The 70,201-nt window shown below is 43.9% G+C and overlaps 5 protein-coding genes across 10 annotated transcripts in view; 1 reads left to right on the top strand and 4 right to left on the bottom strand.

Annotated features, from left to right (window-relative positions):
- The window catches only part of lig1 (ligase I, DNA, ATP-dependent), a 24,307-nt gene extending 10,701 nt beyond the window's left edge, over positions 1-13,606 (bottom strand). For 2 of the 3 annotated variants that reach the window (XM_090182838.1, XM_090182840.1), the window contains exons 1-20: positions 13,392-13,606; positions 11,061-11,150; positions 10,423-10,582; positions 9,481-9,613; positions 8,888-9,004; positions 8,307-8,804; positions 7,222-7,972; positions 6,879-6,962; positions 5,842-5,898; positions 5,598-5,656; positions 5,228-5,341; positions 4,961-5,127; positions 4,700-4,776; positions 4,165-4,256; positions 3,677-3,776; positions 2,634-2,719; positions 2,396-2,511; positions 1,697-1,792; positions 1,360-1,470; positions 580-651 (exon numbers count right to left, since the gene is read on the bottom strand). In XM_090182838.1, the coding sequence (XP_090038964.1) occupies positions 580-651; positions 1,360-1,470; positions 1,697-1,792; positions 2,396-2,511; positions 2,634-2,719; positions 3,677-3,776; positions 4,165-4,256; positions 4,700-4,776; positions 4,961-5,127; positions 5,228-5,341; positions 5,598-5,656; positions 5,842-5,898; positions 6,879-6,962; positions 7,222-7,972; positions 8,307-8,804; positions 8,888-9,004; positions 9,481-9,613; positions 10,423-10,582; positions 11,061-11,150; positions 13,392-13,408 (2,997 nt within the window). In that variant the 5' untranslated portion in view covers positions 13,409-13,606. The remainder of the gene's footprint in view (positions 1-579; positions 652-1,359; positions 1,471-1,696; positions 1,793-2,395; positions 2,512-2,633; positions 2,720-3,676; positions 3,777-4,164; positions 4,257-4,699; positions 4,777-4,960; positions 5,128-5,227; positions 5,342-5,597; positions 5,657-5,841; positions 5,899-6,878; positions 6,963-7,221; positions 7,973-8,306; positions 8,805-8,887; positions 9,005-9,480; positions 9,614-10,422; positions 10,583-11,060; positions 11,151-13,391) is intronic. The other variant, XM_090182839.1, reaches the window with a different exon arrangement.
- Positions 13,607-26,767: 13,161 nt separating this feature from the next.
- On the bottom strand, positions 26,768-40,009 carry LOC110530761 (type I phosphatidylinositol 4,5-bisphosphate 4-phosphatase-A). 2 transcript variants are annotated; one of them, XM_021614019.3, is made up of 8 exons: positions 39,704-39,920; positions 38,418-38,611; positions 38,049-38,155; positions 31,773-31,878; positions 31,385-31,437; positions 30,703-30,793; positions 30,247-30,360; positions 28,290-28,525 (listed from the first exon to the last, which is right to left on the bottom strand). In XM_021614019.3, exons 1-8 carry the CDS (start codon positions 39,819-39,821, stop codon positions 28,424-28,426), a joined length of 885 nt encoding a protein of 294 aa, XP_021469694.1. In that variant the 5' UTR covers positions 39,822-39,920; the 3' UTR covers positions 28,290-28,423. The 2 variants fall into 2 exon arrangements, with proteins under 2 accessions (XP_021469695.1, XP_021469694.1); XM_021614020.3 differs by having other exon boundaries at positions 26,768-30,360; positions 39,704-40,009.
- An 82-nt stretch (positions 40,010-40,091) lies between these two features.
- On the bottom strand, positions 40,092-43,164 carry dnaaf6 (dynein axonemal assembly factor 6). Of its 2 annotated transcripts, XM_021614031.3 has the most exons (6): positions 42,778-43,164; positions 42,481-42,550; positions 41,957-42,053; positions 41,731-41,827; positions 41,370-41,455; positions 40,092-40,594 (listed from the first exon to the last, which is right to left on the bottom strand). In XM_021614031.3, exons 1-6 carry the CDS (start codon positions 42,862-42,864, stop codon positions 40,462-40,464), a joined length of 570 nt encoding a protein of 189 aa, XP_021469706.1. In that variant the 5' UTR covers positions 42,865-43,164; the 3' UTR covers positions 40,092-40,461. The 2 variants fall into 2 exon arrangements, with proteins under 2 accessions (XP_021469706.1, XP_021469705.3); XM_021614030.3 differs by lacking the exon at positions 42,778-43,164 and having other exon boundaries at positions 42,481-42,767.
- A 742-nt stretch (positions 43,165-43,906) lies between these two features.
- Positions 43,907-57,617, bottom strand: LOC110530757 (G protein-activated inward rectifier potassium channel 3). Of its 2 annotated transcripts, none has more exons than XM_036986480.2 (8): positions 56,987-57,617; positions 52,385-52,774; positions 51,413-51,623; positions 49,861-50,062; positions 49,289-49,481; positions 46,233-46,430; positions 45,749-45,879; positions 43,907-45,440 (listed from the first exon to the last, which is right to left on the bottom strand). In XM_036986480.2, the coding sequence occupies exons 2-8, from the start codon at positions 52,671-52,673 to the stop codon at positions 45,165-45,167; spliced, it is 1,500 nt and encodes a 499-aa protein (XP_036842375.1). In that variant the 5' UTR covers positions 52,674-52,774; positions 56,987-57,617; the 3' UTR covers positions 43,907-45,164. The 2 variants fall into 2 exon arrangements, with proteins under 2 accessions (XP_036842375.1, XP_036842374.1); XM_036986479.2 differs by having other exon boundaries at positions 56,901-57,333.
- Positions 57,618-57,821: 204 nt separating this feature from the next.
- Positions 57,822-60,356, top strand: LOC110530762 (eukaryotic translation initiation factor 3 subunit F). The gene is made up of 8 exons (XM_021614021.3): positions 57,822-58,042; positions 58,395-58,465; positions 58,586-58,665; positions 58,852-58,989; positions 59,230-59,321; positions 59,462-59,598; positions 59,827-59,940; positions 60,187-60,356. Exons 1-8 carry the CDS (start codon positions 57,931-57,933, stop codon positions 60,262-60,264), a joined length of 822 nt encoding a protein of 273 aa, XP_021469696.1. The 5' UTR covers positions 57,822-57,930; the 3' UTR covers positions 60,265-60,356.
- The last annotated feature ends 9,845 nt before the right edge of the window (positions 60,357-70,201 follow it).

The following is a 70,201-nucleotide window of genomic DNA, read 5'->3' as shown; positions in this document are numbered from 1 at the left end:
GCAAAAGACCTGAGACTGGGACGGAGATTTGTCTTCCAACAAGACAATGATCCAAAACATAAAGCAAAATCTACAATGGAATGGTTCAAAAATCAACATATCCAGGTGTTAGAATGGCCAAGTCAAAGTCCAGACCTGAATCCAATCGAGAATATGTGGAAAGAACTGAAAACTGCTGTTCACAAATGCTCTCCATCCAACCTCACTGAGCTCGAGCTGTTTTGCAAGGAGGAATGGGAAAAAATGTCAGTCTCTCGATGTGCAAAACTGATAGAGACATACCCCAAGCGACTTACAGCTGTAATCGCAGCAAAAGGTGGCGCTACAAAGTATTAACTTAAGGGGGCTGAATAATTTTGCACGCCCAATTTTTCAGTTTTTGATTTGTTAAAAAAGTTTGAAATATCCAATAAATGTCGTTCCACTTCATGATTGTGTCCCACTTGTTGTTGATTCTTCACAAAAAAATACAGTTTTATATCTTTATGTTTGAAGCCTGAAATGTGGCAAAAGGTCGCAAAGTTCAAGGGGGCCGAATACTTTCGCAAGGCACTGTAATTCCTATTCTCATCCACTCACCTCTCCATTGAGATACAGCAGGTCGAAGGCGTACACACACACTTGGACCTTGATATCAGCAGCAGCCACGTCCTACAGGATATACAGTACAGGTCATTGATATCAGCCATCAGCCACATCCTACAGGATATACAGTACAGGTCATTGATATCAGCCACGTCCTACAGAATACACAGTACAGGTCATTGATATCAGCCACGTCCTACAGAATATACAGTACAGGTCATTGATATCAGCCACGTCCTACAGAATATACAGTACAGGTCATTGATATCAGCCACGTCCTACAGAATATACAGTACAGGTCATTGATATCAGACACGTCCTACAGAATATACAGTACAGGTCATTGATATCAGCCATCAGCCACACCCTACAGAATATACAGCACAGGTCACTTAACACCATTCCTACCCAACCCCCCCACCCATATAACCCCCCCACCCATCTAAACCCCCACCCATCTAAACCCCCACCCAGTAAAAGATGATTCCAACCTAGATGTTTTGGTCCCAGTACTCAGTATATTGTAAGAGGGCTCGACAGCCCCTCAGGGCTATGCCGATGGGAGAAAGCCCAACTCCCGGCAGGTCTAACCAAACCAGACAGGTCGAGGGGTTAGACAAAGCAGTCTACCCCATGATCAGAGCCTGGTAGGAAAAGGATCTACGACCACTGAGGAAACTGCCACCTGGGCTAATCAGCCATCCAGCTGTAATAAAAATGATTAGAGAAACCATGGTTACTCAGTAAGAGGACCACTCATTTCTTTCCTGTCACCTTTCTCTTCCGTGTGATGAGAACCTGGAATGGTTGGATCTGTTTCTTCTCTCTGTCCCAAGCTACTGCCTCAGTGTCCAACACACAGGATATGACAGACTCATTCTTTACCTGAGAGACACAGCGAGAGAGAGAGAGAGATACAGGTCAATGGTATTATCATGCAGTGTGCTTATGTCCATGATAAAGGGGCTAAGATGATATCAGATTGTATCCCTGAAATTGCACCCTATTCTGTATGTAGTGTACTCTGGACAAAAGTAGTGCACTATATAGGGAATAGGCTGTCATTTGGGATGCTCATTGAGTGTGCTACTGTTGAAAGGGTCATTGTTACCGTATGAATGCGAGAGATGATGTCAGGATATTTGGTGGTATTATCCTCCTGGTTGCGACTGAAAATACGCACTTCCCCGTTCTCCAAGATATGGATCTGCACAAGACATACAATTATCAATAGCTGAACCATTTCAAACCAACAACAGGCAGTGAGTTTCCTGTTGTTCGTAGAGTAGAGCTGTGTGGCTCAGTTGGTGGAGTATAACACAGAAAAAAAAAACACCAGGACAGTGGGTTCAATTCCCGCAGGGGCCACTCATAAGAAAATGGACACACTACTGTCCGTTGCTTTGAATATGCATCTGCCGACTGTCATAATATATGTTATATCAGACAGAAATATGCAGGGTCAACCTGTAAAGGTGGAACACAAGCGCTGAGAGCCAGCTTTGTGTTAGAGCGCCATCTGGTGGCCAATTCAAGAGTCAGACAGCAGCTTAATGGCCAAGAGGACAACACGTCACAGGGCACTCGGGGGGGGGGGGGGGGGGGGGCTCACAGGGCTCTCTACAGCCTCCACTCGGGAGGGCCTCACAGGGCTCTCTACAGCCTCCACTCGGGAGGGCCTCACAGCCTGAGTCACAATAGCACCATGACTGCTTCCTAACCAGGACACACGCACACAGATATAACAAACATGTAGCTGACACATGTATAGGACACACAAAAGTGAACAACCACACACACACACACCTACCTGTGCTCGTTCTCCATCATACTTGTACTCGCAGGTGAAGGCGGCTTCATCAAATCTCTTCATCACCTCTCCTACACCTTTGGTGGGGTGAGCCAGCATGGGCCTCAACGGTACACCTGAGGAACAGGGGTCAGAAACACCACACCGAAATAAACAATACACCCCCCCACACCAACAACCCTGATGGTCAGTACCATCTACTCATAAAAGGTTGTTTTTCCTTAATAATTATTATTGCCTGGAGTGAGTTTGCAGTGGTTGGGGAGTTCATCAATCCCCTCCTTCAGAATGACTGGGATGATGACATCATAGTTGGGCATCTCACTGGACGGGACAAACAGAATAAATTATATTAAGAAAATCAAATTCACACAGGCTTTGTCCCAAATGGCACCACATTCCCTACATAGTGTACGACTGACTATCCTACCGATCCTCAACTTCAGCGATGTCATCTACAACATGGCTCCCAATACTCTACTCAGCAAATTGGATGTAGTCCATCACAGTGCCATTCGTTTTGTTACCGAATCACCTTATACCACCCACCACTGCGACCTGTATGCTCTAGTCGGCTGGCCCTCGCTACATATTCGTCGCCAGACCCACTGGGTCCAGGTCATCTATAAGTCTCTGCTAGGTAAAGCTCCACCTTATCTCAGCTCACTGGTTACGACAGCAACACCCACCCGCAGCACGCACTCCAGCTGGAGACTTTTATCTCCCTCACCAACTTTAAACATCAGCTATCTGAGCAGCTAACCGATCACTACAGCTGTACATAGTCCATCTGTAAATAGCCCATCCAATCTACCTACCTCATCCCCATACTGTTTTTATTTACTTTTCTGCTCTTTTGCACACTAGTATCTCTACTTGCACATCATCATCTGCTCATTTGTCACTCCAGTGTTAATCTGCTAAACTGTAAATACTTTCGCTACTATTGGCCTATTTATTGCCTTACCTCCTCACGCCATTTGCACAGACTGTATATAGACTTATTTTTCTATTGTGTTATTGACTGTACGCTTGTTTATCCCATGTGTAACTATGTGTTGTTGTTTGTGTCACACTGCTTTGCTTTATCTTGGCCAGGTCACAGTTGTAAATGAGAACTTGTTCTCAACTGGCCTACCTGGTTAAATAAAGGTGAAATAAATAAAATAAACAACATTGTGCAGAAGAACCCTATGGGCCCCGGTCAAAAGTAGTGCACTATATAGGGAATAGGGGGCCACTTGGGTAATGAACTACAGCTGTATTTAACAGGTTTAGTACCAGTAAGTCTGTTTGAGGAGAAGGCTCTTCTCTTCTATCCAAGCTTTCTGTTTTTCTGCACTCATTCCTTTCCCTGCGTCAATCACCGCCGGAGGGAAGTCTGGAATAGACACACAAACGTCAGTTGCCTCAAAAGCAGACATTTATATTGTATGTGGAGGTTATGTTGTGAACAAACATGGTGATAATGTCTGGGGGGGGGGGCAATGTTGTGAAAACGCTTTGACGATGTTGGGGTAATGTGATAGTATTGTGAAAACATGATTAAGTTGGGAGGTAATGTTGTTTAAACATTGAAATAACATTGGGAGGTCATGTTTAAACATTGAGATAACGTTGGGAGGTCATGTTTAAACATTGAGATAACGTTGGGAGGTCATGTTTAAACATTGAGATAACGTTGGGAGGTCATGTTTAAACATTGAGATAACGTTGGGAGGTCATGTTTAAACATTGTGATAACGGTGTGATAACATTGGTTGGCTAACCTTGTCCTGGAGGAGACAGACACACGGCCTGACTCAGGGCAGACAGTACACTCTGTTCAGCCAAGCCAATCCTCAGCTTCCCTGCCAGCGACCTGTCGATCAATCAACCAATCAATACAGACACGCATTGATGATGTCCTGCTTATTGTCTGATGTTGTGCATGTACCGGTGTTGTAAAGTACAAAAGAATTACACACAATTTAATAGTCACAGAGATCCTATTACTGTACCGACCAGCAGGGTGACTACTGGTGAATGGGCAGGCAGACAGGAGTGATAATAAATTCAGCTTGACTAATGAAGCAAGACAACATGCTCAACTATATTCTGTGTAAACCAATAAGAGGTGACCGGAAGATCCAAAGTAATAATCGCTCACATATAAAACGAACAAAGGCTAGAGCTCAGTGAGTGCAGAAAGACAAGTCACTGAGGCTCAGGTCAAAAGTATTGCATTACATAGAGCAACGGCTGCCGTTCAGGAGACACCCTCAGTTTGACCAGTAGCAAAGTGAAGGAAGTGGGGACCATTACCTGACAATGTATCTGGCTTCAGAGAAGCGACAGGCTACAAAGAGACCTTTGATGATGTCAATCTTCTTATTCATGGCCTGCAGGCAGGGGGAGAGAGAGAGAAAATAATTCATTCCTTTTAATCTCAATTCTAGACGGATTAAAAATATATTCATCATCATCATCCAATTCCCAGGACAGAGAACTGTGTTTTCTTAAAATCTGTGAATTTATCAAAACAACGAGAATTTTACTGTGTTAAACTCTCACACACACACTCACAGAATTCCCACTCATGTTCCCGATGTCTTTCAGTTTGCTGAACACACCCCCTGCAATCAGATTGGCTGGCTGGAACATAATTCTCTGGTTGTTACGGGAACTCTCAGCCACCAACCCCAAGTCCCCCTTCTCTGCAGCCTCCGCCTTGATTTTGTCCAACTGTCGCCCTAGCAACAAGAACAAAGATGTGAGAGAGTTCTAAGCCCAAAAGCAAAGGAAGATATATAACAAACAACATTGAGTGTGTGTGTTGTGTGGGTGTCTCACCAGTAGCTTGGGCAACAGCCTTCATCAGAACAGTTTCTCCCACTCCCAGCTCCAGCCCCATGTAAGCAGGACCCAGCTGATTGAGACACAGGTAGACGCAGCACAGCAGGTCCTCTGAGCAAGAACAACAAGAGACAAACACTCAGCACACTATAGTCCCTATATAGCGCACTACTTTTGACGAGGGCCCATAGGGAATCGGGTTGCATTTGGGACATATCCAGGGTATTTCACAGCGTTCCTTTACAGATAGTCTAGTCAAAAGTAGTGCACTAAATAGGGAATATTAGAATGTCATTTGGGATGTTGGCATCCTGCACCTGGGCTCCACACATCCGTAGGAAAAAAAACACAAAAAAAGCTATTTTACCTGGAGAGAGGATGATAACAGAGCGTAGGAGATTTGATAATGTTTCAATGTTCCTCAATCTAGCAACAACAAAAAGAAAGAAATGCAATTAGTATGTAAAACAATATAAAAGGGGAAATTACACTACAATAAAACACAGGCTGTCCCAAATGGCACCTTAGATAGTGCACTACACAGGGAGCCATTTGGGATGTACACAAGAACAAAACAGTTACGACTTGGGAGGTCTATTGAAATCTCTTACCTGCCAGAATCTTCCTCAATCTTTTCAAAGGTGCGTGCAACAGCCAAATACGGGACCCTGTGAAAGAGAAAATTAGACAAAACATTGAATACAACTCCATTTGAGAGACTTATTTACAGTATCAAAACAACTCCATTGAGAGACTTATTTACAGTATCAAAACAACTTCATTGAGAGACTTATTTACAGTATCAAAACAACTCCATTGAGAGACTTTTTTACAGTATCAAAACAACTCCATTGAGACTTATTTACAGTATCAAAACAACTCCATTGAGAGACTTATTTACAGTATCAAAACAACTTCATTGAGACTTATTTACAGTATCAAAACAACTCCATTGAGACTTATTTACAGTATCAAAACAACTCCATTGAGACTTATTTACAGTATCAAAACAACTCCATTGAGAGACTTATTTACAGTACATATGTCCAGTGCGTGTTGTTCAGGGTGGAATTCATTAGTGCACACCGTAGCAAAATCCTTTTGGAACACGAAATTAAAACACGCGTTTCTTATTGGACAAGTTCAGGTAGTCCCTCTCCGTTTCGGCCCGTTTGCTTTCGTTTGGTACCTAGTGAATAGGACCCCGGTTGATGTATACGGCTGAGTCGTGTGGCTAGAGCTGGGCATTACGGACAAAAGTCCACATCGCCATAAATTGACTGAATTTTAGCTCGATAACGATAAATTGGACGATACATTAATCAAACGAATAAACACCAGTTACTTTATTTGAACCTTTAAAATACTCCTACAAATGTTTATATTCTTAAATTTTCTCATTAGCAATAGCCCATATTAGTCCTATACTAACTCCTAGTAAAATAACCTTAGTTATTATCGACGTCAGTCAAATATATATATTTTTTAAATGGTTGGGTTGGGCAGTGTCGATCATTTCCAGTTACCGTCCCAGCTCTAGCTGTGTTAAGGGGGTTGGACGTACCTCTGTCCCCAGCTCTAGCTGTGTTAAGGGGGTTGGACGTACCTCTGACCCCAGCTCTAGCTGTGTTAAGGGGGTTGGACGTACCTCTGACCCCGGCTCCAGCAGGCGTGGTCTACAGGGTGGTAGTTGGGTCTGGACGGGTCATACTGGGCCTGGGCAGTCTTCTCTCTGGGGGTCAAAGACACTCGGATTAATACAGTTTACTGCACTATTCAACTGACTGGAGGAAACATCCAGAAATGTACACAGCTACTCCACCAAAGAAATACACTTAGAGTTTTAAAAGCAACGGATTGTTGTAATCATTGGCTGGAGTGAGATTCCACCATTGACCAAAGCACCAATTTTGGGGAAAAGGGTGGAGAATGGGATGAAGCCATGGTGTAAAGTAAACACATTTTTATAACCATCTGTCATTCTCTCTTACCCTTTCTTGTCTTTAACGTCCTCCGTGGTACGGGACACCGTCGCCTCTTCCTTTACATACTCCTCGCTCTTCCCCTTTCCCTCGCTCTTCCCCTTTCCCTCGCTCTTCTCCTTTCCCTCGCTCTTCTCCTTTCCCTCGCTCTTCTCCTTTCCCTCGCTCTTCTCCTTTCCCTCGCTCTTCCCCTTTCCCTCGCTCTTCCCCTTTCCCTCGCTCTTCCCCTTTCCCTCGCTCTTCCCCTTTCCCTCGCTCTTCCCCTTTCCCTCGCTCTTCCCCTTTCCCTCGCTCTTCTCCTTTCCGTCTCCCTCGCTCTTCCCCTTTCCCTCGCTCTTCTCCTTTCCGTCTCCCTCGCTCTTCCCCTTTCCCTCGCTCTTCTCCTTTCCGTCTCCCTCGCTCTTCCCCTTTCCCTCGCTCTTCTCCTTTCCCTCGCTCTTCTCCTTTCCCTCGCTCTTCTCCTTTCCGTCTCCCTCGCTCTTCTCCTCTCCCTTGCTCTTCTCCTCTCCCTCGCTCTTCTCCTCTCCCTCGCTCTTCTCCTCTCCCTCGCTCTTCTCCTCTCCCTCGCTCTTCTCCTCTCCCTCGCTCTTCTCCTCTCCCTCGCTCTTCTCCTCTCCCTCGCTCTTCTCCTCTCCCTCGCTCTTCTCCTTTCCCTCGCTCTTCTCCTTTCCCTCGCTCTTCTCCTTTCCCTCGCTCTTCTCCTTTCCGTCTCGCTCGCTCTTCTCTGGTTTCTCCATCTTTACAGCAGCCTTCCTGGGAGCTAGATTATAGAGAAGAAACCAACATTCAGACGTGGAGTTTGGAGCATACGGTTTGTCAAACAAGCTTTTTAAAGTATAAAGTACAAAGGATGTTACATGTCCTTGTTCCACTGTCATCTCTGCATTTTACACGTCTCTTACACTCCTTCAGATTTCTTCAAAACATCCCAAAACAAAATGTAGGTTAAATCCCAAATGGCACCCTATTCCGTGCCACTTGAGAAGCAATGTTACACTCCTTCAGGTTTCTTCTAAACAAACTGCAGAATGCAAACTCATTCATAGAGATGTTCATGTGCAAGGCAGGAAGTAAATGGGGGAAAAAAATCTCACCAAAGAAACTGCTGATGGTGGGGGCTTTTTTGGCTTGGGGGCTTTCTGACACTTTCTCTTCTTTCATGTCTTTCTCATCCTTTACCGACTTGTGACCCTTAGGACTTCTCTCTTTAACCTTTTGACCCTTCGAACTTCTCTCTTTAGGACTTGTCTCTTTAACCTTTTGACCCTTAGGACTTGTCTCTTTAACCTTTTGACTTCTCTCTTTAGGACTTCTCTCTTTAGGACTTCTCTCTTTAACCTTTTGACCCTTAGGACTTGTCTCTTTAACCTTTTGACCCTTCGAACTTCTCTCTTTAGGACTTCTCTCTTTAGCCTTTTCACTTTTTCCTTTTTCCTCCTCGGTCGCGGTCACTTTCACATCAAGTGCTTTCTCCTTCTCTCCATCTTTGGTCTTCTCTTCATCTGTCTCTTTCTCCTCCGGGTTGTTCTGCGCCACCTCAGGCTTATCCACACTGTTCTCTCCTCCCACGTCCATCGCTTCCTCTTCATTCTCTACAGAGAGAAAGAGAAACGGAGTGATGCAACAGAAGAGAGAAGGGACAGGAAGGAACACTCGTAATGGAGGAAACCCTTACCGGTGCTGTCCTGCGTCTCCTCAACCTTTGCCCTTTTATTCTGCTGTCCTTGTTCTTCCTCCTCCTTTTCACTGCCACTCCTGCTGTCCAGCTTTCTCTTGGGGAACTGCTTCCTTGCTACAGAGATGATAGAAACACAACTAGTTAGAGATGCATCACTACTCTACAGAGAAGATAGAAACACAACTAGTTAGAGATGCATCACTACTCTACAGAGATGATAGAAACACAACTAGTTAGAGATGCATCACTACTCTACAGAGATGATAGAAACACAACTAGTTAGAGATGCATCACTACTCTACAGAGAAGATAGAAACAACTAGAGATGCATCATTGCTGAACACATTTTTGTGGCATTGATCAAATTGATGTAGTTCTTAGAAATATATTTATTCTGTTCATTTTTTTTTTTAAACAACCTGTGTGGTAGTATGTTCTCTTTGTTATCATGCAACAAGTAACCCCAAGATATGGAAATGCTTTTTCCAATCTTCAGACATATTTCAACATGCAGGCTGCATTAAATAACAGACAACTTAGTTAACAGTGTGTTAGTAGAGGATGTTGGACTTGTACAGCTAGAGACCGACCGGTGCGGCGTTTGGGGATTCCGGAGGGTGAGATGGAAGTGGGGGTGTCAGGGGTTCCAGGGGTGGGGGAGGCGGATGAGGTCACTGGAGAGGCGGGGGACAGGGGGTTGGTAACAGCCTTGAATACTTCATCCTGTTGGGGAGAGACAAAGTTCAGATCTATATACACAGAGAGGGTCAAACAGCCACTATTTCCTAGATTTGTATTTGTTTATCCAGGTCTCATTTAGGTAAAATCTTGTTTTTGAAGAGCGACCTGGTCAAGACTGCACTGTATTGGGAATATGATGCCATTTGGAATGCAAACTCAGTCGCATCTTTATATACACATACCCTTCTTTGGCTTCACAGTTGTTTCAAATGGTAAAGACCAGAGTAGGGTTAGGGGGGGGTAACCAAACGTTCACACAGTCATGCTGTTCCTGTATCATACAGGGGTATACAGTATTACCAGCAGCGCACGCAAGGGGCTCCAAAAAACTAAATGTGTTATTGTTTTGACGCACAAAACTAATTTCGGCAGCAGGGACCTTGATCGTCTCTGCTGTAACCTAGAAGCTTGATCTTGCAACCTAGCCACTTAGCTAGAGAGTTAGCAAACCAAACAAATAGCTGGGGCACTGAACTGGAGATAATTTATTTGGCACATTTTAGATAGTGAACTTAGTTATAAGCAGTGTTGACGGTATGACAATCATACCGTTTTATATTTGAAAATACCCCGGTATACAGTCCAAGCCTACTGCAGAGTATAACATCATTCTGAGTCCCAAAAGGCACCCTCTATTTCCTATAGTGTACTACTTTTGACCAGAACCGATATTGCACCAGTTTTGACCAGGTCCTATGTAGGGAATAGGGTGCCATATGGGATGGATCCAATGTCCTGATTAGAGCTTGTTTATGTAGAGGAGGATATGAGGTGGGAAATGTAAAAGCTACCTTGGGTTGCACAGCCTTGTCCTCTGGCTCCTGTTCTATTCCGGCTGGAGCCTCATCATCACTGTCCAAGATCTGACGACTGCGTTTAGTGAACTTCTTCACTGGCGAATCAGGCTCTTCATGGACCCCATTCTGAACTTTGAGAGGCCTTTTGATTGGTCTAGCAAGGATGGAAAATAAAAAGACATTATAGGGAGACGCTTCAAATACCTACTCTGGCTACTCTGGTGAAAACCCTGCCACCCTCACCCCCTGGCCTTAAATACCTACTCTCATATCGGTCATTCTACAGTCTGTTCACTTTCGCCGTTGCTGATTGCTATGCTATTCAGGCAAGTACTCTACCACAAACTTCAAGGGTAATCCATTTCCTGTCTAGAAAACTACACCCGGGGCCATGTATTTAACTTAAATATATGGCTCTGGCTACCCTCGTGAAAACCCTGCCACCGTCACCCCCTGGGCCTTAAACACTTACTGTGGCTACCCTCGTGAAAACCCTGCCATCCTCACCCCCTGGCCTTAAACACTTACTCTGGCTACCCTGGTGAAAACCCTGCCACCCTCACCCCCTGACCTTAAACACTTACTCTGGCTACCCTGATGAAAACCCTCACCCCCTGGCCTTAAACACTTACTCTGGCTTGTCTTTCACCGGCTCGTCTTTCCCCGGTCCATCACTTTTTTTGCTCTCCTTCTCTTTGCCCGTTTTGGGCTGAAAGAAAGATCTTTAGGGCAGAAGAACATTTAACAGAAGTCAGAAAGAAAACATATGTAGCTACTGTAAAGTTAAAAAACTAAAAATACATTATGCATGACATAAACACGCTGTTGAGTCTCATGATTCGCTTTATATTAAGGCAGGTGTTAAGTAGAATTTTGAGACAGGCACTAACGTTATATGATATTATAAACTGGGTGGTTTGAGCCCTGAATGCTGATTGGCTGACAGCCGTGGTATATCAGACCGTATACCACAGGTATGACAAAACACTTATTTTTTACAGCTCAAATTACGATGGTAAACAGTTTCTAATAGCAATAAGGCACCTCGGGGGTGTGTGATATAGGGTCAATATACCACGGCTAAGGGCTGTGTCCAGGCACTCCGCGTTGTGCATAAGAACAGCCCTTAGCGTTGCGTTGTGCCTAACAACAACCCTTATTGGCCATATACCACACCCCCTCAAGCCTTATTGATTAATTTTACAACGGATGGGTCTAATCCTGAATGCTGATTGGTTAAAAGCGCATTCCAGCCAGTGTCTATTCCACAAGTTACCACCAGCTAACTCTATGACATTAAAATGCCCATTTACTCTGTTCATCCAACTGCACAATCCACTGTCTCATCAGCCCATCCAGGCAAAATATAAACTTGATCTCCACTTTAAAAAGCATGTAGACATTACCTCACATTTCTTTATGACAAACATTTAGTTATCAACAGAGGAGATGTGTATAAACCTTACTCTCTGGCTTAATGACATTGGCAACATTTTTTTCAATATTCAAATTCTATCTCCAGCTGTCCCATAGTAATGAACGTGTGGGGAACAGACAGACAGACTTAGCCAGTCTAAATCATGAATCAGCTGGCATCATTGAGAGAGAGATGTGTGTGTATATATATATATATATATACACAAAGGAATTTCAATTTAAAAAGGTACAACAAAACGAAGTACAGCTAGTTTTCCATATTTACAACTTCCGTGTTAGAAGTGATTGTGTTAACTGTGTTTTTGGATAGCTCCTCTGAACAACAGTGTCCTGACGAGAGAACACATTTTATATGCCAGGCGAAATGGCGCCTCATTAGCTTATTGTTATGTACGTATCCAAATAAATGTCACTAGAAAACAACTTAAACAAATGCAGCTGTTATTCTTTCTGACGTTACTTTTAAGTTAGCCGTAGTTGGCTAGCTAGCTAGCGATAAGAACGTTGCCAGCCAGTATGGCAATGGAACATTTAGAAAACAAGACTGAACGATAGGTTCTGTATCTATGGACGCGACTCAAAGAACAACTGGGTCGCGTCCATAGATACAGAACCAAAAAACAGCTGAACGACTGAGTCGCGTCCATAGATACAGAACCAAAAAACAGCTGAACGACTGAGTCGCGTCCATAGATACAGAACCAAAAAACAGCTGAACGACTGAGTCGCGTCCATAGATACAGAACCAAAAAACAGCTGAACGACTGAGTCGCGTCCATAGATACAGAACCAAAAAACAACTGGGTCGCGTCCATAGATACAGAACCAAAAAACAACTGGGTCGCGTCCATAGATACAGAACCAAAAAACAACTGGGTCGCGTCCATAGATACAGAACCAAAAACAACTGGGTCGCGTCCATAGATACAGAACCAAAAAACAACTGGGTCGCGTCCATACAGAACCAAAAAACAACTGGGTCGCGTCCATAGATACAGAACCAAAAAACAACTGGGTCGCGTCCATAGATACAGAACCAAAAAACAACTGAACGACTGAGTCGCATTTCTGGCAACCGAACCAATAGAACGAACGATCAGCAGGTTTGGGTACCAACCCTAGATTTTTTTCCCGGTTTCGAGTTAGTGGAAGCATGAATAAATTAATCAAAATAACGTTAATGAAAATATGTCAATCAATATATTTAATATGTTGGTAACCCGTTATATAAAAGTGATAATGCCCTCTTAGCTGGTGGTTGGAGGATATATTGGCACGGGTGTAAAATGTTCACTTAATTATCAACACAAGGTCCAAGGGGTTTGACCGCGTGTGTGTTGTTCACATCTTTGCAACCACAAAGAAGCCAACTAACTAGTTTCAAACTAGTTTTTGTAGATGATGGCAAGGAACTCATTTTAGCTAGTGTAGCTAACTAGCACAAAAGCAAACAGGCTGAGTTAGCCAACCTAGCTAGCTAACATTTATTGGCTAGTTTTGCAGAAACCAATGCTGACTTTACTTACGATATACTTCGCTGCATGCTGTCTTGTAGTTTTCTGATGTAGTAAATTACTGGTTATACACTACAATTAAACTTCGTGTTTAGCTAACAACAAAAGGACATTACCCGCGCAGAAATGCGATTGAAACGTTCCGCGCCAAAACAACGTCAGACGTTTCTGCAAGGAAGGGAATCATGTTGCCGGTGTGGTGTCGAGCTAATGGCATTTGAGATACTGCCACCTGCTGGAGTGTAATATATTATATAGCAGCAGTATGGCTCTGATCGTGATGATGAGTCTTTCAGGCCTATGTTTTGATAACATCTTTGAGCACAAAATGGAAATGTGCTTCTTTTGTCATGCAAAGCAAATTTGCCTTGTAATGCAGCACAACAGTTTGACAATTGAAATAGTTTATTGTACTTTTGTACAGGTGTTGTACAGGTACTTCTCTGTTGAAGATTGCTGAGAAAGTAAGTGTACTGTTCATGTCACAAGTTTGTACTACTAAACCTATTTATTTCATGACATGTAGAATAAGTAAAAGCACATGCAATATTAAATAAAATAAATATCAAAGTACACTGCAAACTCTGTGACATTCACATACAATTCATCATACATATCACACAACTGTAATTGTCCTGTTCCATACACGATCCTTTACACAAACAGATAATCAAACAACATCAGTAGTATCCCCACTCAATCTGTGAAAAACAATAATATCATAACATTCTCATCTCAATAACAGCCTTTTCAGATTTATTCTGAGGACAACTTAAAGAGAGTAAAAACTACAGACAAAGACATCCCAAACAATAGGACCTATTATAATGTTATAATGTCTATTATAATGTCAAAAGAGGAAAAACTCTCCCTTGCATTTCTTCTCCTCCTCCTCCTCCTCCACTACTCTCTTTCATCATCCCCCACATTCCTCCTCCTCCTCCACTACTCTCTTTCATCATCCCCCACATTTCTCCTCCTCCTCCTCCTCCTCCTCCTCCTCCTCCTCCTCCACCACTACTCTTCATCATCATTCCCCACATTCCTCCTCCTCCTCCACTACTCTCCATCACCATTCCCCACACTCCTCCTCCACTACTCTCCATCATCATTCCCCACATTCCTCCTCCTCCTCCTCCTCCTCCTCCTCCTCCTCCTCCACTACTCTCCATCATCATTCCCCACATTCCTCCTCCTCCTCCACTACTCTCCATCATCATTCTCCACATTCCTCCTCCTCCACTACTCCCCATCATCATTCTCCACATTCCTCTGTCCTCCTCCTCCTCCTCCTCCTCCTCCTCCACTACTCTTCATCATCATTCTCCACATTCCTCCTCCTCCTCCACTACTCTCCATCACCATTCCCCACACTTCTCCTCCACTACTCTCCATCATCATTCCCCATATTCCTCCTCCTCCTCCTCCTCCTCCTCCTCCTCCTCCTCCACTACTCTCCATCATCATTCCCCACATTCCTCCTCCTCCTCCACTACTCTCCATCATCATTCTCCACATTCCTCCTCCTCCACTACTCCCCCTCCTCCTCCTCCTCCACTACTCTTCATCATCATTCTCCACATTCCTCCTCCTCCTCCTCCTCGTCCTCCTCCACTACTCTCCATCATCATTCCCAACATTCCTCTCTCAACCTCAGTTCTGACTCTCTTTCCCTCCCAGTCCCACACCAGGCAGGATTCTGATGATATTGCTCTTGGTATGCCAGCTGTTGAAGCAATTAGGGTTGAGGTGCCAGGGCTGTAGGGACGGCAGGTGGAAGCCTGCTAAGAGCTCCCTCAGATTAGGGTTTGAGTTCCCAGGAGGAGGGGGAACAGAGAGGAAGGGGAAGTGGCCCCAAAGAGGGCAACGGGATGGGCTTCGGGAGGCAGTACGGCAGAAGGTGAGAGGCTGACCGACTGGAAGGCTGTCGATAAAGAGGAACACAAACAGACAGTCAAACACACATTGATGTACATAAAAAGATGTCAGACATCTTAAACACAAGAGGCCGTATGTATCAACACAATATTTTGCTGTAACTCTTATGTGGATGAATATTTGTTGGTCTGATGTGATTAATAAGGAGCATCCAGACCTGCATTTGATTAATTTATGACATTTCTGCTTCCAATTATGAATAAACATGCACCTGACAAGAAACTGACTGTTAGAACTGTTAAGGCTTCATGGATTGACGAGGAATTGAAAAACTGTATGGTTGAAAGAGATGGAGTGGCTAATACACTATATATACAAAAGTATGTGGACACCCCTTCAAATGAGTGGATTCGGCTATTTCAGCTACACACGTTGCTGACAGGTCTATACAATTGAACACACAACTGTCATGACGTTGGCCTGGGGGGTAGGTTTATGACAGTCATAAATACCTCTTCCCCCCTTTTTCCTCTCTCTACCATACTGAGGTTACATTTGCAAACCCCTTGGTTAACATAGAGATTCTGGGAACATCAGTAGGTGGGGGGAAATGAACTATATTCTGGTAATCCGACCAATTGAACATATGCAGTGATACTTAATGAATATGATGTCAGTTCGGTTGTCATCTGAGACATTCTCATCAATGATAAGATGACATAAACTCTACAGTGGAAAGTCTACACATCAGAGTTATCGGATTCACATGAAATTGTTGTTCAATTTAAATGTTTGAATATTACATTATTTGTGATGGGATGAAATGTGATTTTAGCTTCTAAAATGTGAGATGTGATTTTTCATAAGATATTGCTGTTCACTCAGTGGATGCCCACGTGAAGATACAGAGGTTGTAAACTGTGACACACACCCCTTTTCTCCCTTCCTATATAAAGCCTTGACGACAACATAACTTCCTGTTCCGATGAGGTAGGATGACGATCCTATGTCAGAATGGTCCAGAAAATTGCATCTGGAGGCAATGTCAGCACAAGAACTGTTAGTCGGGAGCTTCATGAAATGGGTTTCCACACAAGCCTAAGATCACCATGCGCAATGACAAGTGTCGGCTGGAGTGGTGTAAAGCTTGCCACCATTGGACTCTGGAGCAGTGTAAACTCGTTCTCTAGAGTGATGAATCACACTTCACCATCTGGCAGTCTGACGGACGAATCAGGGTTTGGCGGATGCCAGGAGAACGCTACCTGCCACAATGCATAGTGAGGAACAGAAGAGGGGCATTCTGGACCAGCTGGGAGTCCAAAAGTAAGAGGTCCATTTCAAAGCCCCACATCCTTATATGAGATGAGTGAGCTAGTAGGAATATGGTGCCATTTGATACACCTTGAGATAAACAGGGGATATACTGACCTGGTGACAAGGTGGATACCCTTGGTAGTTGACCAGGATCAGTTTACTGAAGTTAGGAACAACAGTAGTATTGAGACTGTACCTGAGTATGTGTATCTATGGGAACAACAGTAGTATTGAGACTGTACCTGAGTATGTGTATCTATGGGAACAACAGTAGTATTGAGACTGTACCTGAGTATGTGTATCTATGGGAACAACAGTAGTATTGAGACTGTACCTGAGTATGTGTATCTATGGGAACAACAGTAGTATTGAGACTGTATCTGAGTATGTGTATCTATGGGAACAGAACAACAGTAGTATTGAGACTGTATCTGAGTGAGTGTATCTATGGGAACAACAGTAGTATTGAGCGTTTCTCCATGTAGGTATAGTGAGTGTGTCACCTCATTGTGCTCTGCTCAGCTTGTCATAGTTCATGTGGGGTTTCTCTCTTCCCACTGCCTCGCCAGCCTCTCAGCTTGTCATAGTTCATGTGGGGTTTCTCTCTTCCCACTGCCTCGCCAGCCTCTCAGCTTGTCATAGTTCATGTGGGGTTTCTCTCTTCCCACTGCCTCGCCAGCCTCTCAGCTTGTCATAGTTCATGTGGGGTTTCTCTCTTCCCACTGCCTCGCCAGCCTCTCAGCTTGTCATAGTTCATGTGGGGTTTCTCTCTTCCCACTGCCTCGCCAGCCTCTCAGCTTGTCATAGTTCATGTGGGGTTTCTCTCTTCCCACTGCCTCGCCAGCCTCTCAGCTTGTCATAGTTCATGTGGGGTTTCTCTCTTCCCACTGCCTCGCCAGCCTCTCAGCTTGTCATAGTTCATGTGGGGTTTCTCTCTTCCCACTGCCTCGCCAGCCTCTCAGCTTGTCATAGTTCATGTGGGGTTTCTCTCTTCCCACTGCCTCGCCAGCCTCTCAGCTTGTCATAGTTCATGTGGGGTTTCTCTCTTCCCACTGCCTCGCCAGCCTCTCAGCTTGTCATAGTTCATGTGGGGTTTCTCTCTTCCCACTGCCTCGCCAGCCTCTCAGCTTGTCATAGTTCATGTGGGGTTTCTCTCTTCCCACTGCCTCGCCAGCCTCTCAGCTTGTCATAGTTCATGTGGGGTTTCTCTCTTCCCACTGCCTCGCCAGCCTCTCAGCTTGTCATAGTTCATGTGGGGTTTCTCTCTTCCCACTGCCTCGCCAGCCTCTCAGCTTGTCATAGTTCATGTGGGGTTTCTCTCTTCCCACTGCCTCGCCAGCCTCTCAGCTTGACAGCCGGGACAAAAGGTCAGGAAGATCAGTCAAAGTAAACGTACAGACACAGGGTGAATCTCCGCTCCAGTCATTACCACGAGCCCGTCCTCTCCAATTAAGGTGCCACCAACCTCCTGTGGTGCTGACAGTATGGCATTTCTATGTAATAAAAGCATATTTTATTGACAATCTAAAGCGGGACCCTTACTTTAATTTATTTGTAATGAATTATTTTAGGTGGTAGATCAGATTTAATATTGCGGATAGATTGTAGCTTCCATCAATGTAATTGACTGCCTCATTTCCAATCTAAAGTGGGACCCTTATTTTTGCTCCAATGAGAGAGATCCTATGGAGAAGGTGCAGTTACACTGAATCTGTAAAATATCTTCATCACCATCTTCATCAGATATTCAAAAATACCTGTAAAGTTGTTTAATAATCAGTTTGACCTCCTCTGTTATAATGTAACACAGATATAATCCTTTTTACAAATGCCAAACCCTCCTCCAAACCCTAACCCTCCTTCAGTTCATACATCTTCACGTCGAATCAATGGGATTGAGTCGTTCCTTGTTGAATGGCCTCCGATAATGCCGCTGAACCATCACGTGGTATCAGTAGTTAAATGTGAATTTGACGATGTCCAAATGTAGCACGACAAAACACACACAAGTTATTGTGTGTTGTTAAAACAGGGTATGGCGTCGTTCCTGGTTAAAGGACGAGTGTATGATGAATAAATCAACCTCTTTCCCCGACTCTCCATCCTCTCTCCCTCCAAGCCACTCCTGCTCTCCTATCTACCATCATCCCTCATTTCCCTCCTACACCTAATTTCTCATCCTTGTACATTAACAGAGATAGCTCAAAGTGAGTAAGAGTGAAGGAATATGATGAGAGAACTGTGTATATGATTCAGGGTAATGATTTCCATAGTGTATATGATTCAGGGTAATGATTCCATAGTGTATATGATTCAGGGTAATGATTCCATAGTGTATATGATTCAAGGTATTGATTCCATAGTGTATATGATTCAGGGTAATGATTCCATAGTGTATATGATTCAGGGTGATGATTCCATAGTGTATATGATTCAGGGTAATGATTCCATAGTGCATATGATTCAGGGTAATGATTCCATAGGGCATATGATTCAGGGTGATGATTCCATAGTGTATATGATTCAGGGTAATGATTCCATAGTGCATATGATTCAGGGTAATGATTCCATAGTGTGTATGATTCAGGGTAATGATTCCATAGTGTATATGATTCAGGGTAATGATTCCATAGTGCAGCATACCACCCTGCATCCCACTGCTGGCTTGCCTCTGAAGCTAAGCAGGATTGGTCCTGGTCGGTCCCTGAATAGGAGATTAGATGGTGTTGGAGGGCCAGTAGAAGGCACTCTTTCCTCCAGTCCAAAAACAATAAGATATACAGTGTGTATATATGCCCCAGGGAAATGATTGGGGACATTGCCCTGTGTAAGGTGTTGTCTTTCAGATAGGACGTTAAACAGGTGTCCTGACTCTCTGTGGTCACTAAAGATTCCCATGGCACTTATTGTAAGTGGGGTGGTTAGAGCGTTGGGCCAGTAAATGAAAGGTTGCTGCATTGAATCCCCGAGCTGACAAGGTAAAAATCTGTCGTTCTGCCCCTGAAAAAGGCAGTTAACCCACTGTTCCCCTGTAGGCTGTCATTGTAAATAATACTTTTTTCTTAAGTGACTTGCCTTGTTAAATAAAGGTAAAATAAGAGCAGGTGTGTTAACTCCAGCGTCCTGGCTAAATTCCCAATCTGATCATCCCCAGCTTCCAATTGGCTCATTCATCCCCAGTATTTATACCCCAGGTTATTGCTGTATTTGAGAATGTGTTCTCAGTCAATTTACCTGGATAATTAAGGGTGAAATAAAATATACAATTCAGAGTAATGATTATATGGTGTATATGATTCAGGGTAATGATTCCATTATGTATTTGAATGTTTTGCAAGACAGGAAAATGGTCCAATTCACACAATTATCAAAACAACACATGGCCATCCCTTCTGCCTCAGATTTGGCAGACTCACTAAACACAAATGCATGTTTTGTAAATGATGTCTGAGTGTTGGAGTGAGCCCCTGGCTCTCCATACATTTAAAAAACAAGAAAAGGGTGCAGCCTGCTTTGCTTAACAGAAGGAATTTAAAATTATTTATACTTTTGATACCTAACTATATTTTAGCAATTCCATTTACTTTTGATACTTAAGTATATTTACAACCAAATACTTTTAGACTTTTACTCGAGTAGCATTAAACTGGGTGACTTTTACTTGAGTAACTTTCTATTAAACTGTTACTCAAGTATGACAATTGGGTATTTTTTCCACAACTGGGCCCTGGTCAAAAGTACTACCTCGTAGGCCGTTATGGATGCTGCGGACATCAGGGATAAAATTGTAAAAGGCTGGGATGGGCTACAGGCAAGCAGCTTGGTGAGAAGGCAACAACTGTTGGCGCAATTATTAGAAAATGGAAGAAGTTCTTTTTTTTTTATTTTTATTTTACCCCCTTTTTTCTCCCCAATTTCGTGGTATCCAATTGTTGTAGTAGCTACTATCTTGTCTCATCGCTACAACTCCCGTACGGGCTCGGGAGAGACGAAGGTTGAAAGTCATGGGTCCTCCGATACACAACCCAACCAGCCGCACTGCTTCTTAACACAGCGCGCATCCAACCCGGAAGCCAGCCGCACCAATGTGTCGGAGGATACACCGTGCACCTGGCAACCTTGTTTAGCACGCACTGCCCCCGGCCCACCACAGGAGTCGCTGGTGCGCGATGAGACAAGGATATCCCTACCGACCAAGCCCTCCCTAACCCAGACGACGCTAGGCCAATTGTGCGTCGCCCCACGGACCTCCCGGTCGCGGCCGGTTACGACAGAGCCTGGGCGCGAACCCAGGGACTCTGATGGCACAGCTGGCGCTGCAGTACAGCGCCCTTAACCACTGCGCCACCCGGGAGGCCGAAAATGGAAGAAGTTCATCACCCTCAGTCTGGGGCTCCATGCAAGATCTCACCTTATGGTGCATCAATGATCATGAGGAAGGTGAGCGATCAGCCCAGAACTACACAGCAGGACCTGGTCAATGACCTGAAGAGAGCAGGGACCACAGTCTCAAAGAAAACCATTAGTAACACTACGCCGTCATGGACTCAAATCCTGCAGCGCACGCAAGGTCCCCCTGCTCAAGCCAGCGCATGTCCAGGCCCGTCTGAAGTTTGCCAATGACCATCTAGATGATCCAGAGGAGGAATGATAGAAGCTCATGTGGTCTGATGAGACAAAAATAGAGGTTTTTGGTCTAAACTCCACTCGCTGTGTTTGGAGGAAGAAGAAGGATGAGTACAACCCCAAGAACACCATCCCAACCGTGAAGCATGGAGGTGGAAACATCATTCTTTAGGGATGCTTTTCTGCAAAGGGGACAAGACGACTGCACCGTATTGAGGGGAGGATGGATGGGGCCATGTATCGCGCAATCTTGGCCAACAACCTCCTTCCCTCAGTAAGAGCATTGAAGTTGGGTCTTGGCTGGGTCTTCCAGCATGACAACGACCCGAAACACACAGCCAGGGAGTGGCTCCGTAAGAAGCATCTCAAGGTCCTGGAGTGGCCTAGCCAGTCTCCAGACCTGAACCCAATAGAAAATCTTTAGAGGAAGCTGAAAGTCCGTATTGCCCAGCGACAGCCCCGAAACCTGAAGGATCTGGAGAAGGTCTGTGTGGAGGAGTGGGCCAAAATCCCTGCTGCAGTGTGTGCAAACCTGGTCAAGAACTACAGGAAACATATTATCTCTGTAATTGCAAACAAAGGTTTCTGTACCAAATAGTAAGTTCTGCTTTTCTGGTGTATCAAATAATTATGTCATGCAATAAAATGCAAATTAATTACTTAAAAATCATACAATGTGATTTTCTGGATTATTGTTTTAGAGTGTACCTATGATACACATTACAGACCTCTACATGCTTTAAGTAGGAAAACCTGCAAAATCGGCAGTGTATCAAATACTTGTTCCATCCTGTATGACGTACGGGATGGGATGAGGGAATGTATGACGGATGGGATGAGGGAACGTATGATGTACGGGATGGGATGAGGGAATGTATGATGTACGGGATGGGATGAGGGAATGTATGATGTACGGGATGGGATGAGGGAATGTATGATGTACGGGATGGGATGAGGGAATGTATGACGGATGGAATGAGGGAATGTATGACGTACGGGATGGGATGAGGGAATGTATGATGTACGGGATGGGATGAGGGAATGTATGACGTACAGGATGGGATGAGGGAATGTATGACGTACAGGATGGGGGGGGTCATATACAGACAATGAGTTTAGTGGGACTGTCAATTCTCATCATGTGTGTATGGGAGGCAAAGTGCGAGTGAGAATCTGTGTGTTTAACAGGACCTAGCAGAAGGGCTAGCGAGCTAAAGACAATGCCCTCCGAGCTAAAGACTATTTATTTATTTAACTAGGCAAGTCAGTTAAAATTCTTATTTTCAATGACGGCCTACGAACAGTGGGTTAACTTGTTCAGGGGCAGAACGACAGATTTTTACCTTGTAAGCTCGGGGATTTGATCTACCTTTCGGTCACTAGTCCAACGCTCTAACCACTGGGCTACCTGCCACCCCAAGACAATGCCCCCCCCCCGAATTAATACATTCAAATCAAAATGTATTTGTCACATGCGCCGAATACTACAAGTGGACTTCACCATGAAATGCTTACTTACAGGCCCTTAATCAACAGTGCAGTTCAAGAAGAGTTAAAAAAATATTCACCAAATAAAGTAAAAAATAAAAAGTAACACAACAAAATAACAATAACAAGGCTATATACAGGGTATTACGGTACAGAGTCAGTGTGGAGGCTATATACAGGGTATTACGGTACAGAGTCAGTGTGGAGGCTATATACAGGGTATTACGGTACAGAGTCAGTGTGGAGGCTATATACAGGGTATTACGGTACAGAGTCAGTGTGGAGACTATATACAGGGTATTACGGTACAGAGTCAATGTGGAGGCTATATACAGGGTATTACGGTACAGAGTCAGTGTGGAGGCTATATACAGGGTATTACGGTACAGAGTCAGTGTGGAGGCTATATACAGGGTATTACGGTACAGAGTCAATGTGGAGGCTATATACAGGGTATTACGGTACAGAGTCAGTGTGGAGACTATATACAGGGTATTACGGTACAGAGTCAATGTGGAGGCTATATACAGGGTATTACGGTACAGAGTCAGTGTGGAGGCTATATACAGGGTATTACGGTACAGAGTCAGTGTGGAGGCTATATACAGGGTATTACGGTACAGAGTCAGTGTGGAGGCTATATACAGGGTATTACGGTACAGAGTCAGTGTGGAGGCTATATACAGGGTATTACGGTACAGAGTCAGTGTGGAGGCTATATACAGGGTATTACGGTACAGAGTCAGTGTGGAGGCTATATACAGGGTATTACGGTACAGAGTCAATGTGGAGGCTATATACAGGGTATTACGGTACAGAGTCAATGTGGAGGCTATATGCAGGGTATTACGGTACAGAGTCAGTGTGGAGGCTATATACAGGGTATTACGGTACAGAGTCAGTGTGGAGGCTATATACAGGGTATTACGGTACAGAGTCAATGTGGAGGCTATATACAGGGTATTACGGTACAGAGTCAGTGTGGAGGCTATATACAGGGTATTACGGTACAGAGTCAATGTGGAGGCTATATACAGGGTATTACGGTACAGAGTCAGTGTGGAGGCTATATACAGGGTATTACGGTACAGAGTCAGTGTGGAGGCTATATACAGGGTATTACGGTACAGAGTCAGTGTGGAGGCTATATACAGGGTATTACGGTACAGAGTCAATGTGGAGGCTATATACAGGGTATTACGGTACAGAGTCAATGTGGAGGCTATATACAGGGTATTACGGTACAGAGTCAATGTGGAGGCTATATACAGGGTATTACGGTACAGAGTCAGTGTGGAGGCTATATACAGGGTATTACGGTACAGAGTCAATGTGGAGGCTATATACAGGGTATTACGGTACAGAGTCAATGTGGAGGCTATATACAGGGTATTACGGTACAGAGTCAGTGTGGAGGCTATATACAGGGTATTACGGTACAGAGTCAATGTGGAGGCTATATACAGGGTATTACGGTACAGAGTCAGTGTGGAGGCTATATACAGGGTATTACGGTACAGAGTCAGTGTGGAGGCTATATACAGGGTATTACGGTACAGAGTCAATGTGGAGGCTATATACAGGGTATTACGGTACAGAGTCAGTGTGGAGGCTATATACAGGGTATTACGGTACAGAGTCAATGTGGAGGCTATATACAGGGTATTACGGTACAGAGTCAGTGTGGAGGCTATATACAGGGTATTACGGTACAGAGTCAGTGTGGAGGCTATATACAGGGTATTACGGTACAGAGTCAATGTGGAGGCTATATACAGGGTATTACGGTACAGAGTCAGTGTGGAGGCTATATACAGGGTATTACGGTACAGAGTCAGTGTGGAGGCTATATACAGGGTATTACGGTACAGAGTCAATGTGGAGGCTATATACAGGGTATTACGGTACAGAGTCAGTGTGGAGGCTATATACAGGGTATTACGGTACAGAGTCAATGTGGAGGCTATATACAGGGTATTACGGTACAGAGTCAGTGTGGAGGCTATATACAGGGTATTACGGTACAGAGTCAGTGTGGAGGCTATATACAGGGTATTACGGTACAGAGTCAATGTGGAGGCTATATACAGGGTATTACGGTACAGAGTCAGTGTGGAGGCTATATACAGGGTATTACGGTACAGAGTCAATGTGGAGGCTATATACAGGGTATTACGGTACAGAGTCAGTGTGGAGGCTATATACAGGGTATTACGGTACAGAGTCAATGTGGAGGCTATATACAGGGTATTACGGTACAGAGTCAATGTGGAGGCTATATACAGGGTATTACGGTACAGAGTCAGTGTGGAGGCTATATACAGGGTATTACGGTACAGAGTCAGTGTGGAGGCTATATACAGGGTATTACGGTACAGAGTCAATGTGGAGGCTATATACAGGGTATTACGGTACAGTGTCAGTGTGGAGGCTATATACAGGGTATTACGGTACAGAGTCAATGTGGAGGCTATATACAGGGTATTACGGTACAGAGTCAGTGTGGAGGCTATATACAGGGTATTACGGTACAGAGTCAGTGTGGAGGCTATATACAGGGTATTACGGTACAGAGTCAATGTGGAGGCTATATACAGGGTATTACGGTACAGAGTCAGTGTGGAGGCTATATACAGGGTATTACGGTACAGAGTCAATGTGGAGGCTATATACAGGGGTACCGGTACAGAGTCAGTGTGGAGGTTATATACAGGAGGTACCGGTACAGAGTCAGTGTGGAGGCTATATACAGGGGTACCGGTACAGAGTCAGTGTGGAGGCTATATACAGGGGTACCGGTACCGAGTCAGTGTGGAGGCTATATACAGGGGGTACCGGTACCGAGTCAGTGTGGAGGTAATATACAGGGGTACCGGTACCGAGTCAGTGTGGAGGTTATATACAGGGGGTACCGGTACCGAGTCAGTGTGGAGGTTATATACAGGGGGGTACCGGTACAGAGTCAGTGTGGAGGTTATATACAGGGGGTACCGGTACCGAGTCAGTGTGGAGGTTATATACAGGGGGGTACCGGTACCGAGTCAGTGTGGAGGTTATATACAGGGGGGTACCGGTACCGAGTCAGTGTGGAGGTTATATACAGGGGGGTACCGGTACAGAGTCAGTGTGGAGGTAATATACAGGGGGGTACCGGTACCGAGTCAGTGTGGAGGTTATATACAGGGGGGTACCGGTACCGAGTCAGTGTGCAGGAGTACAGGTTAGTAGAGGCAATTTGTACGTGTAGGTAGGGGTAACGTGACTATGCATAGAAAAGCAGCGAGTAGCAGCAGTGTACAAAACTAATTGGGGGGGCGGGGGGGGGGTCAATATAAATAGTCTGGTGGCCATTTGATTAATTGTGATGTACTGGGGCCGTATGCACTACCCTCTGTAGCGCCTTACGGTCAGATGCCGAGCAGCTGCCAAATCAGGCGGTGATGCAACTGGTCAGGATGCTCTTGATGGTACCCTCCAAGCTAAAGCCACTTCAGCCAGAAGGCTTGAGGAACAGTTGTCTTCTCCTCCCTCGGGCATGTCCCAAATGGCACCATATTCCCTGTATAGTGCAGGCCCAATAGGGCCCTGGTCAAGAGTAGTGCACTACATAGGGAATAGGGTTCCATTTGGAACATGGGCACTTCTCTTTTTTTCCTGCTGACTTCTCTACCCCCTTCCACGTTCTCTCTCCAGGGAGCTCTTTTTTTATAATAATTATTTAAATTATTTCAATGTTACTAATCCTTCCATCTCGTTCGTGTCAACGAAATAATGAAACTCAAGAGCCCAAAAGAAGCCAGGGTAGGTGTGCATGTGTGGTCATAAAATGTTTTTACACTTTTTGATCACTGGTGCACAACACAAAGCATCATGGAACCTCAACTTCTCATTTGAATAGAATGTTACTGACACTGTAATTCCATAATAAAACAGCCTGTGAATGTGTCTGAGTATCTGTAATACCACTGTTAGGTTTTCATTATTGTATTGTCTGGCATTGTGATTTATTATGTTGTAGTAAACTGTCTTAAAAAAGGAACACAAAATAAATAAAAAATAAAGTCTAAAACACATTCTGATATTTTCATACATCATGTCTTTATTGTGTGTAAACAAACTCTGATATGAGCATCAGCCAGGTTGTTGATTATTGGCATCATTAACATGATCAATATTGTACATAATATCATGATTAAAACATGATCATTATAATAAATAACAAGATATTTTAAAATATCTATTACTGCTACCGTCACAGTTCTGTCAAGCAGGGTAACCATCTGAAAGAGCTGTACGTGTGTCCATCCGTTTGTCTCTCTGTGTGTGTGTGTTTAAAATGATGCCGTTTGTGGTTTAAATGATTGATTGTCTGTATGTAAATGAGGAATGTGTGTGGTTAAGGTCTGGACACGTTCCCGTATCCAGAGACTTAATGTGTTAGTAAGTCAAATATCTAACAACTTTGCAGATTCCCGATAAAATAAGTAACAAGGGTTGCAAAAATAACCTTATTGATATTGATTAACAAAACAATTATTAAAAAAGTTATCCAAGAATCAAATCATGTAGTGTTATGCACATAAGTGCAATATCGACTTAGCAATAATTACTCTGACATGAACAACAAGAAATATATACAATTAAAACAAAAAAAAAAATGAACATTGCTGTAAAATAAATAAATAACTATGACCTCATCCGAACCACAGACAGGATATATGGTTAGATGAAGTGTGTTTCAACATGCAGGTAGTGTGTCTAGATTATCTTCAGCAACCGTTTTCTCTTACCCTGACTGAATCCCCAACGGCACCCTACTCCCTATTTAGTGCACCACTAGAAGAGTAAGGGGTCTACAACAACCACAGCCTGCCTCTGTCACCAGGGCCTCATCATAGTACATTTAGTGTAGTAAGACCATAGAGTTGGAAAGAGAGCACATTTGGCCAAAAGCCAGTTCTTTCTCTAACGCGGGCAGAGCCATGGTGGGCTTTCACCACCTTGAAGCTCTCTAGTACATCTCTATGAGTTCCACTGAGAGCTCATGTTGACCTCACTTGTTAGCTATTAGAGGGATAAGAAAACAATATTAACCAAGAGCACAATAAAGAGATGATCAGATCACTTGCAACAAACTTGTGTCTAAACTGAAGTCCTTGAGGAGAGATGCTTTTTCACGCTGGCTGCATACCACTACAGGGACTCTCCAAATGTTGGTATGTGTGGGGAATGAAAGTGTGCACGTACATACGTGTGTGTGTGTGTGTGTGTGTGTGCAGTCAAATTGTTTAATATTTTCCTCTAACTTCTTTAAGGCTTCTAAGCTGCTTTGGATCAAAGACGAACACTCCCACAGACAGACTATGCAGCATAAATAGACTCCAACATACAGACAGACCTCACTCTGACGATGCCCTAGCAAGCAACCCAATAGGCACCCTATTCCCAATATAGTACACTACTTCTGACCTTCGACCAGACTGAGCCCTGGTCATAAGTAGTGCACTATTTAGGGAATAGGGTGCCCTTTGGGACACAATCCTAACCTCCCTTCAAACCCAGCTCCATGTCTGGGGGAAGGAGGGTAATTTAGGTGGTGTTCACCTTACACTAGCCTCAATTTAGCTTAATTTGCCTTTCAACAGTGCTTCAAGGGTTTTCCAAAACAAATGAATGAAGCTCATGTGAAATGCCCCAAAAACAGAACATATATTCAGGGTCGCGGAGGAGCAGTCTTATCCGAGGGCTATGTCATCATTTAAGACTTGGTTCCACTCAGCCATGCCATGATATGAGGCTCTGGTGTGGCTGCCAGCGCCTGCCATAGAGAGACTGGCCTAAGCAACGTTTAAAACAGGGAAAGGAAAGTAGATGAACATGTTAAAGCGAACTACTCATCAATTCACAAGTAAATGTAGAAGTCAAGCTACTGCTCTTTTAGGATATTATTCATCATCCAGTTTGGAAACACAATGAAAAAATATTAAAGGGAAGGAGGGGAACTCCTTGTTTTGATCTTAGTTAAAGAAATAAAAGGCTCCAGGGGAGGGCTGGGCGATAAGGCTCAAAAATCATATCTTATATACGATACATACATACATACACCTAGATTGTTTATGTTCTCTAAATAAGCTTTGTTGTACAATTAAAAGGTTGAATATTCCAAATTTCAAACAGTCAGAAATAATGTCATTAATTCAGGGCTCGTAAAATTAAATCTAGGCTAAATTTGAGCCTACAACAAACCGTCAAACCCACTAACAACTTAATTATTTTATCAAAACAGTTTAACCTGCTTTTTTAAAAATAAAAACACAGATCTGACATCCAAGTCGGTCTATGAAAACGCCATTTCTGTTTACAAATGTAACCAGAACCAAGTATAATACACATTCCCTAATAATGACCAACTTCTTGTAGCAGAGCATTATCGAAAATTAAAACACACCTCACAAACAATCTCTCAAGCACAAGCCCACGTGCTACTGAGTAGCCAACTAATCTTTATGATTTCAAGTTTAGCCAACTTGGATTTGCTACCTAACAAAGCAAAACAATTGAATTGTTATGAACACACCCTACTGTCCGTCTCCAATTGTTGGAACAGAATGCTAGTCTGTCCACTTTGTTCAGATGTGGAAATCAAGTGGCCAACCATGTCTCATAAAGAGAACTAGTTCATAGAATTGTGTTTTTTTTTTGTTGCTTATTGCACATTTATAAAAGCTAAACAGCTAGTATAACAGTGATGCCGCATGCAACATGTATTTTCTAGAATGGATGTTCATTGGTACTCCTGTTTTAGTAGCGTCTGCTCTGCGTGTAATTTGAGGAGTTGACATAAAGGGTATGGTTGAAAAGGGTAACTTCTCCTCTTACAGTAAAATAATGTTGCAATGTTTCTTGGTGTCCATACGACCGATTCTGTTGGACCGAAACACAAATATCAAGTTGAAACCGCTTGTCAGAGAGGTTGTGTGACAGGGGGAGGGGCTTGGTGTGTGTGTGTGTGTGTGTGTGTGTGTGTAAACAGAGAGGAAGAGGCAAAGCGAGAGGTTTTGCTCACCAAAATAAGCCCAATGCGTTTCTATGTTTTTTTTTTAACCTAAGCTTATCGGCTGCCTTCCCGCCTCTGGGACAACGACTCCCATTGTTATAGCGGAGACATACGCAGCTCATCATTATATACAGATCTCTGGTATAAATGGGAAGGTGCACAGCACAGACGGAGCGAAGGAGACAAGACAACATGAGAACAAGCGGACAAACGCTCAGAAAAACAATAAATGAACTAACTAGCTTCTTCCGATACAGGCATTTGGAATAACGCGCAAAAACATCAAATTAATTCGATATATATCGCCCAGCCCTACTCAAGGGTGAAGTTCACCCTAGGTACAGATCTAGGATCAGCGTCCCTTCCCACAATCCTGACCTTAACCATTAGTGGGGAAATTGCAAAACTGACCCAAGATCAGCATCTAGGGGCAACTTCACCCTACGCTTGCGCGTGTGTCTGTGTGTGTGTCTATGTGAAGTTCTGTAGGGGCTCACTAACAGGCATGCAGGCCCAGTATAGAGCCCGACCCAGGGTCAGGAGTACCAGCAGGATCAGCATGGCCCAGGAGGCATAGATACCCCCGTAGGCCTGGGCCTTCACCCACGTACCTGCCTGCAAAACACAGAGAGGAAGAAGGCTTAGAGACGCAGCATGTTACAAGGCTACGGGCGGTGTGTTTCTGATAGGACTCTGACAGTGTGTCATGTAATGTAGCCACCTGCAGCACAGAACACACACAGAGACAAAGGAGAGAGAACACAGAGAGACGTAGATGCAAGACACATGCAAGGTTTTTCCTTAGCTAAAAAAGTACTTAGGTGAATTGGCATGGTTGTGAAACATGACGATATTATGCATTTTTTAAACATTGTGTTCTTGGGGGGGTTTGTTTTTATTGTGATGTCATCGCCTGGCGTGTCATGTAGAGTGGACAGTGTGGAAGTGTGTACTCACCACCAGCCCAGCAGTGGAGATGCTGAAAAGCAAGCATAGTAGAATACACCACAAGCTCCGCCTTCGAGGGTACCTCTGACCAATAGAGGAGCTGCATGTTGTAGGGCATGACAAAAGAGAAGGGGAAATGGTAAAAAAAAAAAAAGCTTTTATTTTTATTACATGAAATATAACCAGAAATTGTTGCGACTTGCTTCGGCTGTCCAAAAAGCATTTTTATGGTAATGGAAGAACTTCATAGGTTTAAATTATTAGTTGATGAAGCAAGTCACACTAACAAAAGGTTACGTAAGAATCACGGAGCTCAGACTTGAGATGTTGCACACAAGACCGTAAGGAGCTTATGCTGAAGACTAATGGTATGGGAATCTGACCGACTGCTGACAACTGCCTACAGCCCACAAGGGGACACATACATATTTAACATATACTATGAAGGACATCAGTGGAGGCTGCTGTGGAAAGGACAACTCATAATAATAGCTGGAATGGAATCAGACACATGGAAAACATGCGCTTGAAAAGTTCCATTCATTCCGTTCCAATCTTTACTAGGAGTCTGTCCTCCGATTTTAAGCGCCACCAGCCACCACTGAAGGACTTCATCTTGAGCATAATTGTGGTATAACCACAGCTGTATTGACCAAGCAGCCTATGGACAGAGAAACCAATCGGTACTTACACTTTCCTGCAGTGTGGGCACCTGGCGAGTGTCCTGTCAGTAAACTCTGTCCACTGAAACACATTGCAAGAAACTCATGTAAATATAAAATATTATACAGTACGTCAATTCAATTGTCCAGCAGAGTACTATCCATGTTAGCAACATTCAAGAATTCCTTGCCTTCATAACTGCTTTGGTGTACACTGTGGCTCTTTCTCAAAATCATCTTTCCTAGATTCCTTTTCCTCGCATCCTTCTGAAAACGCATTGGACAAGAAGGTCTAAGGGGGAGGAACCTTCTCCTCCTTAACAGTCGAGAGAGGATGTGAGGAATCATGGAATGACTCATTGAGATAGAGTCTATATACACACACACACTGGCTTTGAGAGAGGTGAAGGGTCGTACCAGGAAAGTGTTGTTGCAGTGTCCACAGGAGACGCGAGCTCCGGCCGGCTGGGGTTCAGGGCTGGCTGGACCAGGGTGGACTGGACCCAGGTTAATTATCCTCTTACTGGGGAGCACAATCACATAACTCACTGTTCAGTCTAAGTCAGTATTACTAGCTAGGTTCAAATACAACAGCGTTACTACACAGGAAAACAAACATCAACTTTGAGTCATTTAGCAGATGATCTTATCCAGAGTGACTTCCAGTCAGTGCGTTCCACTGACTATAGTAGGGAAAAACAACCAAACAGTCATTGCCAGTAGACCCTTTCTCCAAATAGCCGTTATCAGCAAAGTCAGTGCCAGGAAGAAGAGAAAAAACAGCAACCACTTACCTTGCTGTTCAGTCTAAGTCAGTATTACTAGCTAGGTTTAAATGCAACTGAGCGCAAGTTCCATACCGGTCAACAAACTTATCTAGGGGCCTGGGTTAGCCTAACGCAGCCCTTGACGTACTAGTATCAGTGTGAATTAAGGGGTTTCAAATGCTATATCAATTGTATTCACCAGTAGACAACATGCCACCTGGACAAACTATTTGAAATGGCACCCTATTCCCTATATAGTGCACTACTTTTGACCAGGGCCCATATGGCTCTGGTTAAAAGTAGTGCATTATTATAGGGAATTGGGAGCCATTTTGGTCATATGGTGCATTCGGAAAGTATTCAGACCCCTTCCCCTTTTTGTTACGTCACAGCCTTATTCTAAGATTGCGGGAAAAAAAGTTATTTAACCAATCTACACACAATACCCCATAATGACGAAGAGAAGCCAGGTTTTAAGAAACTAAAATACCTTATTAACGTAAGTATTCAGACCCTTTGCTCTGAGGCTCAGGCACATCTGTGGTAAATTTAATTTGATTGGACATAATTTGGAAAGGCAGTTGCCAATGCATATCGGAGCAAAATCCAAGCCATGAGGTCAAAGGAATACCATTTGCCAGATAGTTCTCAACTGTGCTGTGAAGTTTCAAAGGTTCTGAACCTTTCTATTCTAACAGTTTCTACTGATTGGAAATTAAAGAAACCTTTTTGATAAAAGGATCGTATTATTGATCAATGGAATTTTCAAGTCACTCAGCAGGGCAATTTGCAGAGTTAACACCAGGTAAATGTTGCCTTTCTTGAACCTGCGACCAAAAACTAGTGCATTCGGAAAGAATTCAGACCCCTTTAGTTTTTCCACATTAATACATTTTAGATTAAGACTAATGTAACAAAATTGCCCCCCCCCCCCCTCAATCTACACACAATACCCCATAATAAACAAAGCAGAGAAAGGTTTTGTAATTTTTCCAAATTTATCAAATAAAAACTGAAATACATTTACATAAGTATCCATTGATCATCCTTGAGATGTTTCTACCACAGTTGGAGTCCACCTGTAGTAAATTCAATTGATTGGACATGATTTGGAAAGGCACACACCTGTCTATATAAAAGGTCCTACAGTTGACAGTGCACGTCAGAACAAAAACCAAGCCACGAGGTCAAAGGAATTGTCCGTAGAGCTCAGAGACAGGATTGTGTCGAGGCACAGATCTGGGGAAGGGTACCAAAAAAAACGTCTGCAGATTGAAGATCACCAAGAACCCAGTGGCCTCCATCATTCTTAAATCAAAGAACTTAGGAACCACCAAGACTCTTCCAAGAGCTGGCCACCCAGCAAAACTGAGCAATCGAGGGAGAAGGGCTTTGGCCAGGGAGGTGACCAAGAACCCGATGGTCACTCTGACAGAGCTCCAGAGTTCCTCTGTGGAAATGATTGTCCTTCTGGAAGGTTCTCCAATCTCTGCAGCACTCCATCAAATCAGGCCTTTATGGTAGAGTGGCCAGACTGACAGAGCTTGAGAGGATCTACATAGAAGAATGTGAGAAACTCCCCACATACAGGTGTGCCAAGCTTGTAGCGTCATACCCAAGACTCGATGCTGTAATCGCTGCCAAAGATGCTTCAACAAAGTACAGAGTAAAGGTTCTGAATACTTATGTTTTACTTATTTTTTTATTACACAAATTTGATATGCACTGTCAACTGTGGGACCTCATAGACAGGTGTGTGTGTGTGTGCCTTTCCAAATGATGTTCAATTAATTGAATTTACAACAGGTGGACTCCAATCAAGTTGTAGAAACATCTCAAGGATGATCAATAAAAACAGGATGCACCTGAGCTCAATTTCAAGTCTCATAGCAAAGGGACTGAATACTTATGTAAACAAGGTTTCTGTTTTTTTTTTAGAATTTGTAATACATTTGCAAAAATGTCTAAAAACCCGTTTTCACGTCGTCATTATGGGAGATTGTATGTAGATTGATGAGGAAATGGTTAATTGAATCAATTTAGAATAAGGCTGTAACGTAACAAAACGTGGAAAAGGGGAAGGGGTCTGAATACGTTTTGAATGCACTGTATGTACAATTATTTAATGGTCCGACCACATTCCGTCCCCCATCAATACTTCACCTTTTGGTGCCAGCGAGAATGAAATAAGAAAGTAGTCAAGACGACTAGCTTGATTGAGCCTCCGCCATGTGTGTGTGTGTATATATATATATATATATATATATATATATATATATATATATATCTCACTAGGTCAGGATATTTAAGCCTCCATATATCCAAAATGTCCATAATATTTGTCATTTCCTTAAGTGCATGAGGGTAATAATTTGTAGTGTGATTTCCTTTAAGGTCGATTGAGGTACTTAAAACCGTATTATAATCTCTCACCATAATAATGGAGTCATGTATTGCTTGTAAGAGCGAGAGAGCGAGATATATATATATACATACACACACACACACACACACACATACAGTGCCTTGCGAAAGTATTCGGCCCCCTTGAACTTTGCGACCTTTTGCCACATTTCAGGCTTCAAACAAAGATATAAAACTATTTTTTTGTGAAGAATCAACAACAAGTGGGACACAATCATGAAGTGGAACGACATTTATTGGATATTTCAAACTTTTTTAACAAATCAAAAACGGAAAAATTGGGCCTGCAAAATTATTCAGCCCCCTTAAGTTAATACTTTGTAGCGCCACCTTTTGCTGCGATTACAGCTGTAAGTCGCTTGGGGTATCTGTCTCTATCAGTTTTGCACATCGAGAGACTGACATTTTTTCCCATTCCTCCTTGCAAAACAGCTCGAGCTCAGTGAGGTTGGATGGAGAGCATTTGTGAACAGCAGTTTTCAGTTCTTTCCACAGATTATCGATTGGATTCAGGTCTGGACTTTGACTTGGCCATTGTAACACCTGGATATGTTTATTTTTGAACCATTCCATTGTAGATTTTGCTTTATGTTTTGGATCATTGTCTTGTTGGAAGACAAATCTCCGTCCCAGTCTCAGGTCTTTTGCAGACTCCATCAGGTTTTCTTCCAGAATGGTCCTGTATTTGGCTCCATCCATCTTCCCATCAATTTTAACCATCTTCCCTGTCCCTGCTGAAGAAAAGCAGGCCCAAACCATGATGCTGCCACCACCATGTTTGACAGTGGGGATGGTGTGTTCAGAGTGATGAGCTGTGTTGCTTTTACGCCAAACATAACGTTTTGCATTGTTGCCAAAAAGTTCAATTTTGTTTTCATCTGACCAGAGCACCTTCTTCCACATGTTTGGTGTGTCTCCCAGGTGGCTTGTGGCAAACTTTAAACAACACTTTTTATGGATATCTTTAAGAAATGGCTTTCTTCTTGCCACTCTTCCATAAAGGCCAGATTTGTGCAATATACGACTGATTGTTGACCTATGGACAGAGTCTCCCACCTCAGCTGTAGATCTCTGCAGTTCATCCAGAGTGATCATGGGCCTCTTGGCTGCATCTCTGATCAGTCTTCTCCTTGTATGAGCTGAAAGTTTAGAGGGACGGCCAGGTCTTGGTAAATTTGCAGTGGTCTGATACTCCTTCCATTTCAATATTATCGCTTGCACAGTGCTCCTTGGGATGTTTAAAGCTTGGGAAATCTTTTTGTATCCAAATCCGGCTTTAAACTTCTTCACAACAGTATCTCGGACCTGCCTGGTGTGTTCCTTGTTCTTCATGATGCTCTCTGCGCTTTTAACGGACCTCTGAGACTATCACAGTGCAGGTGCATTTATACGGAGACGTGATTACACACAGGTGGATTGTATTTATCATCATTAGTCATTTAGGTCAACATTGGATCATTCAGAGATCCTCACTGAACTTCTGGAGAGAGTTTGCTGCACTGAAAGTAAAGGGGCTGAATAATTTTGCATGCCCAATTTTTCAGTTTTTGATTTGTTAAAAAAGTTTGAAATATCCAATAAATGTCGTTCCACTTCATGATTGTGTCCCACTTGTTGTTGATTCTTCACAAAAAAATACAGTTTTATATCTTTATGTTTGAAGCCTGAAATGTGGCAAAAGGTCGCAAAGTTCAAGGGGGCCGAATACTTTCGCAAGGCACTGTATATAGTTGAAGTCGGAAGTTGACATAAACGAGTTAATGACTCCAAGTGTTTCAACCACTCCACAAATGTCTTGTTAACAAACTATAGTTTTGTCAAGTCGGTTAGGACATCTACTTTGTGCATGACAAGTAATTTTTCCAACAATTGTTTACAGACAGATTATTTCACTGTATCACAATTCTAGTGGGTCAGAAGTTTACATACACAAGGTGCCTTTAAACTGCATGGAAAATAACAGAAAATTATGTCATGGCTTTAGAAGCTTCTGATAAGCTAATTGACATCATTTGAGTCAATTGGAGGTGTACCTGTGGATGTATTTCAAGGTCTACCTTCAAACTCAGTGCCTCTTTGCTTGACATTATGGGGAGGGGGAAAAAAGACCTCCGAAAAAAAAATGTGTAGACCTCCACAAGTCTGGTTCATCCATGGGAGCAATTTCCAAAACCCCTGAAGGTACCGTGTTCATCTGTACAAACAATAGTACGCAAGTATAAACACCATGGGACCACGCATGTCTCTGTCTCCTAGAGATGAACGTACTTTGGTGCAAAAAGTGCAAATCTATAACCAGAACATCAAAGGACCTTGTGAAGCTGCTGGAGGAAACAGGTACAAAAGTATCTATATCCACAGTAAAAACAAGTCCTATGTCGACACAACCTGATAGGCCGCTCAGCAAGGAAGAAGCCACTGCTCCAAAACCGCCATTAAAAAGCCAGACTACTGGTTGCAACTGCACATGGGGACAAAGATCGTACTTTTTTGAGAAATGTCCTCTGGTCTGATGAAACAAAATAGAACTGTTTGGCCATAATGGCCATCGTTATGTTTGGAGGGAAAAGAGGGATGCTTGCAAGTCGAAGAACACCATCCCAAACATGAAGCACATGGGTGGCAGCATCATGTTGTGGGGGTGCTTTGCTGCAGGAGGGACTGGTGCACTTCACAAAATAGATGGCATCATGAGGCGGGAAATTATGTGGATATATTGAAGCAACATCTCAAGACATCAGTCAGAAAGTTAAAGCTTGGTCGCAAATGGACAATGATCCCAAGCATACCTCCAAAGGTGTGGCAAAATGGCTTAAGGACAGCAAAGTCAAGGTATTGGAGTGGCCATCACAAAGCCCTGACCTCAATCCTATAGAACATTTGTGGGCAGAACTGAAAAAGTGTGTGCGAGCAAGAAGGCCTGCACACCTGACTCAGTTACACCAGCTCTGTCAGGAGGAATGGGCCAAAATTCACCCAACTTATTGTGGGAAGCTTGTAGAAGGCTACCTGAAACATTTGACCCAAGTTAAACAATTTAAAGAGCAATGTTACCAAATACTAATTGAGTGTATGTAAACTTCTGACCCACTGGGAATGTGATGAAAGAAATAAAAAGCTGAAACAAATCATTATCTCTTCTATTATTCTGACATTTCACATTCTTAAAATAAAGTGGTGATTCCAACTGACCTAAAACATGCTATTTTTTAACTAGGATTAAATGTCAGGAATTGTGAAAAACTGAGTTTAAATGTATTTGGCTAAGGTCTATGTAAACTTCTGACTTCAACTGTATGCATATTATTTATATATAAAAATATATTTTTTTAAAGCTGCGTGGATCATTATTTGGACATTAGATTAATGAGCCAAATCGGTTTAAGGTCCAATATGATTATTTGTGGATATGTTTGAACGGTTTACACATTCAGATCGAAATTGTTCATTAATATCATCACCCCTTTTTGTTTTCTAAATAGATAAAAATGTGCCCCCCTACCAGTAGGGGCGGGGACAGGCGATCCTCTGAGAGGTGACTTTGCAGATGAGCAGACAGTTACAGGGACAGCGTACATACTTCTTCCCTGCTGGTGCATTCTTGATGGGCTACAGAGGGAGACAGAGACACACAAGAGGAGGAATGGGACGAGGAGGAGGAATAGGACGAGAGAGGAAGGAAGAGGGGGAACAAGCCAAACAAGAAGAAGTCATTATCAGAGTACCATTTTGGAACGCAACCTAAATGAACACACGGGTAGATGTAAGGTATGCAGAGGGCTCTGGTCAGAAGTAGTGCACTACACATTGAACATTTGAGACGCAACCTAAATAAACATGCAGGTAAGTAAACACTAAACAGGTTAGCCACCGTAGCTTCGTTGCAGACCCCACACTTGACCACATGCTGGTGGAGCTTCCCTTCCACACTGATGAGGCTCTGACACACCCTACAGCTGATGACTGGCGCGCTGCCACTCTCTGGGGAGGTAAGGGGGGAGTACGGAGGAGGGTCCTCCCCCAGGAGCACTGAGGGCTGGGTGGTGCTGGGGAAGGGAGGGAAGCCTGAAATACAGAGAGAGGGAGGCACATTTAAAATGTTGGTCATTTTAGCTGACACTCTTATGCATAGCAACTTACAGTCAGTGCATTCAAATAACTAAGGCCTTAACAAAAATGTTCACATAGTGGCAGAGTAGTGCACTGCCGCTGAAACAAGAAAGGGTTTACACACAGAATTTGACTCTGGAGTTCCAACTGAAAATGAGCTACATAAAAGGACTGCAGGGATTTCTCTCTCTATGTGTATGGAACTCAACATAACTGTAGTACAATTGACAGAAATCAGCAGTTACCACTATACAAATAACTTCAAATAAACAAGTGTGTAAATAAATACATTAAAAGGCATATTGTGAACAAACACCTGTTTTACCCACCCAACTCATACCACTGTTCTAATATGTAGTTCAGTACAGTAGCCCCTCCCAATTACTGTCTCCATTGGTCGTCGTCTTATATTGCAGTAATTATGAGCTTCCCTAGTGGCCCAGAGCGGTGTCAATCAAATCAGGTGTTTTGGTTACATACAGAGATTTGCAAACTAGCTAGCCAGACATCACTGGCAGGATATCTTCAAATAACTGTAGAAATATTACACTACTAGCTATAATTTTATAATAGGCCATCAACATATCTCAGAATTACCAACAATATTATAATACGTGGATCACCTGGTATCTTGAATACTATACTGAGCAATTAGCTAGTTGGGCTACTTAGTTAGCCAGCTAGCCATCTTTGGGTAGACAAAGTTATAGTTAGTTCCATACATAAAACGCTAAACATCATGGGTGTTTCTGTTTAGTACATTCCTGCAACTATGAGGACTAGCCGACAAATGCAGAAAATGCCAAAACGTTACAAAAATATAGCCAATTAGCTAGCCAGGTGACTAGCTAGTTATTCAGTTTGATGGGCGTAGCAGCCAGCTAACCGCTAGTTAGCTAGCTAACAGGCATGCTTGCATCAACAGCTGGCTAGCAACCACGTCCATGTAGATAGATACCAGGAAAGCAACCTTTCGTGCTCTTGATTATCTGCAAATCATAGGGACCGAAGCTTTGGCTAGGTAGGAGAACATCCATGGATACTCACTTTGTGGTTTATTTGGTAAACCATAGGGAGCCGAGCCCGGTGACACTCCGCCGTTACCGCCGACAAGAGCACCATCTCCAAGATCTGCTAGTAACGGGGACCTCTCACCGTCCGCCATACCGAGAGCAAAGGCGTGGGAGGAGCAGAACCGTGCAGCGCAATGATATGGAGCGGTTATATTGTTGTGTCCAGGATTTTGTCTGAAACGTATGCGTCACATGATCACACGTTCGCTGCTGCGGCTGTCAGACCATGCACACTTCCCCATAATTGGTCAACACAGCCCACAACTGCCTATAATAACACAGCATATTGCATAGTAACAAACAAGAATGGTAACGCTAAAATATAGCAGAGGGTGTTGGTGAATATAGCACAAAGAGGAAAATAAACCAGACATATGTATTTATTGAAACGCGGCCAATATATTCCATGGAACAGAAGAAAAATAATATTCAATGAACAGATTAAATGGTCAGACTTTATAATGAAAACCATGGAACTCTTCAAACAAACAAATCATCTATATTGCGAGAAATTGACAATACCCATCTCTTCTGCTTCATGACAGAAGACATAGGCTCTGCTCTCACCTGTGCACGGGTCAGGTAAGTAGGAACTGAAGGAACCCCTAGATAGATAGGAACTTCAGGACTTCAGGAAGCCATAACCACATGCACGTGTCCTCCAAGATTTGCTTAATTTCCTCTCGAGTTCAGTTTGTTCCTCAATTATTTTTCCTTTCTCCTAACTTTCTCTCATCGTTGCAGGTTGATTTGGTCCATGAGGCGGTTCATTGGTAGAGTGACCTCCAGCTCCTGTCTTTCACTGTAGAACTGGGCTTTTCCATCCTGACTGTGGACTGGGTGAGGAAGGTGTAGGCCAAGTTTACTGTGTGGAGAGAGAAGAAAGGATTTAAAGCTAGAATCCTTAATTGCTACATCCATTTTTGGACTTATGAATTAATTATATAAACCCATTGATTCTTGAAGAATATAACTTATAAATGCCTTATTTTACTGTTATTTTACTACTGCATTCTGATTATTTGTTATTTTTTACTTATCTATTTACTTAACACTTATTTTTCTTAAAACAGCGTTGTTGGCTAAGGGCTTGTAAGTAAGCATTTCACTGTAAGGTCTACTACACCTATTGTATTCGGCATGTGACCATTTTTGGGGGATTTGATCTTAGTTAAACTGTCATACACCATCAGAACCTAATATGTAAACAATGTAAATGTAAACAAACCCTATATAGCCTCAAAACATGGTTTAAACTATAAGTCCTTGCATCCATAGCCCTGTCTTATTAATTTGAGAGTTCTTACATTTTTTTCCAGCTTTGTTATGGTTTCAATTAAGGATTCTAGCTTTAATGAGTAAAATAGATATGAGAGAAAGAAAGAGCGAGAGACAGAAGTACATTGTGAGTGTGTGTGTGTGTGTGTGTGTGTGTGTGTGTGAGAGCGAGAGATGACAACATGTGCTTTAGATAGATATAAATATAGAGATAAAGCATTCTTTATGAAGAAAGAAGGAGCAAGATATGAGGTCAATAAATAGTAGCAAATAGTTTTCTGGCTGTGTATAGAAAGTCTGGAACTCTTAACAGAAGGATGACAGGCAGGCAACATTCTAAAGAATTTTCTAAAGAATCTTACAAGTTTGGCGTTCGCAGATCAAGGAATTTATCCTTCACATCCAAGACTACATCTGTTGCTTTGGTGTCTGGCAGTTTGATTTTCACCTGAGAAGATAAAGTTTATATTATTATTATATTATTGTTCTGTACTATAAATTTCAGATGGGTGTAATAGACTCCAAAAAACTTGCCCTCAACCCAGATGGAGAACATTCTATTAATCTATTCAAGCCAAGTAATAGATGCAAGAAGATGTAACATTGCATTACAGAGCACAACACTGTAGCTAAATGGTTACCAATAGCATAGAATTACATACAGGATCCTATATAATTATGTATAGAATCCTATAGAATGAATTATAGGATCTCTATGGTTACCAGCATGCTGTCACAGCACATGGAAGAGGGATCCTTTCGGCTCATCCCAAGAAACACGTCCTCTGTCCCAACATTCTGCTTCAGCAATATGTCATACCTGAACACACACACGTTCCCCAGCCAACAACAATGACGAAGAAATCAGATGTGAGGGATGGGAGTACCAATTGCCTTGTCTGGAATGTTGTTTTCTTTTTCATGGTGTTAGACTGCAAACCTGACTTACTCAGGCTTTGGCCGGGTGTCTGTGAGGTCATCAAACTGCGACCCCTCTGTCACCTCCTCCTCACTCCAGATGGCTTTACTGTCCTTCTTGGTGTAGGCTGTTGTAACCATAGAATTAGTAATTTCATAGGATCTCTATGGTTCTAACTACATTTTAAAAATATATATTTAACCTTTATTTAACTAGGCAAGTCAGTTAAGAACAAATTCTTATTTTCAATGAAGGTCTATCCCGGCCAAACCCTGACCCGGATGACGCTGGGCCAATTGTGCGCCACCGTATGGGACTCCCAATCACGGCCGGTTGTGATACAGCCTGGAATCGAACCAGGGTCTGTACCAGGGTCAAACCAGGGTCTGTAGCACTGAGGTGCATTGCCTTAGACCACTGCACCACTCGAGAGCCCAAAACATACACAGCTTGTTACTGTTGTAACTACATACACAGCTTGTTACTGTTTACATCCCAAATGGCACCCTATTCCACCACTTTTTTTTGGTACAGGCCATCTGATAAAAACAGACCTGATTTGTTGGCAGCAGGTGAAGGGAGACCAATATCTCCAGGTCCCATTACGGCTGAGGATGTCATATTCTGTTCAGAAAATATTTCGACGAATAAATCACTTTCAAAGACTGACATAGAAAGCAAGTGCAAAGTAGCTGTTGTCACATATCTAACGTTAACTAGCTGCATGATCGTCGGGTTTTTGCTAGCATGCTAACTGGACAAGTTATTACATTTTGTTTGCCAAAACCAATTTTATTAGCTAGGTTGTTTACACAATTTATCTCAATGATTAATCGTTAGCAATGCCTTACTCTACAATTGTATTCATCATCCTCGTCCCGGGTGGATAAGAGGGCAGAGAGCGCTTGTAGATTCTGGGCTGATGACAACCCCTCCATTGACACTGTGAAAGAATATTCACTTGTTCGAGCAAAGGCTTCCTTCCCAAAGTCAGCTAACGTTAGCAAGTTACAACAAACAATATTTGCTGGATACGTCAATCTCGCGTTAAACCTAATGGCTAATCTCTGTGTACCTAAAATAGGCGAATTAAGATTATCTAAACAAAATCAAATCAAAGCGATAGGATATATATTCATGTCCCACAAGGAGAACGTCAAATATGTTTTTTAACTAAACCTATCTGTGGGAATGTGTCCGGCAACTGTTTCCAGGGAGATGGTCGCTTAGCTTTTTTCGATGCCATGGAAACCGCGACTACGTCATCTTGTGGGAGTGACGAGAGCCACACAGGTTTAAATAGAACCACAGAACTTTCCAGACTGGCACTTCATGTACTCCGATCTGAAAATCAATATAGGAAAAAACTCCAGCCAGCTAATCAGAAGGCGAGGTTAAACGTATTCATTATTTTCAGATTTACAGGAGTGCCTAAGGGTTTGGGGGAATTCAGCACATCTCTCTTTGATTATCTGGTCCTCAGCATTCATTGAACCTTTATTCCTTTCTGGGTCCCTGCCCTCTCCCTGCTTTTTGTCGCGTTCACGTATTAGTCAGAACTAGTACAATTGGACAATTCAGACCTGTTAACTCCTTGTACCTACGTGACCAGGCCGTTCAACCAAGTCAGACATTCCCCAGTTTCCTAATTCAGACTTGCAATTGAATGCGGCATTAGACCCCTGTTACCTAGGAGACAGAGGGAGGGGACCCATGACTGCCATGCAACAGGCCTGAGCACTTTAGTGCCACAATGTGAACAAAATAGTCTCTTCTCACAGATTCTGTGCCGAATGAGTGACCTGGCAAACTTCTGTTCTGTCAAGTATTGCCAGTGCCCAGAATGTCTCAACCAACAACAACAACAACAACAAAAACATTTAGACAAATGGACAGATTTTCAGTGAAACAGTGAATACTCCCAAGGATAAATAGTGCAGATGACCACACTGATAAAAGTGAGAGCAAAGAGGAAGAAAGTTGGTGTGGAATATAGTTTATTAATTTTGATACATAATAATTCAGATTTTTTATATATATTAAAAACATCAAGTAAAAAGGCTCCTATGTACACAGCAGCAGAAGCATGAGGTTGGGGTGAGCAGAGAGGAACAGTTGTGCTTAAATCCTAAGAGGCTATAGAAAGAAAATATTTCATTGTGCTACTTACTTTCTACGTGAAAGCACACAGAAACATTCCCAAGAGAGAAAATACTTTGCTTTGTTAGATTAATACTTCCACTAGTCTCCAGTTGGGACATGGTCAGTGATAAGCTACAGTACATATGATGTAACCCTTTAAAATGGTTAACACAGTAATGATTCTACATCTAAATTAATCACAAGATGGTGGTTGTTTTAATGTAATCATAATGTACACTTCTATATAATCTTTTAAAACAATCCTTGTTTTTTTTTAGAGATAGATTGAGATACGATTACAATCGATTCCTTGATATGCTCTATACATGCTAAAGTGAAAAACCATACATGTTCTCTTCTATCACACTATCCATAATACATAATTCCTTTTATACATTGACTCCCCAATTCAGCCAACACATGTCATGCTTCTCTTTCTATGTCTCTGAACGTTCCAGAACATTCCAAAACACAGTTCTCTTTCTATGTCTCTGAACGTTCCAGAACATTCCAAAACACAGTTCTCTTTCTATGTCTCTGAATGTTCCAGAACATTCCAAAACACAGTTCTCTTTCTGTCTCTGAACGTTCCAGAACATTCCAAAACACCGTTGTCTTTCTATGTCTCTGAACGTTCTCACCTGGCTGAACAACATCCTCTTTCCTGACAAAGAATTGTCAATACTTAATTCTTAAAAAAAATAAAAAATAATAATGTATTAATTCATATAATGTATGTTGTTGACAGAGGATATTGGAGCTATAACAATATAATATAATTATAGTGAAGCACAGACATTCATGGTAATAATAAAATATCACCAGAGAAATGAAAGACAAAATTGAATTGATATAATTTGTCATGTCCAAGTCAATGTTATCCAACACAGCAAAGAAGGAGCAAAATGGACCATTTAAACCACCCAACTCTCCCTTGGGGAAAAATGTTCTATGGCTGTATGTTATACATTAGCTAAAAGTAAATTTTACAGTACTGCAGTTGTGGTTCATCCTGTCATGACATTTATAGTACTGTGGACCAGGGCTCTGCTCAAAATAAGTGCACTGCATAGGGGATAGGGTGCCCCAATCTACTTTAGGCCTCGGATTCTGACTGGTCAGTGGTGACACTTCCATTCAACTCCCCTGGTCCGGATTGTTCTTCTATTCCAGTGATCTCACCAACAATAAATGAAACGGGGCCAACGACCCCTCCTTTCCCATTGTCTAGCTGCTTCCCTGATTGGTTGGTCAGAGAAGATCCCTCCCATTTCTCTTCGTCCAGTTTACTGGAGATCGACCAATAGAGATGAGCCTCCAATCGGGCCGCAGCTAATGAGAGTTCGTGCGCTGAGCAGGAGGGAGTGTCCACCTGCGGTATGAGTGGCGGTTACTGTATCGGACAACTTGGAAAATAACTTTCAGAATCAGGGTAAAATCATTTTGGTGACATGACAAGAGTAAGTGAGGAGACATGCCAGACTGACCAATGGTTAAGCTGTGTTGTTCTGTACTAGTGGCAGTGATCACATGGTACATGATTAAAAGCAGCGGGCCGTCATTGTCCATTCATTTCCACATGTTGAATCGCCATCCAGCAGGTTATAGCTAACACAGCAACCCTGCTACTTTTAGCCTTTCCCCTTTCTGGAGTGTTTGTGTGTGTGTGTGTGTTCTTACCTCAAAGGTTTGATGGAAGGCGCCATAGTCAATGTCAAAGAAGCCTTCGGCCAGTGACATCATCGGACTAAACCTGTGACCCCACTGGACCTCGTCTGCCAGGTAAGAGCTTCGCGCCTGGCACGTCATACCTGGGGGTACCAACACATACGCACACACACTTTGTAAGAACACATTAACCTACCCTGGCAGCGCCCCTTCAGCTGCTATGATGACTAAGCAAATGTTTTCTCAGTGGGCAGGAAAGCCACTCCCCCTTCCGAGGCATGGTGCACCCATAGAGATCCTATAATTGGCACCCTACTCTGGTCACACCACGTTTTACCAGAGCCTTATGGGAACCTGAAGTAACTGTAAACAGAATGTTTCCTTGATTCACTGAAAATGAAAAGTAAATAGTAGAGTCGGTTGCCTGTCTTTCATAGTGTGCAGTTTTAAAAACGTTTAGAATAAGTTGCAATTAAGGACTCAACCGTAGACTAACCAGTGGCCTCCACCATTCCCTCCAGGATGACGACCATCTCAAAGTCGTCCTTCTCCAGCTGGCCCTGAGACATGTCCCAGAAGGGCGAGCGGCAGTCGATCTCGTGGGAGATGACCAGTGGGGACACCAGAAACAGGCGGTCGTCCCCCGTCTCAAAACCCACACTGATGTCTGTCTGGTCCAGAGGGATAAACTCACCTGGAGAGGGGGAGAGAGATGGAGAAGGGGAGAAAGGGGGACGAGAGAGAGTAGTGAGTTATTAAACCTTGAGGGACAGTTTCCTGGATACAGATAGTCCTGAGGGACGTCCCAATCCACTTTACATGTGACCTCTTTCCTCTTCCTTCCTCCACTCCCCCTGCTCGGGAAAGGCTCCCTTGGGGAAACGTCATACATAGTCACCGAGTGTTCACTCCAAGTGAAGGGAGGAAGAGAAGATGATCATTTGGACTGGAATGCAGCCCTGGACAAAAAAAATACTCAATCAATCATCAAATCTATAAAGCCCTTTTTACATCAGCAGTTGTCACAAAGTGCTTTACAGATCCCCAGCCTAAAACCCCAGAGAGCTTTACAGATCCCCAGCCTAAAACCCCAGAGAGCTTTACAGATCCCCAGCCGAAAACCCCAGAGAGCTTTACAGATCCCCAGCCTAAAACCCCAGAGAGCTTTACAGATCCCCAGCCGAAAACCCCAGAGAGCTTTACAGATCCTTAGCCTAAAACCCCAGAGAGCTTTACAGATCCCCAGCCTAAAACCCCAGAGAGCTTTACAGATCCCCAGCCGAAAACCCCAGAGAGCTTTACAGATCCCCAGCCGAAAACCCCAGAGACCAAGCGATGCAGATGCAGAAGCACAGTAGGAAAAAATAAGAACCAGGCTCTGAGGGTGGCCAGTCCTCTTCTGGGTGTACTGGGTAGAGATTTAAGAGTACCTGTAGCTATTAGGGCCAGATTGGTTTTCAATACTCAATGCATCACACAGTTGTGTCAAGTTGGCTGGATGTCCTTAGGGTGGTGGACCATTCTTGATGCACACAGGAAACCGGAGCGTGAAAAACCCAGGAGTTGCCATTCTTGACACAAACTGGGGCGCCTGGCACCTACTACCATACTTTGAACAAAAGCACTTAAATATTTTGTCTTGCCCCCATTCACCCTCTGAATGGCACACATATACAATCCATGTCTCAATTGTCTCAAGGCTTAATAAATCCTCCTTCAACCCGTCTCCTCCCCTCCTCTGATTGAAGTGGACAGCCCTTTTCTAAAATTGATACAATGATTTATTTTCCTTCATCAATCTACACACAATACCCCATTATGACAAAGTGAAAACAGGTTTTTAGAAATGTTTGCTAATTTATTACATTTAAAAACAGAAAATAACTGTTTTACAAACTGTAAATATTCATACCCTTTGTTATGGTAAATGTAATTGATTGGAAATTATTTGGAAAGGCACACACCTGTCTACAGTATATAAGGTCCCACAGTTGACAATGCATGTGAGAGCAAAAACCAAGCCATGAGGTCGAAAGAGTGTGGCCTCCATCATTCTTAAATGGAAGAAGTTTGGAACCACGACCAAACTGAGCAATCAGGGGAGAAGAGCCTTGGTCAAGGAGATGACCAAGAACTCGATGGTCACTCTGACAGAGGTCCAGAGTTCCTCTGTTGAGATGGGAGAACCTTCCAGAAGGACAACCATCTCTGCAGGACTCCACCAATCAGGCCATTATGGTAGAGCGGCCAGACGGAAGCAATCAGTAAAAAGGCACATGACAGCCCACTTGGAGTTTACCAAAAGGCACCTAAAGGACTCTCAGACCAAGATTCTCTGGTTTGGTAAAACCAAGACTTAACTCCTTGGCCTGAATGCTAAGCATCACGTCTGGAGGAAACCTGGCACCATCCCTACGGGGTGGCAGCACCACGTCCGGAGGAAACCTGGCACCATCCCTACGGTGAAGCATGGTGGTGGCAGCACCACGTCTGGAGGAAACCTGGCACCATCTCTACGGTGAAGCATGGTGGTGGCAGCACCACGTCTGGAGGAAACCTGGCACCATCCCTACAGTGAAGCATGGTGGTGGCAGCAGTTAAATAAAGGTTAGATAAATAAAATGAAAATGCTGTGGGGATGTTTTTCAGCGGCAGGGACTGGGAGACTAGGCAGGATCGAGGCAAAGATGAATGGAGCAAAGTACAGAGAGATCCTTGATGAAAACCTGGTCCAGAGCGCTCAGAACATCAGACTGGGGCGAAGGTTCACTTTCCAACAGGACAAGAATCCTAAGCACACAGCCAAGACAACGCAGGAGTGGCTTCGGGACAAGTCTCTGTATGTCCTTGAGTGGCCCAGCCAGAGCCTGGACTTGAACCCGATCGAACATCTCTGGAGAGACCTGAAAACTGCTGTGCAGCAACGCTCCCCATCCAACCTGACAGAGCTTGAGAGGATCTGCAGAGAAGAATGGGAGTAACTCCCCAAATACAGGTGTGCCAAGCTTGTAGCGTCATACCCAAGAAGACTCAAGGCTGTAATCGACGCCAAAGGGGATTCAACAAAAGTACTTAGTAGAAGGGTCCGAAAACATGTAAATGTGATATTTCTGTTATTTTATTTTTAATACATTGCAAAATGTTCTACAATCTAGTTTTTGCTTTGTCATTATGGGGTATTGTGTGTAGATTAATGGTAGAAAAAAAACAATGTAATCCATTTTAGAATAAGGCTGTAACGTAACAAAATGTTGAACAAGTGAATGGGTCTGAATACTTTCCGAATGCACTGTAGCTTTCACCTGGAGTCACCTGGTCAGTCTCTGTCATGGAAAGAGCCTAAATATTTTCTACACAGTATATCACTTCCATACTAGAAAATAACATGTGGAGTGTTCTTGTTTGCATCTCAAATGGCACTATTCCCCATGTAGTGCACTACTTCTAACTGGGGCCCATAGAGCTCTGGTCAAAAGTAGTGCACTATATAGGTAATAGGGTGCCATTTGGGATGCAGACCTGCTATGGGGGTTGATTGTATACTAGCCTCACCTTCCTGAGTCTGTTTAGACTTTATGAGTTTGGCCCTCATGTTGGCTCCAACAATGTGCGAGCTGCGCAGGTCCCCCACCCGGAACATCAGACACAGTCTGTCGTCTCTCAGAGAGATCACTGCATTCTTAGAAAACACCAGGGTCTCCGCGCGCTTATTGGGCTGAGAGATCTTCACAAACATACAGCCCACCTGAGGAGAAGAAGATCACTTCGTTATTCAAACAAAGGTCCAAATGAATGGGACTTCTGCTTCATCCCAACAGCTCCAAAAGGCATAGACGGAGAAAAGGTCCTTTTAAGGGGCAGCTTTTTGATATGATTACAAGTTCTGCAAACTATTTGTACGATGGAGAGAAACAGATGTGATTGTATTAGTGTCAGAATATGCCCTTAGGGTACAGTAAAAAAAAATACAGTAGGGACTGTATGGGCCTGCATCTCAAGTGGCACCCTATTCCCTAGATAGTGCACTACTTTTAACCAGAGTCTTTGACCAGAACACTATGGGCCCTGGTCAAAATGAGTTCACTACGTAGGGAGCCATTAGGGGTGCAGCCAATGAGTCTCACCATGAAGGCGTTGACCATAGATCCTAGTATGGCCTGGAGCAGGAGCAGCATGGTGCCCACTGGACACTGGTCAGTGATGACACGGTGGCCGTAACCAATGGTGGTCTCTGTCTCGATGGAGAAGAGGAAGGCAGAGATGAAGCCGTTCACGTTGTTGACGCACGGTGTCCATGTCTCATCCTCCAGATGATCTAGATCCCCTCTGGGAGGGGAGAAACAAAAATAATTATTATGTTGTTTTTGTAAATTGTGTACATGCAGGGCTCCATTGTAAAAGAGATCTTGGTCTCAATGGGACTCAATGCTAAAATAAAGGTGAAATAAATAAAAATAGGGGGAGGGGGAGAAGAGAGCAGTGGAAAGAGAGAAAGTATGGGAGGGAGAGAGAGAGAGGAGAGGAAGAGAGGAGTGGAAAGAGAGAAAGTATGGGAGGGAGAGAGAGAGAGGAGAGGAAGAGAGGACTGGAAAGAGAGAAAGTATGGGAGGGAGAGAGAGAGAGGAGAGGAAGAGAGGAGTGGAAAGAGAGAAAGTATGGGAGGGAGAGAGAGAGAGGAGAGGAAGAGAGGACTGGAAAGAGAGAAAGTATGGGAGGGAGAGAGAGAGGAGAGGAAGAGAGAGAGAGGAGTGGAAAGAGAGAAAGTATGGGAGGGAGAGAGAGAGAGAGGAGAGGAAGAGAGAGAGAGGAGTGGAAAGAGAAAGTATGTGAGGGAGAGAGAGCGAGAGAGGAGAGGAGAGGAAAGAGAGAAAGTATGGGAGGGAGAGAGAGAGAGAGGAGAGGAGTGGAAAGAGAGAAAGTATGGGAGGGAGAGAGAGCGAGAGGAGAGGAAGAGAGGAGAGGAAGAGAGGAGTGGAAAGAGAGAAAGTATGGGAGGGAGAGAGAGAGAGGAGAGGAGTGGAAAGAGAGAAAGTATGGGAGGGAGAGAGAGCGAGAGAGAGAGGAAGAGGAGTGGAAAGAGAGAAAGTATGGGAGGGAGAGAGAGAGAGGAGAGGAGTGGAAAGAGAAATTATGGGAGGGAGAGAGAGCGAGAGAGAGAGGAAAGGAAGAGAGGAGTGGAAAAGAGAGAAAGTATGGGAGGGAGAGAGCGAGAGAGAGAGGGGAGGAAGAGGAGTGGAAAGAGAGAAAGTATGGGAGGGAGAGGAGTGGAAAGAGAAAGTATGGGAGGGAGAGAGAGCGAGAGAGAGAGGAGAGGAAGAGAGGAGTGGAAAAGAGAGAAAGTATGGGAGGGAGAGAGAGCGAGAGAGAGAGGAGAGGAAGAGAGGAGTGGAAAATAGAGAAAGTATGGGAGGGAGAGAGAGCGAGAGAGAGAGGAGAGGAAGAGAGAGAGAGGAGCAAACAAAAATATAGGTTGTGAAAAACTATCCATTTACTAATATACTTGCTCTACAGAGAAGAAATTGCATCATGTAGAGTGACTCTCTCTGACAGTGATACCATGGATGCATCTGAAATGGCATCCCATTCCCTATATAGTGCACTATAGGAGAATAGGGTGTCATTTGGGACTATCCCAAGTGTCCCCTGGCCTGCTGTCTGTCTGTTTGTCCCTCTCACCGGAGGTAGGCTATCAGGTACCAAATGGCCCCGAAGAAGAGCCAGGTGATGGCATAGGCCATGACGAAGACGAAGAGAGAGCAGCGCCAGTTGAGGTCCACCAGCGTGGTGAAGATATCTGTCAGATAACGGTACGTCTCCCTCATGTTGCCGTGTGAAACGTTACAGCGACCATTCTTCTCCACATAGCGCTGAGTCTTACGTCTCTTGGCTGCAGGCAGGAAACCAGGCCAGGAAGGGAGGGAGGGGGAGAGAGAGAGAGAGAGAGAGAGAGAGAGAGAGAGAGAGAGAGAGAGAGAGAGAGAGAGAGAGAGAGAGAAAGAGAGAGAGAAAGAGGAGTGAGAAAGAGGAGTGAGACAGGGAAAGACTACAGTGACATATCGGCAGTAGGACTAAGGGAATGAGCAACAGGACGATGGGTTGGGGGGGAGAAACCAGAGGAACAGGCATTTTACACAGGAGGGGAGGAGGGTAGAGGGGGGGGGGTAGAAGTGGAGGAGAGGAGGGGGGTAGAGGTAGAGGAGGAGGGGGAGTAGGAGGGAGGGAGCGGGTAGAGGTGGAGGAGGGAGAGAGAAGATGCATTCAATAACCACCTATCTGCAGACTGTAGAGAGCCAGAGAGAACACAGTGGATGCGTCCCAAATGGCACCCTAATATATAGGAAATAGGGTGTCATTTGGGATTTAGCCTGTCTGTCAGTGTAAATCATTTAAAGCCAAACACAAAACCTTACATTGGTCACAGAACACTGTCAGACGGTCGCTTAGTAACCTCTCGTTCTAGATAGATTCACTCTCGTGGCGCCAACAATGTCTCAGGTCAGAAAAGAAGAACAGTCCTGGGAGAGAAAGTGTGCATTCCAAATGGCCCCTTATTCACTACATAGTGCCCTACTTTTGACCAGAGCCTTATGAGATGCAAATAGGGTGCCAATTTTGGACACCGATAAAGGCAACAGCACTACTACTCACCCCAGCCAAATCTACCCCTCTCCTTCTCCACCACCCGAGGCAGCTTCTTAACGTACTCCTCGGATGCTGCATTGGCCTGCCTCTCTGCCAACTTGGACTTCCATGATCTGTTAACGCCAGGCTGGGCGGTATCCGTGGTAACCACATGGCCCAGATCCTCAGACACATCAAACACTCCGGTGGAGGCCGTCACCTCGCTAGCCTCTTCCACTGGTCCCTTCCCTTTCTCCACCACGGGCAGAGAGAGGGACTCTGGCCGCGAGGGGAAGGAAGAGTCTTCAAGCGCCATCAGGAATGATGGTGTGTGTTACTGAGTTTTTGATATCTCCCCTACGGCAGACTCTGTCCAGTGGTTATTGGCGGATTAATCCGGTTCTTTACGTTGAGGTCCTAGGATACAAAACAAGAAGGGGGAAATTGATCCAAATTATTATTGTGAGATCATAGAAGTGTGGGGTATTTAGAGGGCTCTGCCTGCTGTAAATATGTTCTACAGTGAGTGTTGAAGGGCTAGTGTTGAGCATAACTTATGCCCTTCACTATACTGAATAACACTATGTTTTCATCCCAAATGGCAACCTATTCCCTTTATAGTATGCTACTTTTGAACAGAGCCCTATGGACAAAATAAGTGCACTATAGGAATTAGGGTGGCATTTTGGTAAGTACAGTGCCTTGCGAAAGTATTTGGCCCCCTTGAACTTTGCGACCTTTTGCCACATTTCAGGCTTCAAACATAAAGATATAAAACTGTATTTTTTTTGTGAAGAATCAACAACAAGTGGGACACAATCATGAAGTGGAACGACATTTATTGGATATTTCAAACTTTTTTAACAAATCAAAAACTGAAAAATTGGGCGTGCAAAATTATTCAGCCCCTTTACTTTCAGTGCAGCAAACTCTCTCCAGACGTTCAGTGAGGATCTCTGAATGATCCAATATTGACCTAAATGACTATTGATGATAAATACAATCCACCTGTGTGTAATCAAGTCTCCGTATAAATGCACCTGCACTGTGATAGTCTCAGAGGTCCGTTAAAAGCGCAGAGAGCATCATGAAGAACAAGGAACACACCAGGCAGGTCCGAGATACTGTTGTGAAGAAGTTTAAAGCCGGATTTGGATACAAAGAGATTTCCCAAGCTTTAAACATCCCAAGGAGCACTGTGCAAGCGATAACATTGAAATGGAAGGAGTATCAGACCACTGCAAATCTACCAAGACCTGGCCGTCCCTCTAAACTTTCAGCTCATACAAGGAGAAGACTGATCAGAGATGCAGCCAAGAGGCCCATGATCACTCTGGATGAACTGCAGAGATCTACAGCTGAGGTGGGAGACTCTGTCCATAGGACAACAATCAGTCGTATATTGCACAAATCTGGCCTTTATGGAAGAGTGGCAAGAAGAAAGCCATTTCTTAAAGATATCCATAAAAAGTGTCGTTTAAAGTTTGCCACAAGCCACCTGGGAGACACACCAAACATGTGGAAGAAGGTGCTCTGGTCAGATGAAACCAAAATTGAACTTTTTGGTAACAATGCAAAATGTTATGTTTGGCGTAAAAGCAACACAGCTGAACACACCATCCCCACTGTCAAACATGGTGGTGGCAGCATCATGGTTTGGGCCTGCTTTTCTTCAGCAGGGACAGGGAAGATGGTTAAAATTGATGGGAAGATGGATGGAGCCAAATACAGGACCATTCTGGAAGAAAACCTGATGGAGTCTGCAAAAGACCTGAGACTGGGACGGAGATTTGTCTTCCAACAAGACAATGATCCAAAACATAAAGCAAAATCTACAATGGAATGGTTCAAAAATAAACATATCCAGGTGTTAGAATGGCCAAGTCAAAGTCCAGACCTGAATCCAATCGAGAATCTGTGGAAAGAACTGAAAACTGCTGTTCACAAATGCTCTCCATCCAACCTCACTGAGCTCGAGCTGTTTTGCAAGGAGGAATGGGAAAAAATTTCAGTCTCTCGATGTGCAAAACTGATTGAGACATACCCCAAGCGACTTACAGCTGTAATCGCAGCAAAAGGTGGCGCTACAAAGTATTAACTTAAGGGGGCTGAATAATTTTGCACGCCCAATTTTTCAGTTTTTGATTTGTTAAAAAAGTTTGAAATATCCAATAAATGTCGTTCCACTTCATGATTGTGTCCCACTTGTTGTTGATTCTTCACAAAAAAATACAGTTTTATATCTTTATGTTTGAAGCCTGAAATGTGGCAAAAGGTCGCAAAGTTCAAGGGGGCCGAATACTTTCGCAAGGCACTGTAGTCTTCTGTCCCTCAAGAAATGGTCCTGACTCAATACCCATCTCTCTCTCTGTCCTGACTCAATACCCACCTCTCTCTCTGTCCTGACTCAATACACATCTCTCCATCTGTCCTGACTCAATACCCATCTCTCCATCTGTCCTGACTCAATACCCATCTCTCCATCTGTCCTGACTCAATACCCACCTCTCTCTCTGTCCTGACTCAATACCCACCTCTCTCTCTGTCCTGACTCAATACCCACCTCTCACTCTGTCCTGACTCAATACCCACCTCTCACTCTGTCCTGACTCAATACCCACCTCTCTATCTGCCCTGACTCAATACCCACCTCTCTCTCTGTTCTGACTCAATACCCACCTCTCTCTCTGTCCTGACTCAATACCCACCTCTCACTCTGTCCTGACTCAATACCCACCTCTCTATCTGCCCTGACTTAATACCCACCTCTCTATCTGTCCTGACTCAATACCCACCTCTCTCTCTGTCCTGACTCAATACCCACCTCTCACTCTGTCCTGACTCAATACCCACCTCTCTATCTGTCCTGACTCAATACCCACCTCTCACTCTGTCCTGACTCAATACCCACCTCTCTATCTGTCCTGACTCAATACCCACCTCTCACTCTGTCCTGACTCAATACCCACCTCTCTATCTGTCCTGACTCAATACCCACCTCTCTATCTGCCCTGACTTAATACCCACCTCTCTCTCTGTCCTGACTCAATACCCACCTCTCTCTCTGTCCTGACTCAATACCCACCTCTCACTCTGTCCTGACTCAATACCCACCTCTCTCTCTGTTCTGACTCAATACCCACCTCTCTCTCTGTCCTGACTCAATACCCACCTCTCACTCTGTCCTGACTCAATACCCACCTCTCTATCTGCCCTGACTTAATACCCACCTCTCTCTCTGTCCTGACTCAATACCCACCTCTCTCTCTGTCCTGACTCAATACCCACCTCTCACTCTGTCCTGACTCAATACCCACCTCTCTATCTGTCCTGACTCAATACCCACCTCTCACTCTGTCCTGACTCAATACCCACCTCTCTATCTGTCCTGACTCAATACCCACCTCTCACTCTGTCCTGACTCAATACCCACCTCTCTATCTGTCCTGACTCAATACCCACCTCTCTCTCTGTCCTGACTCAATACCCACCTCTCACTCTGTCCTGACTCAATACCCACCTCTCTCTCTGTTCTGACTCAATACCCACCTCTCTCTCTGTCCTGACTCAATACCCACCTCTCACTCTGTCCTGACTCAATACCCACCTCTCTATCTGCCCTGACTTAATACCCACCTCTCTCTCTGTCCTGACTCAATACCCACCTCTCTCTCTGTCCTGACTCAATACCCACCTCTCACTCTGTCCTGACTCAATACCCACCTCTCTATCAGTCCTGACTCAATACCCATGTCTCTATCTGTCCTGACTCAAAACCCATCTCTCTATCTGTCCTTGACTCAACTTTCTCTGCACAAACCCTCCTATTACCTTCAGTACAGTCTAATCTATATTAATGGAACAGGTCAGATGTTACAGAGAGGAATGAGTGAAGCCCTGATCTATGTCCCAAATGGCACCATATTTTCTATGTAGTGCACTACTTTTTGATTAGGGGCCCATAGGGCTCTAGTCAAAATTAATGAAGGGACTAGGGTGCCATTTGAGAGTCAGAGCTGAATAATTCTACTGACAAGGACAGATTGGTAATTTCTCCTGTCTGACTGTGGGGGATGGGGAAAGTGAATTTGGTCCGAGAAAGAGTCACATATTGCCGAGACAAAACCATATGCTGGACATACAGCCTTAAGAATAAGGTCATTAGATTGGTCATGCATAGCCTGTGCCTGTCTGTTATGGGAGCACAATAAATGACAGGAAGGAGGCTATTATTTATCAGAAAACGTACAATGTCACTTTTAACGTATTCTGTAATATAAGAACACAAAACAGCTATAAGACAGGTTCCATTCTAATAATGTGCATAATCACCGTGTTAGTATAAAATGGAGCCCCGTTTCCTCCAGTGATATAAAACACTACCTGGATAGAATATTCGGTAACTAAACGCGTGGGGTGATGGAATAGCCTATAGCCTACGGTGTTGACTATTCAACAATGACGCATTAAACATTTCTTAATGTATTCGATTAGAAAATGCACATTTATCAATCATAAAGAAAACAACAGTGATTTATCCTACCTGTAGTGGGGTTTCATCTGGTAATTGCCTTATCCTATTAAAACAATATCCCGTCCCCTTATTTATTTATTTATAAAGGACCTTACAGATGAGTGGATGGTCCAAGAGCGAGCCTCGGAGATCTTCCGCTCAGGTTCGATCATCCGACAATTTTTTTTATGTTTATCATCGGCTCTGCTGATGAGGAGGGTGTTCGACGCAGCATCAGTTCAGTCCTCTACTCTCTCAACAGGAAACAAAGGCAACCCCAACCAAACTACTCTGCTTTTTAGATGTCTGTAATCCTCAATAAACAGCGTGCTCACAAATAGCATATTATTATATTTTCCAAGTTTGTCTTCAAAGAGTTTAAAATGGTGGCAGTTCGTCCGTTGGGTATAGACAGTGAAGCCAGCAGCGATCCGCTTCAGATAAAATTGTATGAATTACCGGCAGCTGCGCAGGTGTTAGAACATGGGAGCGACAGTCGAGGAGGATGCTGTCATCACCATCATTCATAAACCATCACCCAGATTCATGATCACGACAACCATTAGATATTTAAACCATTGTGCTGTTTTGTCAACTGTTTTACACTGATGGTAAAGTCTGGACATTTTAGATGCCGATGATGTGAGGAGGCATTTACAACCCGAGGTTGCTATAGAGATCATTTTATGATCCAGTTGACATATTCTTCAATAGGCTTGCAGAAGGTCGCAATGTTATTCGGTCTGTGGAGGATGACGTTTTGAAAATAAATGAATTCATATCCATGTGAAACAACCAGTTTCTGAACAGCCAAATAGCTTAACAGCATTTCAATTATAGTATTTAATACTGTTTTCCAGAAGAAAAAAATTTGTCTTCTGATGCATTCAATGGTTAATCACATCTAGTCTATTATGTTTTATGATAAGGGTTTAATTTTTGTATTATTAGGTCGCCTCTGTGTGCAATACCCCTTCCAATGCAGCAGGTGACGCACCTTGTCTGTATTTGTCACACGCCGATAAAGCGACCGGAAGCGTAAAATTGTTCCTTTTTCAAGATGTCGGTGTATGGCCCCGTGGTGAAAATTCACCCTGTCGTTCTCGCCTCCATCGGCGATTCTTACGAACGGAGAAATGAGGGAGCGAGTCGTGTGATCGGAACCTTGCTTGGTAATTTAACTATAAACTTACTTTAGCTCAAATGAAAATTGATTAGACGCGCAGGGAGGCGAACAGGCTGTCTCCGCTAGCTAGCTACGGCTAACTTAGCTTGCATCACTTTGCTGATGCATTGCCAGGCTCTCACATCCTCTTGATCCAAAAATATACCAAAGCTCCTCTGATTATAAAGATTTGACCAAGTATTAAACGTTTTTAGCTTGCCTAGGTTACTGTGGAATGTTTACGTTGTTGAAACTTTGCTTGTTAGCGAGTAACAGGTTCCATGGAATAGTTACATTTGTCCCCGTATCATCGGCACAAAACGAGTATCGCAACTTAATGCATTCCTTGTCTTCCTCAGGTACCATTGACAAGCACTCTGTGGAGGTCACCAACTGTTTCTCCGTCCCCCACAATGAGTCTGAAGATGAGGTGATGAGAAGTGTCACTGATACAACTATATACTATCTAGCTATTGCTGTAGTGTAGAAATTAGGAAAGCTTGCACATGTAGTCCTAGAAGTGAAACTGGTGTCTTTGTGATGGTGACAGGTTGCTGTGGACATGGAGTTTGCCAAGAACATGTACGATCTTCATAAGAGGGTGTCACCCAGCGAGGTCATTGTTGGATGGTGAGTTGGCTTATATTCTTCCCTAGTCCCATTAGAAAAAAGCTTTTGTCCCACGCTGGTACTAACAATTATTGACAACTTATTCAATTAACTAGAAAAATTAAATACAAAACACATTTGTTCAAAATAAATCTGTTTGCCTGTGTCAGAACACTGCTCTAAAGTCAACCCATTCTCCTTCAACAGGTATGCCACAGGCTTTGAGATCACTGAGCACTCTGTGTTGATCCATGAGTACTACAGCCGAGAGGCCACGAACCCCATTCACCTCACCATGGACACCGCCCTGCAGAGTGGCAAGATGAACATCCGTGCCTACGTCAGGTCTGTGACTTCCCTCACTTTAACCAGTCTCTCTTCTTCTGTCTCAGTACTTTAGTTGGTCCACTGAAAAGCTATCGTTGACTCCATCCCAAGCAGAGTTGCTTCCACTCCCTGTGACTTCCTGATCTCATCTTTCAGTTGTTATGTTTGCATTTGCTGTTTCGTTACTTTGGCATTCCTTATGATAGTTTAAATAAATTCATATCATTTTTTCCCCCATTGCTTCGGTTGCCATGACAGTGCCCAGATGGGTGTGCCGGGAAAGACTGTCGGTGTGATGTTCACTCCCCTGAGTGTGAAATACAAGTATTACGACACAGAGAGGATAGGAGGTCAGAACCTTCATTCTTCTTTCCTTGTTTTCTGTCCCATTTGTTCCTGGTTTGGATACGGTTTTATTTGTCGAGTCATGTCTTCTTGTTGGGGTGTGGAAATCCATAATAAAATCGATAAAATAATTTGTATATTCTAGTTGACCTTCTCCAGAGGACGAGAGATGCTCCTAACACCACCAATGGGCTGACCTCTGACCTCTGCCAGGTGGGCGGGGCAGCAGGCCGCGTTCAGGACATGCTGGCCACGGTACTGACCTACATTGAGGATGTGTTGGTGAGTAGCCTACACACACAGAGCCTATATTATGGCTGCAGCCCATATGACATTACATTTGACATTATCATATTACATATTTATCATATTACATTACGGAGACCTTTGTTATGTCAACCTTGTTACCGTATGCAACTCATCGGAAAATAGTTGACTTTAGTTGAGTTACGACTTAATTTGTGTTTATGCGTATCTGTGGCCATAACCTTCTTTCTGTATGTTTGTCAGTCTGGTAAGCAGATGGCAGATAACAGTGTTGGACGGTACCTGATGGATCTGGTCAACAAGGTTCCTAAGATCACAGCAGAGGACTTTGAGACCATGCTCAACTCCAACATCAACGTACGTAATTATGCCTCTTGGATCTGGGCCTGTCGAGTGCTGGTTTAGGATCAGTTTTGCCTTTCTTTTTTTTTACATCACAATTACATGGTTGGGAATCTGATCCTAGATCAGCATTCCTACTCTGAGACGCTTGATACATACGGCTCTTCATCTGTGGAATTGATTCAGTTGAACAGCCATAATAAATGTATGTCCCTTGCACTCATGACATTTGTGTGAATGTATACCGTTTCTCTTTCACAGGACCTGTTGATGGTGACCTATCTATCTAATCTGACTCAAGCACAGATCGCCCTGAATGAGAAGATTGTGGTACTCTGAACATTGAGGGATCAGGATTGTTTAGTTCTTAATAAAGAGTGATGGATAAAAATTGTTGGTATAGCTCAAATTAATAAAGGTGATATACAGTACAGTGTGTAATTTCAATGTTTGCTTGCTACAACTGAAGGGATGTTTTCTAGCTAAAATAATTTATTTGCAGATTCCACAATGTGTTCCTGAATGGGACAATGCATGCCTAGTAACATCATTTATATTTCTGGAAAAGCAGTATGAATATAAATTAAAGCTCAGAGTTTGCTTGTGTGAGTACTCTCCCGCTGTTGTTGGTTCCAGAAGTAATAAAAACGGGCCTCGTATTTAGGGCCCTGTGTTTTCTGCAATCATGGGACCTAACAATGTTTTATCCTGCATTTTAATCCTCATTCAGAAATGAGAATTGGACCAAGACTATGCAAAACACAGGGCCCGACTCATACAGTATGATGACAATGCAGATTAGTTAACCGTCCCTTGGATAAAATCCCTATTTGGTCCACAGGGTGGCACTAAAGAGCTCAGGTCTTGCCTGGCAGAGTGAGGGGTCTCCACGGCAACAGGGGTCATAGAGGGTAGGGACTGGGAAGATCAAAGGTCAAATGAATTCTGAGGACCATAGGGTCAAAGAGAGGTTGTGTATAACCCAAGACTCATATCGACCCTGATCAAATGTAGGGAATATGGTGCCATTTGACAGCATACTCTACATCTAATAGTCATCTTTCGTATCCTCTTTCTGGGCAGAGTCAACAGTTACAGTTGAAGTCGGAAGTTTACATACACCTTAGCCAAGTACATTTAAACTCAATTTTTCACCATTCCTGACATTTAATCCTAGTAAAAATGCCCTGTCTTAGGTCAGTTAGGATCACCACTTTATTTTAAGAATGTGAAATGTCAGAATAATAGTAGAGAGAATTATTTATTTCAGCTTTTATTTCTTTCATCACATTCCCAGTGGGTCAGAGGTTTACATACACTCAATTAGTATTTGGTAGCATTGCATTTAAATTGTTTAACTTGGGTCAAATGTTTTGGGTAGCCCCCACACAAGAATTTTCCCTCCTCATAATGCCATCTATTTTGTGAAGTGCACCAGTCCCTCCTGCAGCAAAGCACCCCCATAACATGACATAACATGATGCTGCCACCCCTGTGCTTCATGGTTGGGATGATGTTTTTCGGCTTGCAAGCCTCCCCCTTTTTCCTCCAAACATAACGATGGTCATTATGGCCAAACAGTTCTAGTTTTGTTTCATCAGACCAGAGGACATTTCTCCAAAAAGTACGATCTTTGTCCCCATGTGCAGTTGCAAACCGTTTGGAGCAGTGGCTTCTTCCTTGCTGAGCGGCCTTTCAGGTTATGTCGATATAGGACTCGTTTTACTGTGTATATAGATACTTTTGTACCTGTTTCCTCCAGCATCTTCACAAGGTCCTTTGCTGTTGTTCTGGGATTGATTTGCACTTTTCGCACCAAAGTACGTTCATCTCTAGGAGACAGAACGCGTCTCCTTTCTGAGTGGTATGACGGCTGTGTGGTCCCATGGTGTTTATACTTGCGTACTATTGTTTGTACAGGTGAACATGGTATCTTCAGGCGTTTGGAAATTGCTCCCAAGGTTGAACCAGACTTGTGGAGGTCTACAATTTTTTTTATGAGGTCTTGGCTGATTTCTTTTGATTTTCCCATGATGTCAAGCAAAGAGGCACTGAGTTTGAAGGTTCAAATAATGTCAATTAGCCTATCAGAAGCATCTAAAGCCATGAAATACTTTCTGGAATTTCCCAAACTGTTTAAAAGGCACAGTCAACTTAGTGTATGTAAACTTCTGACCCACTGGAATTGTGATACAGTGAAATATAATGCGAAATAATCTGTAAACAATTGTTGGAAAAAGTACTTGTGTCATGCACAAAGTAGATGTACTAACCGACTTGCCAAAACTAACAAGCAATTTGTGGAGTGGTTGAAAAACAGGTTTTAATGACTACAACCTAAGTGTATGTAAACTTCCAACTTCAACTGTATGTACACCATATTTATCAACAGACCCTCCTTTCCGGTTTAATGTGGCTCAGTTGGTAGAGCATGGGATTTGTTGTGGGTTCAATTCCAACAGTCGCCCTGGATAAGAGCGTCTACTAAATGATCTAAAATATAAATACGATTTCTTCCTACGACTGAGACACTTAAATGAAACCTAATTCATGCATCCATTCACTTCTTTGAAACTTGATTTTTAAAAAAGTTGAATGAAATACACAAAGTTCTCCCTTTCCCCCCTGTTGTTATCTTAAATAGAGCTACAGTATTGAGGGGTGACAGAGTACATGGACCAAGCGTTGACGTTCTCATCCGATGAGTGGGATTAAGGTAGCTGTGTTGCAAAGAGACTCCTCTAATTCTAACATACTGCCCAACAAACTAGTTCGAGACTAATAGTATATTGCATGCAAAACCCGCTATTACAGCATTATGATCTGAGGTACTGTGTCCAAAACAGCAGCCTATGCACCGCTGCTTTCCAGAGCCCTATGTACTATAGGGAATAGGGTGCCATTTGGGACGTATGTATCCTTCGAGAGAGAGAGAAGCTGGGAGGGGATAGAGGATCAGGGTAGTCAGCAGCAGTAGACTGGTGTAGCCATAGTTAGTTATGGTCAGTAAGTAACAAATGCAAAACAACAACAAAAGGAGTTCTGCATTTGTCCATGGAAACTGCCTTGTCCATTTGTGGAGCCCTGAAAGGGTACTGGTCTAACACAAGAACACAATGGCCATGTGTCTTCATACAGCTTTAAACTCCTCATTAGTTTGGTCCTAGTGAACATATCTGTGGCCCAAATGGAACCCTATTCTCTATATAGTGCACTACTTTAGACAAGAGCCCTGTGGGTTGTGTTAATGAGCCTCGAGCATGTAAAGCCTCCTTTTAGAGAACAGTTCCATAGTTCTAAAGTCTTACCTACAGTAGCTCTGGGTCTTTGCAATACGTGTGATGATCTACAATAAGCATCCATTCACGCACTGCATTTAGTCTTGCCGCTCTTTAGGTTATGCCACAATACAAAAGATCTCTCAGCCCAATTTGGTTTAGATAATTAAAGTGTCGGTAGTTTATAGTGTTTTCCCATCGTATGCTTCACAGTTGAACCACGCGTGATTCACAAGCACTAATTCTAGTTTTTAATGAGAGGCCATTATGTGTAAACCCTGCCAAGCCAAAATTATAGGCGCAATGGAAATGTATGCTTTTTTTTCGTGGAATGAAGTCATGAATTTGTGACTCGGCGAGATTGTCGCTGTCGTTCCCTTTGCTTTGTTTTAGTTGTGCCAGTTGACATGAACATAAATACATCTCTTCTGGGGATAGGGATGAATTCATGTTTGTTGTCACAGACTTGTCAACCCCTATTACTGGGGTGTCCCAAATGGCACCCAATCAAATACGTACTGCCCTCCTTTTGACCACGGCCCATAGGACTCTGGTCAAAAGTAGAGAATGATATTGTAAATAGGTTGCCATTTGGGACACAGGTACTATCTGGCCCTCCCATTGGCTTATCTCCAAGGAATGCCAGTGAGTCACAACATTCCAACTGGGAACAGAACATTGGCTTGCTGGTTTGTTTGTTGGAGAACTGTACAGTCCTCTAGATGGAATACTATTGTGTATGTGGGACATTTTTCACCCCAGCGCTCAGTCTTTGATTAACTATGTCCTGACAATTAGGTCTTATGCACATATATTACTGTGTTATAGTTCCACGAGAGCCATATATTTAATATATTGGAAATATTCTATATTGTAAATATACTGTATGGCTCTGGTTCCATGTATATGCTACCGGACAGTGGATGTAGGTTGTTCTTCCCAAGTATTTACCAAGTCAACAAACATTCCCAAAAGACAGTTATTCTGTCTTCACATTATATAGTTAGTTTCTCCATGAGGTCAGGAACTGTAGTGTACATTATATATAGACTTATATATAGACATATAGACTTGTTTATACTGTATTATTGACTGTATGTTTGTTTTACTCCATGTGTAACTCTGTGTCGTTGTATCTGTCGAACTGCTGTGCTTTATCTTGGCCAGGTAGCAGTTGTAAATGAGAACTTGTTCTCAACTTGCCTACCTGGTTAAATAAAGGTGAAATAAATAAATTAAATAAATAAAAACATTATTCTGCCTGGGAACATTTCTCCACATTTCTAGCAGCGAGGATTCATTTGAGAAGGATTTGACACAGTCCCAAATGGCACCCTATTTGCTATTCAGTACACTACTTTGGACCAGGGTCCATAGGGCTCTGGTCAAAAGTAGTGCACTATGTAGGTAAAAATGTTATGGTACTTATTGGATAGTTTCTCTCTCATTTTACAGTCTGTCAAGGGTCTTGAAGTGTCCAGCAGCAAGATGAACCATGAGGCTCGACCTCAAGTCGTTGTGGCAAAACCCAAAACAGCCATCCCTATTTCTATAGTGTTTTTATATCGTCTAGATCTATGATGAGAAAGCATATGTTTTTATATCTTCTAGATCTATGATGAGAAAGCATATGTTTTTATGGCATATTTAACTTTGAGGGCCCACACTGGTTAGTTCAATTCAGATGACAGAGTTAGAGAATGTGGATGCATCTCAAATGGTGCCTTATTCCCTTTATAGTGCACTTCTTTTCACCAGAGCTCTATGGACCTTTGTCAAGTGTAGTACACCATATAGGGATTAGGGGGCCATTAGGGCTGCGTCCTGTGTCTCCAGTATGATCCAACTTCCCTCTGTTCTGAAACAGGCCCAACATGGCTTCAGCTAGGGTTGGGGTCAGACAGGCCCAACATGGCTTCAGTTAGGGTTGGGGTCAGACAGGCCCAACATGGCTTCAGTTAGGGTTGGGGTCAGACAGGCCCAACATGGCTTCAGTTAGGGTTGGGGTCAGACAGGCCCAACATGGCTTCAGTTAGGGTTGGGGTCAGACAGGCCCAACATGGCTTCAGTTAGGGTTGGGGTCAGACAGGCCCAACATGGCTTCAGTTAGGGTTGGGATCAGACAGGCCCAACATGGCTTCAGTTAGGGTTGGGGTCAGACAGGCCCTACATGGCTTCAGTTAGGGTTGGGGTCAGACAGGCCCTACATGGCTTCAGTTAGGGTCAGACAGGCCCAACATGGCTTCAGTTAGGGTTGGGGTCAGACAGGCCCAACATGGCTTCAGTTAAGGTCAGACAGGCTCAAAATGGCTTCAGTTAGGGGAAGACCACCCATGGACTGCCAGACAGACACGGGTAAAAATTATGATACACTAGCAATTTTAGGCAATATTGCTGACAATGGAGATATGAAATAAAAATTCAATTTCCTCATTTATTTCCTCATCTCTTACAGCTTGTTGCTGCCTGTTAACTAGATGTTGTTATGTACGTCGTCAGAATGAACCCAAAGCGCAGCGTGGAAAGTGTACATCTTCTTCATTTAAAATGAAGACCAAAAAACAACCAAAGATAAAGGAACGTAAAGTTCTGCAGGGCTCTACAGCTACTGTGCAGAAACAAGATCCCACAAACTCAGGTGGAAAACAGGCTGCCAAAGTATGATTCCCAATCAGAGACAACGATAGCTGCCTCTGATTGGGAACCATATCCGGCCAACTGTAACGGTTTTCTTGATGAGAAGGAGAGTCGGACCAAAATGCGGCGTGTCTATTGCAATCCATGTTTAATGAAGTAACACACTAAACACAAACACTATCAAAACAATAAACTTAACGAAAACCGAAACAGCCTATACTTGTGTAACCTAACACACAACAATGACACTAAGGACACTAAGGACAATCACCCACGACAAACTCAAAGAATATGGCTGCCTAAATATGGTTCCCAATCAGAGACAACGATAAACACCTGCCTCTGATTGAGAACCACTTCAGACAGCCATAGACTTAGCTAGAACACCCCACTAGCTACAATCCCCATACATACACACCACATACAAAAACCCATGCCACACCCTGGCCTGACCAAATAAATAAAGATAAACACAAAATACTTTGACCAGGGTGTGACAGAACCCCCCCCCCTAAGGTGCGGACTCCCGAACGCACCTCAAAACTATAGGGAGGGTCCGGGTGGGCGTCTGTCCATGGTGGCGGCTCCGGCGCGGGACGTGGCCCCCACTCAATCAATGTCTTAGTCCCTTCTCCTCGCGTCCCTGGATAGTCCACCCTCGCCGCCGACCATGGCCTAGTAGTCCTCACCCAGAACCCCACTGGACTGAGGAGCAGATCGGGACTGAGGGGCAGCTCGGGACTGAGGCAGCTCGGGACTGAGGGGAAGCTCAGGAGTGAGAGGAAGCTCAGGAGTGAGAGGAAGCTCAGGAAGGTTGATGAATCTACCAGATCCTGACTGGCTGGTGGTTTCGGCAGATCCTGGCTGACTGGCAGATCCTGGTCAACTGGCAGATCTGGAAGAGTCTGGTCGACTGGCAGATCTGGAAGAGTCTGGTCGACTGGCAGATCTGGAAGAGTCTGGTCGACTGGCAGATCTGGAAGAGTCTGGTCGACTGGCAGATCTGGAAGAGTCTGGTCGACTGGCAGATCTGGAAGAGTCTGGTCGACTGGCAGATCTGGAAGAGTCTGGTCGACTGGCAGATCTGGAAGAGTCTGGTCGACTGGCAGATCTGGAAGAGTCTGGTCGACTGGCAGATCTGGAAGAGTCTGGTCGACTGGCAGATCTGGGAGAGTCTGGTCGACTGGCAGATCTGGGAGAGTCTGGTCGACTGGCAGCTCTGGCTGCTCCATGCTGACTGGCTGCTCCATGATGACTGGCAGCTCTGGCTGCTCCATGCTGACTGGCTGCTCCATGCTGACTGGCAGCTCTGGCTGCTCCATGCTGACTGGCAGCTCTGGCTGCTCCATGCTGACTGGCTGCTCCATGCTGACTGGCAGCTCTGGCTGCTCCATGCTGACTGGCTGCTCTGGCTGCTCCATGCTGACTGGCTGCTCCATGCTGACTGGCTGCTCCATGCTGACTGGCGGCCCTGGCTGCTCCATGCTGACTGGCGGCCCTGGCTGCTCCATGCTGACTGGCGGCCCTGGCTGCTCCATACTGACTGGCGGCCCTGGCTGCTCCATACTGACTGGCGGCCCTGGCTGCTCCATACTGACTGGCAGCTCTGGCGGCTCCTTGCAGACTGGCAGCTCTGGCGGCTCCTTGCAGACTGGCAGCTCTGGCGGCTCCTTGCAGACAGGCAGCTCTGGCGGCTCCTTGCAGACTGGCAGCTCCTTGCAGACTGGCAGCTCCTTGCAGACTGGCAGCTCCTTGCAGACTGACAGCTCCTTGCTAACTGGCAGCTCTATGCTAACTGGCAGCTCTATGCTAACTGGCAGCTCTATGCTAACTGGCAGCTCTATGCTAACTGGCAGTTCTGAACAGGCGGGAGACTCCGACAGCGCTGGAGAGGAGGAGGGCTCCGACAGCGTTGGACAGGCGAGGCGCACTGTAGGCCTGATGCGTGGTGCTGGCACTGGTGGTACTGGGCCGAGGACACGCACAGGAAGCCTGGTGCGGGGAGCTGCTACCGGAGGGCTGGGGTGTGGAGGTGGCACAGGATGGGTTAGACCGTGAAGGCGTACTGGAGATCTTGAGAGCGGTGCTGGCACAGGACGTGCAAGGCTAGGGAGGTGCACAGGAGGCCTGGTACGTGAGACTGGCACCATCTTCACCAGCCGACTAACACGCACCTCAGGACGAGTATGGAGCGCTGACCCAGGTGCCATCAAATCCCCGACACGCTCCGTCGGGCGAATTCCATGTTTAAAACACCAACACAGCAACTCCCTAATTTCTCTCTCCTCCAATTTCCCCATTAACTCCTTCACAGTCTCTGTTTCGCTCACCTCCAACACCGGCTCTGGTCTCCTCCTTGGCTCCTCACGATAAACAGGGAGAGTTGGCTCAGGTCTGGCTCCTGACTCTGCCACACTCTCCCTGAGCCCCCCCCCCCAATAAATTTTTGGGGCTGACTATGGGGCCTCCGTCCGCGCCGCCTTGCTTGCTTCGCAAACTCCATTCTCCTATATCCTTCCGCGCACTGCTCCATCGAATCCCAGGCGGGCTCCGGCACTCTCCCTGGGTCGACCGCCCACCTGTCTATCTCCTCCCAAGAAGTATAGTCCATACTGTACTCCACTTTGGGCTGTTCTTGCCTGTTGACACGCTGCTTGGTCCCTTTGTGGTGGGTGATTCTGTAACGGTTTTCTTGATGAGAAGGAGAGTCGGACCAAAATGCGGCGTGTCTATTGCAATCCATGTTTAATGAAGTAACACACTAAACACAAACACTATCAAAACAATAAACTTAACGAAAACCGAAACAGCCTATACTTGTGTAACCTAACACACAACAATGACACTAAGGACAATCACCCACGACAAACTCAAAGAATATGGCTGCCTAAATATGGTTCCCAATCAGAGACAACGATAAACACCTGCCTCTGATTGAGAACCACTTCAGACAGCCATAGACTTAGCTAGAACACCCCACTAGCTACAATCCCCATACATACACACCACATACAAAAACCCATGCCACACCCTGGCCTGACCAAATAAATAAAGATAAACACAAAATACTTTGACCAGGGTGTGACACCAACAAAGAAATAGAACACTAGAATGCCCACCCAAATCACACCCTAACCAAATAGAGAAATAAACAGACTCTCTAAGGTCAGGGCGTGACAGATTTAGCAGACGTTTTATGTCACAATTCTAAGATAGGAAGCATCATCCAGATAGCCAGCTAGTTTAACATACAAAAAAACAACAATCTAAAACAAAAAACTAAAGGTAAAACTTACATGGCTAGTTGGCAAGTGAATTAGCCTGTTTGTCCCATTGACTTAGCACGGGTTTTGGTTAGCATGCTGATTGATTAGCATGCACCCCAGCGTTAATATATTTTTGTCATTTAGAAATGACAAACTGAACACTGTATGTATAAATGTAACCTATCATAGCAGGCGTGATCAAATATTGTAGCGCAGAAACATTTGAGACATGAATTGACAACATTTCACTCCAAAACAGGAGTGGGAATTTCTCTCTCTTCAGCTCAAAAAAGTCTGCCACGTTTTCCAAAAATTATTTAGAACCGCAGACTGATCACATGACCAATATCTGTGTTCTGTGTTTGGAGGATTATTAAAAATTGCCCACTAAGTGGAATTGCCGATAACAATTCCCAGATTATAAAAACGTGCACATTTTCTATGGAAAAATGTTGCAGCAACCATTCCTGACATTCCTGAGCACCCCCCCCCCCCCCCCCCCCTTGAGGCTGTATCACAGCCTTAAGGCTGAATGAATTCCCCTCTGTCATTTAATGGTATACTCTTATTACAGTGGTAGGAAAACACTTCTAGCTAGTAGCATTGTAATGCCACCCTATTAGTGTACTACTATTGACCAGAGCCCATAGGGATATGCACTATGTAAGGAATAGGGTGTCAAGAGTATCCATCCTCATCAGGGAGGCAGCAGTGCTGGAAAAGATGATGCAGCACTCAGCGTTGGTGTTCACAACTGGCAGGATCTGTAATCTGATTGGACGTCAAACACAAGGCCGGAGCCTGGGCCTTCCTGTGGCGGGAGATACTGCTGTCATCGCCTAAAGCAGTAGGGTTCCGTCCCAAAAGGCATTATATTCCCTTCGTAGTGCACTACCTTTGACCAGGGACCTTAGGGCTCTGGACCGTAGGGCTCTGGAATAGGGGACCATTTGGGAAAAACCTAGGATGGGCATCAAAGAGGAGGTCTCTCCCTACACCTCTGCTGATAAGAGTGGACAAACGCACCCTCGCTTTAAAAAAAACCCAGACATATTATACCCGGGAGGAGGAAACAGAGCAGAGAGCCCAGAACAT

This window comes from Oncorhynchus mykiss, chromosome 8 (assembly GCF_057628025.1).
Source record: "Oncorhynchus mykiss isolate SJ-2025 chromosome 8, ASM5762802v1, whole genome shotgun sequence".
Lineage (NCBI taxonomy): Eukaryota > Metazoa > Chordata > Actinopteri > Salmoniformes > Salmonidae > Oncorhynchus > Oncorhynchus mykiss.
Note: the sequence above shows the minus strand (reverse complement) of the source record. Positions and strands in the feature narration are given on the sequence as shown.

Excerpts from the sequence above, each read along its gene's own strand:
- LOC110530761 (XM_021614019.3), bottom strand. The coding sequence starts at position 39,821 with ATGGCGGACGGTGAGAGGTCCCCGTTACTAGCAGATCTTGGAGATGGT. Across the intron at positions 38,156-38,417 it reads GGGTCTGCAACGAAGCTACG|CCCATCAAGAATGCACCAGC; the intron begins GTGGCTAACCTG and ends CTCCCTCTGTAG. Across the intron at positions 31,879-38,048 it reads GCCTGTCCCCGCCCCTACTG|TAAGAGGATAATTAACCTGG; the intron begins GTAGGGGGGCAC and ends TGTGCTCCCCAG.
- dnaaf6 (XM_021614030.3), bottom strand. The coding sequence starts at position 42,652 with ATGCAGCTAGTTAACGTTAGATATGTGACAACAGCTACTTTGCACTTG. Across the intron at positions 41,456-41,730 it reads TGTGCTGTGACAGCATGCTG|GTGAAAATCAAACTGCCAGA; the intron begins GTAACCATAGAG and ends TTATCTTCTCAG. Across the intron at positions 40,595-41,369 it reads GATCTGCGAACGCCAAACTT|TAAACTTGGCCTACACCTTC; the intron begins GTAAGATTCTTT and ends CTCTCCACACAG.
- LOC110530757 (XM_036986480.2), bottom strand. The coding sequence starts at position 52,673 with ATGGCGCTTGAAGACTCTTCCTTCCCCTCGCGGCCAGAGTCCCTCTCT. Across the intron at positions 51,624-52,384 it reads GAGGGGTAGATTTGGCTGGG|CCAAGAGACGTAAGACTCAG; the intron begins GTGAGTAGTAGT and ends TCCTGCCTGCAG. Across the intron at positions 45,441-45,748 it reads CCTTCCATCAAACCTTTGAG|GTGGACACTCCCTCCTGCTC; the intron begins GTAAGAACACAC and ends CTCATACCGCAG.
- LOC110530762 (XM_021614021.3), top strand. The coding sequence starts at position 57,931 with ATGTCGGTGTATGGCCCCGTGGTGAAAATTCACCCTGTCGTTCTCGCC. Across the intron at positions 58,666-58,851 it reads AGCGAGGTCATTGTTGGATG|GTATGCCACAGGCTTTGAGA; the intron begins GTGAGTTGGCTT and ends CTCCTTCAACAG. Across the intron at positions 58,990-59,229 it reads AACATCCGTGCCTACGTCAG|TGCCCAGATGGGTGTGCCGG; the intron begins GTCTGTGACTTC and ends TTGCCATGACAG.